The following is a 72,089-nucleotide window of genomic DNA, read 5'->3' as shown; positions in this document are numbered from 1 at the left end:
ACCGGCATGTTCAGTGACTTATGCACAGTCACCGGTATTTGGTTCACTGGCAGGTTATATTGTTCATCGACACAGAGGATGACTTGTTATCATCTGAAGATCACTTGGTTATGTTGAAGACATGGTTTGGACACTTAGTTTTGGTAATTTGGTTATTGGTCTAATCAAGTTTGCATATTTTCTATTACTGACAAATTGGTCTTGGTTATGGACCGGCAAGCGTTATCTATTCCAAATCAGCACGACACGTTATGGAGATGATTTATTGATTGGTTATTATTGTAAATGCATTAAGCTGACATGATGCATCACATATTGATTCATTTGTAATTGATTTAATTGTATTATTCTTAGTGAGCCGACCTACACATTTGGTCTTAGGTTTTGGTATATATGTAAGATCTCATTTGTGAGATTATGTAGAAGGTGTGGAAGAGGAATGTAATAAGGTATATGTGAATATAAGAAGAGCTATCACGCAGACATCATTAGAAGATTAAAGGAAGGTTATGAAGAAGACAATCAGAGCTTAATCGGTACTGAATCCAACATATGAAGATGCTATTTTGAGCAGTACATTATCATTGGATTTAACCATCTAATTGTAGTCAGTGTGACTCTCATTTTGTGATTGAGTAGTGAGCTCTAGGTAGTTGGCCTTTCTGCATGTGCAGACCCCATTTGTACACACATACTATCTGCAGTAGTATCATCTGATTGTGGGTGAGGTTCCCACTGTGGTTTTTCCCCTTATAGGGTTTCCACGTAAAAATATATGTGTTATGTGTTGTGGATGTTATTTGTCTTTCCGTTTCATGCATTAAAATTTACCGGTACTGTTATTAATTGTTAAACTGTCAACCGACATTATGTTTGGTTTACCGATATTATGCATCAAGTTTGATTAAGTTATATTTGGGTTGAAATTAATAGACAACTGATTCAACCCCCCCCCCCCCCCCCCCCCCGCCTCTCAGTTGCCTCAGTCCTAACAAACCAGATCCTCTAAGATTAATAATTGGTATCAGAGCATTGGTCCTCTGTGTGCAGAAAGCTTAACAACTTGAGGGAAAGATCATAAAGAAAGATGATGAAGAAGGAGGGTCCCAAGTTTACCAAGGACAACTATCGGATATGGAAAGATCGGATGAAGATATACAATAAAGGATTAGGTGCTTAGTATTAGAATCATGTGTTAACCAAGTATGTTGCTCCTACTACCAACCCCTTGACACCAGATGAGCTTAAAGAACAACAAGAAAACATTCAAGCCTTGGAAGAAATTGTAAGTACTTTATCTGATTCTGAGTATATAGATGTTCATAGATTAGAAACTGCATTTGAGGTATGGGAGAAATTAGAATTGATTTATGGAGGAGATGAACATGTTCAAAGAGAAAAAGAAGAAATTTTAAGAGGCAAATACGATGACATGAAAATGGCTGATGGTGAGAACATTGCACAATATGGTCAAAGGATTAAAGAAGTTGTAGGTGGCATTGAGAGTTTTGGAGGTAAGATTGATGATGATATTTTTGTTAGTAAAATGCTTAGAACTCTCCTACCACAATATGCTATTAGAGTTTCTGCAATTCAAGAACTGAGATCTAGCTCTAATGATAAAGTCACTGTTGATTCTCTTATTGGAAATTTGACTGCGTTTGAGTTAAACAACTTTGATAATAGTGTTTCAAAACCATCTGAATCTTCTTTTAAAGCTTCTATAACCGGTACATCTGTTAGGAAAGGAAAGGATATTTGTCATAATCATGACTGCAGGTCTAGTCATGGCAGTAGCAGAGGCGAGGATGACAATGAAGATCATCTGATGGAACTTGAGGCACTATTGGCTAAAATATTTCCTAGAGGCACCGATAAGTATAAAGGTAAATTACCCTTGAAGTGTTTTTCCTACAATAAGATTGGACACATTACTGCAAATTGTCCTAACGGTGATAGAAAAGAAAAGTTTAGGAAATTCAAAGGAAAAGGACATAAACATTACTATGTTGCATTTGATGAAGGAGTAACTGATGAAGAATCAGAAGATGATGACAATGAGGAGATAGTGTTTATTGTTGTGAAGGAAGATCCGACGGATGAAAATGCATTGGTGTCTCATATGGATAGCAATGATGAATGGATAATAGATAGTGGTTTCTCACACCACATGACCGATGATAGAAACAAGTTCTTATCCCTTGATAATTCGATGGCAGTGTGGTAAGATTTGGTAACAACACACCCTGCATAGTTAAAGGTAAAGGAACTATTTCATTAAATGGAAAAGGCAATGCAGATGATGTCTTTTGGGTTGATGGATTATAACATGACCTTTTGAGTGTTGGTCAATTAAATGATAAGGGGTGTCTTCTAGAATTTAAAAGTGGAGTGTGCAGGATTCTTGGAAGTAATGGAGAATTGATTGCTACTAGAAACAAACAAGAGGTAATCTATTTCATCTGAATACTAATGTGAATAGTTATTTGGTGGCAAAGATTGAAGATAGCTGGTTATGGCACAAGAGGTTTTGTCATGTTAATTTTGACAATTTGATAAAGGTTACTAAATCAAGTATTGTAAGAGGTTTGCCCCAGCTTGTTAATCCAGATAATGTGTTATGTAATGATTGTCAGATGGGTAAGATGACTTATGTATCTTTCAAGAGTAAGTATTTCTCTTCAGAAAATATTCTAAATTTGGTTCATTCTGATCTTTGTGGTCCTTTGAGGACTAAGAGCTATTTTGGTGATAGATATTTCATGATTTTCACTGATGATTTTTCCAAGATGATGTGGGTAAATTTTCTAAAAGAAAAGTCTGAGGCATTCAATAAATTCAAAGCATTCAAAGCTTTAGTTGAGAACGAAATTGGGAATAATTTGAAATGTTTGAGATCTGACTGGGGAGGAGAATTTTTTTTTGATGAGTTTGTGAAGTTTTGTGATGAACAGGGAATCAAGAGGCAGATGTCAGCTCTGAGAACTCCACAATAGAATGGGATAGCAAAGAGAGTGAATAGAACAATTGTTGAAGCTGCTAGAACCATATTGATTCAAGGTGAAGTACCGAAAATGTTTTGGAGAGAAGCATTTAGCACTGTTGTCTACACTTTGAACCAGGTACTTGTCAAGAGAGGTAACAACAAAACACCTTATGAATTATGGCATGGAAAGATTCCTAATGTAAGTTACTTTACAATTTTTGGGAGTAAATGTTTCATTAAACATGATGATTACATTGGAAAAATTGATGCAAAGTGCGATGAAGGTATTTTTATTGGTTACTCTACAAAGAGTAAGGCTTTCAAATGTTATAACAAGAGAACAAAAAGGATCATTGAGAGTGAAATTTTGAAGGTAGATGAAATCTCTGAGAAATCTGATAAGACCAACAGATTTGAACGTGAGAAAGATGAGGAAAAACTTGTGTTCATTGAACCAGAAGTACAAAAGAATGATGAGCAAGAAAATGCAGAAATAGGTGCTCAACCAGTAAATGAAGAGAGAGATGAAGAACATGAAGTAGAAGGCACATAACCGAAACTGGTAATACCAAGATATGTCAGAATAAATCATTCAGAAGAACAAATTATAGGAGATAAAAATGCTGGTGTACAAACAAGAAGGAAAATCGGAGAAAACTCTTGTCTGATTTCAACTATAGAGCCTAAAATAGTAACAAAGGCATTGAAGGATGATGATTGGATTAATGCAATGAATGAGGAATTGGATCAAATAGAGAAGAAAAAGACATGGACATTTGTTCTCGAACTGGAAGACAAGAATGTGATCGACACTAAATGGGTCTTTAGAAACAAATTGAATAAAGAAGGCAAGGTTGTGGGGAATAAAGCAAGGTTGGTATGCAAAGGCTATGCACAAGAAGAAGGAGAAGACTATGGAGAAACCTTTGCACCGGTGCTGAGATTGGAAGGAGTAAGAATGTTACTTGCTTATGCTACATTTAAAGGATTTAAGGTCTACCAGCTGGATGTTAAATCTACTTTTCTTAATGGCATCTTTGAGGAAGAAGTGTACATAGAACAATCAAATGGATTTGCTTTAACTGAAGATAAAAGATATGGTTTGCAAGTTACATAAGGCATTGTATGGATTGAAGCAGGCACCAAGGGCATGGTTTGAAAGATTGCATGCACACCTGATCAAGATAGGATTACAACGTACTAGTAAGGACATTAACATATATCTTAAGATTGATGGAGACAGAGTGTTGATAGATGAAGTATTTGTAGATGATATAATTTTTGGAGGTAATGATTATTTATGTATGGCATTTGTTGGGGAGATGAAGAAAGAATTTGAGATGTCTCTTATTGGTGAGATTAAGTTTTTCATTGGGTTGCAAGTCCAACAATTGGATGGTGGAATATTTATCTGTAAGAGTAAGTATGTAAAGGAAGTGTTGAAAACATTTGGCATGGAGGATTGTAAACCGGTTGGTACTCTGATGGTGATAGTTTGTAAACTATCTAAACAAGATGATTCACCCTCTATTGATGAAAAAGAATATAGGTCCATGATTGGTAAGTTGAATTATGTTGTTTACAGTCGGCCTGATATTGCACATGATGTTGGTTTGGTTGCTAGATTTCAGAAGGATCCCAAGGAGAATCACTTGATAGCAGTGAAAAGGATATTCCAAAACTTGAAAGGCACAATAGATTATGGTTTATGGTATCCTTATAAAAATGATTTTTTCTTTGGAAGTGTTTACTAATGCAAATTGGGCAGGCAATATTGATGATCGGAAAATTGCTACCGGTGGATCTTTTCTTCTTGAGGTAGATTGGTTTCTTGGACAAGTAAGAAGCAAACATGTGTATCACATTCAACAACAGAGGAAAAGTATGTTGCAGCATCAATGAATTGCACGCAGGCAATCCGGATGAGACATGTATTAGAAGGTTTTAAACTTGATATGTCTGAACCGGTAACTATTTATTGTGACAATACATGTGCTATTAATATTTCAAAAATCACATGTTACATGCAAGGACAAAGCACATAGAATTGAAATATCACTTTCTAAGGGAGAGAGTACAGGAAAAACAAGTCAGAATGGAGTATGTGACAAGCATTTAGAGCGGCTTGCAGACATTTTCACAAAACCATTGCCGAAGACTACCTTTGAGTACCTCAGAGGTAAATTAGGGGTCACACCCCTACATAAGAAGAACTAAGATGTAGGATATGCATCAATCCAGTGGGCTTACTAAATATTTTTCACTGAGGATTGATGAAATGGTGGCTACTCCGCAGGGGGAGCAACTTAGATGAGATTTGATGACCGACGATGCATATGCACCTTTGGCATTGTTGTCAAAGGGGGAGAAGAAATATATTAGCCTGAGGAGAAGATGTGTAATGGAAAGGGGGAGAAGAAATGAAGATTCAATTCCAGGTGAAGAAGAAAAGAGAAGAATCAACAGAAGAGTGAAGTACAACAGAGAAGTTTCAGAACTAAGCAACATGATTTTAGTTGAATATGTTAGATTTTATGTTGGTGTTGCCATCAATGCCAAAGGGGGATAATTTTGGCATGATTGACATAACTGATGCAGATGAAGAATGGTGACTGAACCGGTAAAGGATTGTTTGTGATGACATTGTGATGAAGAGATTGAGATTGCATGATCGGATGACTTTGATCAATTATTTGTGTTGTCATTTATGGCAACTGATGTTTACTGTGTTTTATTTTATCATCTAAGTATTTTTGGTCTACCGAAAATGCCTTATTGGTATTATAGATAGTGAACTGGGAATTAGGACCTTAACCGGTAAACGAGGAATGTTTTGATTTGATCTGGCAATTGGTGATGATTGAAGTGTTGCGGTTTGGAATGTGAGCTTGTATCATTGTAATATGTATCTGACCAGAACCGCATCATGTTTTGGTTATCAAAAATCATGTTTATGATTTTTGTTGTATTTTTTGCTAAGGTTTAGGAAGGGTTTAAGGACTGGTAAATAATTCTCTTAACCGGTAATGATTTTTGGTTTGGCGATGATCTACATCAAGGTCAAATGTTGGTGATTATGTGGTACAAACCACATGAAGTGTTTGAAAGATGTTTTAGCGCATTTGGAGAGCAAATTTCTTGATAATATGCAAAGTGCTTAGCGGAGTGTTCTAAGGGTTTGACTTTGTATCAGATCGAGATGCGATGATCATTCAACGGTTGTAATTGATTTGTAATTGATTGTAATGATCCATATAATGATATGTAATGAGTTGTAAAAGATTTGTGATGATCTATGTTGTAAGTCTTAGGGTTTTGTAACCGACTAAGTCAAAAAGGTTATTTATGTTAGTACAATTGATGTTTGTTGGGTCGGTGGTTTTGAGAAAAGTGTGAAGCTGAACTAGAGTATGAGATCCACTAGAGAGTAGAAGATTTGGAACTTAATTGGATCTGATCAAGAAAGAAGTTAAGTTTTGTACCCAAATCATTCACTGTTGTTCTCTAACAATTGCAATAGTCAAAATTCTTTAACCGGGTAGGTCCTAATAGGCCTTACATTGTAAATCCCTTAACCGAGTAACTCTATATCAGAGTGTTAAATCCTTTTGCGAGGTTGATCCTAACAGGTCAAAGCTCCTAATAGGGCTCATCATCTAAATCCCTTAACCGGGTGACTCCTAACAGGGTCTGCTCCTAACAGGGCATCATTGTAAGCTTCTAATCGGCCTAGGCTCCTAACAGGGTGCATTCCGAAAGAGTGCACAATTTTTGTGGGTACCAATTCCCGCCGTGGTTTTTCCCTATTTTTTGTTTCCATGTGAAAAACTTGGTTTTCATATGGTGAATACTTTTATGTGTTGTTATGTTTTACTTTTAATTTATGCATATTGATGAACACTTAATGAGTTGTTCTGATAAACCGGTTTACCAGTTGGTTATCAGTGATTACCGGCAATGGTAAATAGTTTATTATTGGTTTATGTTTGATTTGAAGAAGTTTTATAAGTTCAATTTTTGAGTTTGAAATTATTGTTAATATTTATTCACCCCCCCCCATCTCAGTATTAACTGGATCCTCTAAGATTAACACACTTTTCTTAGTACTATGACTGCGATAAGCTCTTTGCGGGACAATGACAACCATTATGTGACTGCTCTAAGTGCTCTATAGCCTACTAATACTTCTTGAGACATCTATGATCATGTGATGATTATTATACAGAGCTCATGGTTACTATGCATCTCATATAGGGCTATGAAGCCTTATTATTGTTGTTCTCTCTAATTTGATAAAGCCTAAGATATAGTAATTTTCTATGGAGTCCTTGTATTAGCTATGAAGATGTTTATTTTCTTTTCTTTTCACTATATCATCCATACCATTGTAATCTCATTGAGAAATTATATGTTTCTTATGATAGAGACTTTATCAATTTACTGTCCTAGGTGATATATAACTGATTGATTGGACTAACATGGTATGGGGTTTACACACTTACTTCTGTTAAAACACACACACACAAAAAAGATAGCATGCTAGGCTCAACCCTTATGGGAGCCTCATTTTTACTCCACATGTTGTAAATTAGATTTCAGTATAAAATAATCCGGCAATGAATATGATACCTGTACCTACACAATGAACAAACATGTTAGATAAAACAATGAAATTCAGATCTTGATGAATCTTGTTGATGGTTTTTCTGCTTTTTTGATGGATGCTCATTTGATATCTTTGTCTTTGAATGCTTAATGATTTACGAGAGTGAGATATGCATGTAATTATGTCGTATATGCAAAGATCAAGCATCCTAAGCTCTAACACAACATTTCTCATCTTCTATAGGTCTAAGGGCAGCAAGGCAACCTTTGGAACAAAGAAGTTGAAGATGAAGCTATGCAACTGTGGGGTTCATCATTACAAGGAAATGATTGATCCCTTTTCTTTCTTATGCTTTACATTCTTATATGCATCATTTTTCCTTTGTAATGCATTACACCAGTCATTTCCATAGTTTGTGTGGGACATTTTATCATTAATGAATAAAGAAAACAATTTTCTTTTAAAACATGCAATGTTGTGTGATTCACCTTTAATGTAAATACTTGCATTTATCTGTAATTCTTTTGGGAGAATTTTCTTCCTTTCGAGTAAAGAACACTTAACAAAAAATAATGTATACCTTTCACCTTAGTTGTAGACTCTATTCCAGCTCTACCTAATTGAGTTGTAAGCAAAATTAAGTAACATTGACCTTGTCCTCTGCTTTTCGCTCCTGCAAAGGTTGTATCTAATTATTTCTATCTACTTTGCCTAATTCTACAATTGCAGCACATGAACTTGTCGCTTGCACAAAGAAGAAGACAAATTGTGTTGGGGGTAGGGGTTTGCCTAGGTCAAACCTCGGTTTGGAATTAACCATTGAATTGAATTAAAATATTGAAGCAAAATGTTGAATGTTATACCTCATATATACTATATTTGATGGAGGTTGATGATGCAATGCTCTTCAAATGTGATCACAAGTGTTGATGCAATAACATGATATGAAATGACAAGACCACAAGGAAATCAAACATGAACACATGCTTGCATGAAGATTTTTATAATATTTTGGTCCATTATGTCTAGATGTTGAAGACTATGGTGGGATGAAATGTCACCTTGATGCTCAATAAATGTTTTATAATTTATTAATTATGGATGGATGGGATGGATGTGAAAATGAATTATAAGAATGCCCTCATATAGGGTTCTCAAGGTATTTTGAAAATTAGGTCAACCTCCAACAATCAAATTGATTCAGCATGATCAAGAATCAACTAGCAGGAAGCAGACACCGACATGTTCAAATTTAGGCCTAATTTTGGGGGACAAGGATTCCCCAAGCACCCTTGTCTAAGACAAGGGCATCCCAAATGCCCTTTTCCGCCCAAAACAAGGTGAACAGACCATGAATAGGGTGCACTTAGCTCGAGATAGGGGTTTATATCATCATGCAAATAGAGGATATTGATTTCAAGGTAAAAATTCTAGAAATATGCTTGGATGAGAGCTAAAATGGGACACACTAAGGAAGGGGCACAAAATGTGGTGTAAATAGTACAAGGTTATGATTTATGATGCTACAAATTACTATTTAGAATATTTAGGGACTAACACTATGGATAAGACATTGGATATGCAAGGATTTGTTGATGCAGATTGGGTAGGTGACTTAGATAGTCTAAGGTCCACTATTGGATTTTTTTTTACTTTGTTTGGAGGAACAAATAAATTGGATGAGTAAAAGGCAAGCTATAGTTGGTTTTTCTACCACCAAAGCAGAGTATATGGCTGCTACACATGTCTCTAAGGAGATAGATTGGTTACAAAGGTTGTGTACAGGCATTGGTTTTGATTGGAAGGTCATTTAAATTAATTGTGATATTTGGAGTGCAATTCATTTATCTAAGAATCCTACGTATCATGCACAGACTAATAATGTGAATGTTCAATACCATTTTGTTCATGAGTTGATTGCAAATAGACAAATTGAGTTGAATGAAACTCAAGAGAATGTTGCAGATGCACTTACTAAACATGTGAGCACATAAAAGGTTACCGGTGTAGAGATCCATGGACCTTGTTACTTGTAGTTGGTTGATTTATGATTATGTATTCCTATGAGTGCATTTGCAACGTATGATGTCAAATGAGAGAATGTTGGCTTTTAGGTGCCATAAACCTTGTAAATCCATGTAATTATTTATTCCTTATATTATTTGTAATTCACCTGTAAGGGATGAAGGGTTTCATCTATAGTGGTAATTAATATTTTACCGGTATAGTAAATAAGTTTTAGTGGACTCGACAATTATTTATTTACTAATAGGGAGTTATTGAGTTACTTTCACTATACATGCATCATGATAATGGTAAAATGTTAAAGTTGAACTTTGTAGGTGTTCACCTTGGGAGTTTGCTAATTTGGGATGTCATGGCATCTACCATAAGTTGTAAGAGTATCTGTGACAACTATGACACTTTTCATAAGATTCTATGACAAATATGACAACATATATGAAAAAATATTTGGTATGTTGGTCCCTAGTGTTGATTGTAACTAGGTAGAATGCGGATTCCAATTGCCTTAAGGCAACATTGGAATCCGCCAAGGGCTGGGCCCTTCTCCTCTCACACTCTACTCTTAGGGTTGGGCCCTTCTCATCCCACACGCCACTCTTAGGGCTGGGCCCTATACATCACACACTCCTTAACACCACGCTACTCCTCAATTTCATGCTACGTGCAAGTTAACATGCTTACATGAATAGGGCCGACCCTATCTAATAAAGGGTTTCGGTTAAAGTGATGCAAATAGATTAAAGGTTATTAATTCATCATAAGCCGACTTGATTAGGAGTGGTTGCTCTCCTATAAATAAGACATATACCTCTCACAATATAATCAATGCAATTTTCAAGTAAATGCGAAATATATCCTTCTTGGGTAGCGAACTCTTTTGCAAGCAGCAGATCACAACGAACTTCATTCACAGGCAATAGATTATCAGTTAGGTCACAACGAACTCCATGTATGTGCAGATCTAACTGGTGATCACATTGAACTCCATGTATTTGTAGATCTAATTAGTGATCATAGCAAACTCCATGTATGTGCAGATCTAATTGGCGAACACAACGAACTCCATATCTAATTGGTGATCACAAGTTATCATCAAAGACAGGGATCTCCATTGAAGGCTCAAGCAAAGGACTGTGAACTAGTTGAAAGGTGCATGCACAACAAGACAAGTTAGAAGGACTGTAAATCATGATCACTGTCAACAAACTAGCTATGTAGTCTTCTATATCATCTTCCTTGTGACTGCAACTTCTATACTCTAGTTAAGTGTGTAATTGTCAATTGAATCTAAAACCATAATCAGATCTGAGGATCTTTTCTGGCTGGGTTTTTCCTCCTAGGAGGTTTTCCGAGGGTAACTTTGTCTTGTCTCTTTTGCATTCATTTCTTACTATGCTTAAATTTGAAAACCAATAAATCTAATTAACCTAATTAGAAACAAATTCTGATTTTCTGAGTTTCATCTAATCTGAAAGTACTAAAATTAACATGGTATCAGAGCTATAGGCTAGATCAACTTTCAATTTTCAGAATTAGTACTCCTTTATTTCCAGATTGTTGTCTCATTCACAGGTCAGGTTAATGGGGCTGAAAGTTGAAGATAGGCTTGATGGAAATATCAGAGATAGGTTCGTACTAACCATTGATCAAATTTAATCATGTAATTTCAGTCTCTTTTCCTTTCCTTCTTTGGTGACATGTTTGTAAATATAAGGATCTCTCAATAAGACAACTTTGATAACAATGAAAACATTAAATGTTAAATGAATGAATCTTCTATTTTAGTCCTTGTTAAACAGAATATAATAAGAGGATGCTTGGTTAATTAAGATTGGTGTTAAGGGCTTATTATTTTTGGTTGCAACTTTATGTAGTGGTTAAGATCTGATTTAAATAAGAGTTGCAGATCTGATTGTGAAAGGGTGTGTCTCTTGCCAAAGAACATACATGATGAGGTGTGACCTCTCTCTCATATTGAGAGACATACAGGAAAGAAATCAAAGCATCCCGTGATATCACCTCAGATCGGATCGGATCATAACTATTTTTAAGTTACAGGTAGTAACATCTTTGTCCTAGGTGGTATGCATGGGGATGTGCTTAGTGCGTGCTTAATATATGATACCTAATAATGATCTTATGTAGAATTTAATAATAATATTAATATGGACTGCAGTATGTATGACAGTTATACTTAATTTCATATATATTCATAATACATGACAAGTTAGTATACTTATAGCCTAATACTTGTTCTACTGTCAGTATTTAAGAAAGTTGAGAATGGAGTTGTTTCCAAAGAGGGGGCAATCTAAATCTAATCAATAGGATGATTCCCAAGATAGGGTAAGGATTAGCGTCCCGTAAACTTTGAGGGTATGGTCCCAAGATTGGGTAAGAGCTTGGAACTGTAAACCTTGAGGGAGCCTATTGTATCTTGGTCTCTAAGCGCTTTGGTAACATATCCATCTCCTTCTTCCTTATAACTAAAGTAGTAACGTAGGTTGACACTTGCATTAAGAATTATGGATGATAAAATTAATTATCTAGTATGATACAATTAGTTCTCTAGTATGGTAAATGAACAATTTACTTATCAATAATTAATAAATTAATTGAAGTCATAATTATTTTGAAATAGATTAAATTATGGTTAAAACAAACCTAAACCTAGTAGGGGAAATTTTGTGTGCATGCCTGTCTATGACCTGATCAATTAAATATGGAAGTATGACCACATTAAATATCTAGTGCTTAATTGTTCCAATGAGTGAGATCAAAACAAAGAAGAAAAGTTGAACTTCATATATTTGTAAAGACATTGCGAACTTGAATATTTCCTCTCTGTTTTGAACTTCATTTAATTTGTGTGTGCCTTTATCTATGTGCGTAAGGGAAAATAAGCCAGTTACATAAGTATCGCTGCTAATTGAGTAAATGAAGTATTCATTAATGCCATAAATAAGTGAGTTAGGAATTTATTGTTCAATGCTTGTATTTGTTGTTGGATATCTAGAGGTTGATCTTAAATCCTTTATCAGAATTATTTTATTACATATTGTAGCTTACTAATTACTATTGATTCATGGAAGTATAGGCTCTCACTATCGTTGCTTGGTTAGTATCTTCATTGGTAAATATACTTCTTGTAAACATTCTATCAGTACTTCCTCACCTATGATCTGATTGAGTTTTTGACTATCAATTGAATGATTCTATAATAGTTACATAAAACTGACTTTCAGTTGAGTATTTACTATCATGAAGTGTGAAGTATGGTGATGTACAAGTTTTCAAGGTTATGTGTTACAGGCTGACTCTTTTAATTTGTGTCATATAAAGTATTGTCTCAGCATTCCATGGATCATTGGTTATATTGTTAAAAGATCGCATCTAACCTATCATGAATGTTGTGATCCTCACCCAAGGTCATTTTTATATAACCTCATATAGTAGGTGATGTATGTTGAGAAGCAAGGCCTTACTGACATAAAAAATCCATAAGCTTGGATTGATGTGACTTTAGAGGGAGCTTTGAAGTAAGGCATAAGGATCTTCTCACTTAGTTAGAAGAAGTTTGAGGATATGTCCTGATCATAATTGTACCATGGATCCAATTCATAAAAGGTGAAGTTGGCATTTCTCATCCTTGTTTATGAATAATTATGATCTATGATGCTTCGCTATCAGACTGATATTGAGGATTAAGAGGGAGCCCTATGACCTTCAATAAAACTCTTGGTATGAAAGAGTATTTGATAAGCCTAGGGTTTTTGTAAAGATTCTAACCTATTCCTTAAAGTATTTGAAATGTTAATTTTGATGATCAAACTCTGACATAAAGATAGTCTCATGATTTAATATAAGAAAGAATTAGCTCAGAATTGAGATAGAAGATCTAAACCTAAAATGCATTACTTCTAGGTTAGAAGTGTGGCAAGGATCTAATGAAATTATTCTAAGTCAAGCTTTCTATTGTTGTGTTAGAATTATGGATTATAAACTTATATGGAAACTAACTTGAAGAAGTTGAGTATGTCTGCAGCCAACTATGATCTTGCAGATTTATCTGAATAGAGGCAGGTTGATTGGCAAGTGCTTCAGCTAAGCATATTGTTGTAGGCAAGTATATTTTGATGTTTGCAAGACACAATTGATTATGGGCTAAAGCTTCTTAGGTTCGGATTGGTCAAGAAGTGTTATGGACAAGGAAAACACTTCAAGCATTCACCCACTGCGATCTCTTGGACCTGCAGGGACAGTCCTCAGTTGCATTAAGTATTACTGTAGCTAAATACATTGTTGCAAGTGTTGCATCAAGAGAAGTAGTGTGGTTTCTCAAAATTCTTGTTATGCTGTTTTGATTTATTATCATAATTATATAGTGATACCTGACAATTCAGTGTTTTATGGCAGGACAATCCTGTGTTGCAGATGTTCTCACCAAGTCTCTTAGAACTTGAGATAGACTTGGAGCTGTGGAGAACACCACCTTGGTTGAGAGGGAGTCTCAACCTCTATGATACATTGTGTTGTATCAACCACCCTCTGCGAGCAATGTAAGTTGGTATTGTAAACTTCTCAGGGAGAAGTTTAATTAGTAACCATCCTCTGCAGGTAATGTAAGATGGTATTGTAAATGTTAAACCATCCTCTGCGGGCAATGTAAGATGGTATTGTAATCTTCTCGGGGAGAAGTGTAATTGGTAACCATCCTTTGCGGGCAATGTAAGATGGTATTGTAATCTTCTCAAGGAGAAGTATAATTGTTAACCATCCTATGCGGGCAATGTAAGATGGTAGAAAATATCCTCTCCACCCTCTGTAGGCAATGTAAGGTGGATCGAGTCTATGCTTGTGTGCGAGCTGGAAGATTATGTTATGTAGTTCCATTCTATGCTTGTGTGCAAGATGGAAGACTAAAATATTTCGATTATGTTTATTCCATTCTTTGCTTGTGTGCAAGATGGAGGACTATGTTTTCATTCCATACTTATGGAGAGCAATGATTATGTATATCCACTCTATGCTTGGGTGCAAGATGGAAGATTATGATGTTACATTCTTCTTTGGGAGAAGACTGAGGTAAAGACAATGTATGATGGATATACGCGATTGATGGCATGGAAAGACTCCATGATGTGCATGAATAATTGTGTATGTATTCATGACTTGCAAGTGTGCATCCACTCTCCACAGGCAGTACAAGATGGATACTATGGGCTACTATTTGTGGCTACTTCTTGTGATCCTCTCTCAGGGATATTTGAAGTTGACAGCTAAGTTCAAATTACAATTTAAACATTGTATGTATTACTTAGGGCTGGGCCCTAATCTTGTAACCATGTTGTAAGATTATCTTTCTCCCTAGTTAAGAGGGAGTGTTGATTGTAACTAGGTAGAATGCGGATTCCAATTGCCTTAAGGCAACATTGGAATCCGCCAAGGGTTGGGCCCTTCTCCTCTCACACGCTACTCTTAGGGTTGGGCCCTTCTCATCCCACACGCCACTCTTAGGGTTGGGCCCTATACATCACGCACTCCTTAACACCACGCTACTCCTCAATTCCACGCTACGTGCATGATAACATGCTTACATGAATAGGGCCGACCCTATCTAATAAAGGGTTTTGGTTAAAGTGATGCAAATAAATTAAAGGTTATTAATTCATCATAAGTTGACTTGATTAGGAGTGGTTGCTCTCCTATAAATAAGACATATACCTCTCACAACATAATCAATGCAATTTTCAAGTAAATGCAAAATATATCCTTCTTGGGTAGTGAACTCCTTTGCAAGTAGCAGATCACAGTGAACTTCATTCATAGGCAGCAGATTATCAGTTAGGTCACAGCGAACTCCATGTATGTGCAGATCTAATTGGTGATCACAGCGAACTCCATGTATGTGCATATCTAATTGGTGATCACAACGAACTCCATGTATGTGCAGATCTAATTGGTGAACACAACGAACTCCATATCTAATTGGTGATCGCAAGTTATCATCAAAGACAGGGATCTCCATTGAAGGCTCAAGCAAAGGACTGTGAACTAGTTGAAAGGTGCATGCACAACAAGACAAGTTAGAAGGACTGTAAATCATGATCACTGTCAACAAACTAGCTGTGTAGTCTTCTATATCATCTTCCTTGTGAGTGCAACTTCTATACTCCAAATAAGTGTGTAATTGTCAATTGAATCTAAAACCATAATCAGATCTGAGGATCTTTTCTGGCTGGGTTTTTCCTCCTAGGAGGTTTTCCCAGGGTAACTTTGTCTTGTCTCTTTTGAATTCATTTCTTACTATGCTTAAATCTGAAAACCAATAAATCTAATTAACCTAGTTAGAAACAAATTCTGATTTTTGGAGTTTCATCTAATCTAAAAGTACTAAAATTAACACCTAGGTGCCCATGCAAGAAAGATGTCTTATGACAGTTGTAAGAGCATTTGTAAGAGGTCATTATGAGATGAAAAATGACGATTCAAAGGTGGGTGGTGTAGAGTTTTTAGTTTTGGATACCATTCTTTGTGGTTATATTGTTTTCCTATAAAACAAGAGGCTTGGAGTGAAATTTCGTCAAGTTTGTTCAAGTTTTGTTTTGTAGGGGTTATATCACTAGATTGAGAACTGAAGAGGAGTTTAGAGTGTTGGATTGTAATCATTTGTTGTTGTTAATATAGGACATTAGAAGCTTCTTGTATTGTTTTCTACCCCTTATTTTATAACACTCCAAAGAAATATGTTGATATAGAAGATACAAAAGGGGAAAAGAAGAGTGTTGATGAGGAAAGTGATAGTGAAGAGGCACCAAAGAAAGAGTCTCATGGTGAGAAGATACAAGAAAATGAACTTTAAAGGGAGGTATACAAAGAACATAAAGATGAAGAAGAGGAAGTGTAAGAAGATAAGTAGGACAATGTTGTTGAAGAACAAGATTCTTTCAGTGGTCCTAACAACTAAGGAACAACAAAACTTAATCAAGGCCATTAAGGAATGATAGAGGAAAGGATAGGAAAAGACTATAAAAGACCAACAAGTAGCTAGTTCTTCATGACAACAACCTTCCCCTCCTCTAAATGAGAAGACACAAGAAAAAGAATTTTCTAAGCAACAAGAGAAATAACCATACATTATAGACAAAGAGAAATTCATTGAACAACAAGATACATCAAAGAAAAAAAATCCTCCTCTTAACACTGACGCATGGCTACAATTGAACCTAGAGAAGACAATTTATTGTCAAGATTGTCAAACTATAGGACATAGTTGTGGAGGTGGAGAAACCGAGAGAAATAAAATGCTAGAACCTTGTATGCTGCTAGAACCAACAAATAGGGAGAGACGATAGCTCACATACCTACTCATATGGTAAAAAACAATGATAAAGAGATTTCAAAAACTAACTATCAGTTGACACAGATGAACCTAGTTAAGTAGACCAAAAGGGAGGAGATTTCTACCTTTGAAGTAGACATGGGGACTATAATTCAAGCATGTAGAAGGACCAATAGACTAAAGAGGAGTTCAAGGCCCAATTGGAGTAAATGAGGCAATTTATAAAGAGCTTGGTCACTCCCTTGGCATCCCAAGATGTTATCTTGGAGACACCTATACTGATAAAAAAGCGAAAAATCGACACATAAAGGACAAAGTATTAATAATAAACACTTGGGCTATAGAGCAACTCAATCAAGTGAGAAGCATTTTGATTGAGTATGAAATATATGAAGAGACTAATAAGATAGAAACAAGAATGTTAGTTTTGTCCAATCAATAGGAGAGGGATATATCCAAATATGACAAGCAAATCCAATCACTTGAGGAGATAGAGGAAATGTCCAAAAAGAATCAGAGGCAAATGAAATCCTTAGAAAGGAAGATTGTGGCTTCATAGAGAAAAGTAAAGAATTTATTTTCTTTAAAAATGATATTGTAGAGTGGTGAGAATAAGAAGGAAAATTTAGATATAGGGGATATAGCCATAGCTAAGTGGGATAAGAAGGTGAGAATAAGACTTAACCCAGAGAAGAATTTTGACTAGGAGATTTTATATGAGTGTATGGACTTGGTTATTGCCAAGGAACATGTCACCAAAGCAATAAATGATCTTAAAGAAGCACCTAACAATCTCAAAAGAGCAACCAGATTTGTGAAACTTAGAGTGGAATGGGTGGATGGACCTAATTAACAAGCCTTAAGCTATAGCTTAGTCAGCTACAAAGAATACAAGAAGAAGAAAAAGCAAAAATAATTTTGAATATTTGGATCAAGTATAAATTATTTGATTCTTTTTGAAATAATTTTTATTTTTTTAATTATTCCTTGGATGGGTGACATGCATAGAATTTGGCATTTTATTTTTATATCATGAGATAATCTAGTGACCCAGCCACACCTTACCTTGGTCTTACTTTTTTTACTAAGTTTTGGGGTATGAAGGGGGTGAGTTGAGGTGAAAATAACTTGAGGGACAAATGAGTAGTCTTAAACAACCTAGCCACTAGGTAAGCCCAACTAGAGAGAGTTGAACCTTGGACCTACATGGAAAGAACCTAAAGCCTTGCAATAACTTTACCAACTGTATCAACTATGGGTCGAAGCACTGCATAAAATTTGGCATTATTTGAGTTATCTTCAAATGAATTGGCATTCTTGGCATGAGTATTCTTCTTCAGCATGTGGGTTCCTTCTTCCATGCAGAAACAATACTTTATTTTCTCCAAATTGAAGTCTATTTTAGTCAATATGAGTTATTTTTCTTAGCACAAAGAAATTTCTAAACATGCAACATTTGAAGATCCTCTTTTTCAAGGCAAACACTAGTTTCTCCCAATTAGTGTGATGTTTCCTTGCATGAACTAAAGTCTCTTGGCACACATATTCTATTTTTAGAATTTTAATGCTTAAATGGGATGCAAAGGAGGACGTGGTAAGTCGCATGTTGACCATAACCCTCACTTAGCTATTTAAGGCATGATTTATTCTTTTTTGTTGGTGTGTTGGACTATAAATATAAATCTGAAACTAATTTCAAAGGTACGCAAGTTGAATTTTATCTTAAGGTCCTAGCGTAGTTTATTTTCCAAGCAATCTTACTACATTTCCTAATTAAACATAGATACTCTTGAAGTTGTAGACTCGATATCAATTAATTTATGTTGGCATCTATCACTTTGAAGATTAATGAAAGAACCAATTGCTAGTGCTTACAATTTGGAGGATAGGTTTGTTGAATGCATTAGTAATTTTTTCCCCTTCATTTGATTTTATTTTCTAAATACGCAAAAATCACGTGTTTTCATTTAGCTATATTTTTTAGATTTTAACCTATGTTTGTATATGGTGGTTGATTTTGATGAATATGCTTAAGATCTGAAAGTTTCCCCATAATTTTGCATTGTTATTATTTTGAATTGGATTTTGATTCAAGTTTAATTATTAATGGTTTAATTGATCTTTGGACTAAGTGAATTTTATTAGTAAAATTTGAATATTAATGGTTATTTCTTGCATCCTTCATCTATCTTTAAACTGTTTATTTAAAAATTGGTTAAAGTAGGAATAGATTTAAACACATTCCTAATTTGTAGATTGAAAAATTTGTAGGCTCCTTGAACAAACAAACCTCTTTGACCACTTAGCTATTTAGCACTGTCGTGACTAGACTCCCGAGACCTTGGGAAGTAATAGATTTGACAATTTGTTGCTTCTTTCAGGAGAGGTTAGGTAGAAACACTTAACCTTTATTACATTGTGTTATTTAGGCCATCAATAGGAACCCCTTGGTTATATAGGCCAAACTGAGACATGGGATTGGATAATATTATGGCATGCCTCTTAATATTATGACTTGAGACATATAGTGATAACAATCCTATGTGTACCCTAAGTAAACGTAAATTACAAATGTGAATAGATACTAGGTTATGTACTAGTTAGGTAAAACACCCATTTCACACCAACAAAAAACATAAAACTCAATGTGATATTAAAAATGGTGCACATTAAGAAACCCTAGAAGAGCAAAAAATCTCCCAAAATATATCATATTTTTTTTCTATTTTCTATTTTTAATATGATTTAAAGTCTACTTCTTCATACTAGTTTTTATCAAAATGTTTTGGTAAGTCATTGAGATATGATAGGGAAATGCACCAAGAATAATTATATTCTTCTACAACTCATATTTTGATTGTGGTCCTTAGTAACTCATGAAACTAGTGTTGTCTACAAATAATTTTTGAAGTTTCAAATTAAAAAAAATGGTGACAATGATAGTAACACATATTTGAAAATGTCAGCTCCATATGTTATTCAATAGAAACAATCACGAAAATGTTAGGAAGTGGACTATAGCTAGCATACCATTGTTACAAAAAAGATCAATATTAAAAACATCATAGTTGCCAAAGGACATTTTGTTTAATGGAAAAGTACATATTGTAGGCACCTAGATGATGTTGAGTTCAAATCTTCTACAATACAAAAAAAAAATATAAAAGTTAGTACCTATTGTGAGTCCCATCACCATTGCATACACATAAAATTTGATATAGAGAATATGAACTAGCAATTGCACCTTGGTGTGCAATGGGTACACCAAAGAGGTGTGGAAAGTTAATTAGGGGGAAAATGGTCTATTTTTTGTATGGAATTATGCAATACATGAAATCAATTGGTTGGTCAAATAGTAAATGTTGTTGTTTGTGCAACAAAGGTACCAATGCAGAAGTGTTTGTTTGAAACTTGAGTTGCGTTGTCATTGATTTCAAACTTGTTTAATTGTGTGGATGTTGTATATGGTTCAAAAATGAGCGTTCAGATGTTACTATGTTGTATGGTGGTAATATTGAGTAAGTATGAAGTGTTTCCATAAGGTTGCAACAATGGAAGTCATAATATGCAGGAAAGAGTATTTAATGTCTTTATATAAGAATTCCCTGCATTGCTTTGATTCTTGATGATGATGGCTTGCGGTTCTAGACATAATGTGTACATTCTATGGATGTTGAACTATCAAGTTTTTAGGTCTTCAGTTGCTTGGGTGATGAAGTTGGTTGTGGTGGTTTGTTGACACTGAGGTTGTCTATCGAGACTAGTCTAGAGAATGTTTTGCATTGCTCTGTTATGTTGGTTCAATGTCACGTCTTGGTGGACATGTTGATATGGTTCATGCAGTGTTCCAGTTTATATTTATAGTTTAAGTTTGATCGGCAAGTGAAGACATGTTGTTCTATGTTTGGCACTATCAGATATGTTGGTCTCTAGCTAACTTAGCTAATTTATACTATTTGGATCATGTTTTTTTGGTCCAGATATGCTTTGGAGGTTGAGTTAAAATGTCAATATGGATCTCATTGTGGCATGTGTAGATCCACATTGAGTTATTTGCATTGGGTGATGTTTTTGGGTCGATTGGTTAACGTGCTTCATTATTTTTCTACACATTACGTTTGATGTTGATTTTGAGGAAGTGCTAGTGTGTGTGGGTCATCAAAATCGACTAGGAAGATTTGATGTGATGTATTTGAATCCTCTTTATCTTCTAGAGTGGACTGCATTGTGTGTTTTTGGTTCGGGTGGACGACTTTATGTAATTCATGTATATTCAACTTGTGGTTGACCTAGATGAGGGTTTCAATGTATAAACTTGTATAAATGGAAGTGTGGATGTGTGTATTATGGAGTGGATTTTTGTGAATTGGATGTAAATGATATGCAAGTACAAGTGAAGAAGTGGAAGTGCAAGTTTTAGTTTGTGATGAGATTTGATTATCATATCTCCAGTATGACAGTGTCCCAAGACAACAAGTGATGTGTGATATGTTTTCCATGATATTCTTCGCTTGACATAGTGGTTCAAGGAGAGTTTCATGATCAAGAGATCAATTTATTATTTCCCTGTGCTTACAAGAAGGCAATGAGTCCTTTGGCAACTTGTGTAGCTTTTGTATCTTGCCCTGAGATTGTGCATATTAGTAATGCAAGTCCCTTGTACCCTGCCCTAAGGTTGTGCACCTTAGTCTTGCAAGCCCAATCAGGTGCAATGAGCTCCTTGGTCTTGAGCCTAAAAAATTGTAATCAATTATTCGTATTGTGAGTGTGATTCTCACTGTGGTTTTCTCTTCCTAGGTTTTCCACAAAAATGTGGTGTTCTTGTGCTTTATGGTTTCACATTTCATAATTCCAGAGATAAGTTAATTGTCATTTGAAGTTTGAAGGATTGTAACTAAGTGGTTTAAGGTTCAAATCTCTCTCAGTCCTATGGTGTGTTCAATAGTGTTAGCTTCAAATCAACTATGCATCCATTTACAAGGATCCAAATAGAGTAGGAGAGATTGAGTGAATAAGAGAGGTAGGTCTCTTGATTCTATATTTGAATAATAAGTAGTTCATTGTGTGGATAAATGCCTCATTAGAGAGATTTGGAGGACTCTGACAAAAAATGGGTAAGTTGTGGCTTATGAGCCCCAAAAAATAAGGACCATGGGAAAAATTATGTAACCATGATTTAGAGTTAGTCACCATCACATGCATGCTCTCAATTTATGGAATCATTTCCTTTTGGGAAAAATATTTTAATTAAAAATAGACTGTCATTGTTTGGTTTACATATTTAGCTAGGAAAAGTAAAAATTGATAAAAAAAGATAGCTAAGTTCAACAAAATTGGATTTATTTTGATATCAATGTTCTATTGAGATACAAAGGATGCATTTATTCTAGAAAATAAAAATTTAAGGCATAGAATTATATTTGAAGTGCACAAAATGACATATTCTTTTTTTTTTGATAGGTAATGGGCCGAATCCGATAAGGTATACATACCCTACCCCCTCGTGTGAGTTGAACTAGTGACCTCTCTTTCAAGAGCACAAGTTCTCCACCACTAGGCCAACTCAAGTTGTACACAAAATGACACATTCTACCCATCTAGGGGTGGCTAAAATGTTGCATAGTTTGAAATAACACTTTTTTGGCTTGAACTAAAGGCTATTGTGACTCAATTTGGGGTTCAATATTTGGAGTGCTAAAAGGTAAAAGTAAAATATGGGCAATATAGTGGTCTATTGTATCCACATGACATTCTATAACATAAATGGTTGGTGGTTAGCATGGATTTCAACTAAACTGTCATAAACACAATACTATTCTAGTAGTAGTAGACAAACTAACTAAAGTTGCCCATTTCATTGCTAGGAATGTTAATGAGGATGATATTATTGTAGCATTTAAATTTGTGAAAGAAGTGGTAAGGTTATGCAAGATTGTAGATGTGATTACCTATGATTGGGATAAATTATTTACATCATTATTCTGGACCATATTGATGCTCGCCTTTATAACCAAATTAAAATTTTAGTTGTGATTACAATCTAGATATCGATGTACAAACTAAAAGGTCAACTAGGTGTTTGAGGATATGTTATGAATATTTTGTTATAGATCAATTATCAAGGTGGAAAGATTATCTCCAGTTAGTTGAATTTGTTTAAAATTACTCATATCTAGATTTGAAGTTTTATACGACAAAAAATATAAAATAGCATTTGGCTAGAATAGTTTGTAAATTGTGCTTTAATTGGGCTTGAAGTACTTTAAGAATACCATGAAAAAATAGATAATAAGATATAAGGATGAAAGAGGCTTCAAACAGGCAAAAAAATCAGGAATTTTGATAAGATTGCCTTGGAGCCACTCATAGGAGAAAATTGAATGAGAAAAATGATTTCTATCATCTTCCACATTTAAGAATTAGTCTCAATCGTTGATCATCTAAAGTAGGTTGTCCATATCAAATAGATGTAAAAATATTTTAAAAAATAATAGTTAATTTTTTAAAATATATAATTAACTAGTTATATATTAAATTTATTATTATATATGTTATGTACAAAAATAAATTTATTTAAATCTATAGTTTTTTTCTTATATTAAAAATATAATTAACAATAATACTATATAAAAAAATTGGCCCATGAATGGGCTTAGTCGGGTGGATCCGATTCACAATAGTAGGCTAAAGGAAGAATGGTGTAAACCAGAAGAAGGATGGCTAAAAATAAATTGTGATGGAGCCTCTAAAGGCAATCTGAGGCCATCAGGGATTGGATTTGTTGCTCGGGATTGGCGGTGAGATATTCTAGCTCTTGGGGCTCAAAGAATTGAGAATGGAACTAATAACTCCGCGGAAGGAATGGCAACATTAATGACAATCCGCTTTGCTAAATCCTTGGGCTTATCTAAAGTTCATATCGAAGGTGACTCTTTGATAATCGTTAATGCTATTATTGTTGGTGAATGTCATGCATGACACTTGAGTAAGATAATCTTTGTAATTAGGGATGAGTTGGTAGATGTTCAATACTTCCGGGTTGGTCATGTTCGTAGGTCAGCAAATGGTGTGGCTGACACTCTGTCAAAATGGGTGGTTGGGTTTAATGAAATCGGTGAAACACATTTGGAAGATTTTTGTACCGTGTTTTTCTAGGATTTCTAAATTGGCACTTTCTCATTATGATGCATTTATGAAATGGTAGGGGATTGTGCTTGAGTGATGAGACAACACATGTGGGACGATCAATATATCGGCGACCGGTGGATATTGTGGCATTCATTTCCATTCCTTCTCTCAACAACAATTTGAGGTGGTTGGCGAGGATGGAGGCGAATTTCCCTCTTTATATTGACAAGTCGTAGGTTGCCTTTTTTGGCCTTGTCTTGTTGCTCAGAATGAAGCGTTTATTCAAGGTTAAGGATGATGAATTCATCCACATTATGGAGTTGCTATTTGGGGAGGTGTTTTTGGAGGCGAAACATAGGTTTCGTTCGAATATGGACATGGTGACTATGGTGGTGGCGTGGGGGCTAGAATTGGGTGACTCCACAGAGAATGTGGAATGGGTTGTGCGGACTATACTCGACGATGAGTGGTTGGTGGGTTTGAACTCGATTCTGGAATGGGCTATTCCATGAGTAGGATTTGATGTTAGTGAGTGTTTTGCAGACTAAAGGATGGTGGACCTCCATGAATTGGTCCCCTTCCTGCGGTGGCCAACCGGTTTCAATCGAGTTGAACGGAGGGCGGAGGCGGTGCTTGCGTGGGACTCTCTAAAGAACCTTCTGCGACAGAGGATGGTTGTGGGTGGTGGTGTATTGGTTCCGGTGGCAAATGCAAGTGGTAGGAAAGCAAATGGTGGTCGTGGTCGAGCTTGGCGTCGCGCAGGTGTGCATGAAGGCAGTAATTGGCCTTATTGTTCGGGTGGTGGTAGGATTTTGATCTTGCTTCGGCTCTCTGCAAACAAAAAATGAATAGTTTTTTCTTTTTTGGTATAAATTTTGTAAATTCGGCTTCAACAATGCTTATTCCCTTGTGAATAGGGAAAGTTTCTTTGTAAATGTGTACAAGTGTCACTGTGATTATGGGGTAGGGTCTATTTTTTAGGCTGGTGGTCTAGGGGTTTTTCAGTTTTTTGTGTGGAAATCTAAACACAGGGATGTATGGGCATTTCTCTGAATTTTGTTATAGTCGTAGACAGAGTGTAGCACTGTAATATGGTATTAGAAATGGGCATGATAGTCAAATCTTGGTTTTTTGCTTGATTATGGGAGAACGGTGGTCTTGATGGATATGGGGGGTTTAGTTTATATCTGGCATTCATGCTCTAGTTTTTTTCCTCACAGAGTTAGCGATGGGTGTAATGAAGCAATGTAATAATTTACTTTTATAAATAATTAATAAAATAGCATTTTATCAATAAATAAAAAAATACTATATAAAAAAATTAAGAAAATATAGTATAAAATAATAAATATAATTATAATTAAGGTGACCTATGTAGTATAATGGTTAAAACACTTGCCTGGTGGAAGGGCCACCAAGATTCATATCAAAAACTTGCTATCATTTATCTATATATATAATAGGTTAAATAATAATATTATTAAAATATTTTAGAATATATATATTAAAACTAATTACAAATATATCATATATATTTTGATTTAATAAATATTTAAACAAAAAATTATTAAATTTAAAACATATAATTTATTATTTATATTCATTATATATTAAATGTTATATTCATTATATATTAAATGTTATATTCATTATATATTAAATGTTATATTTATTATATATTATAATATAAATAATTATTAAATTTTTAAACTAAAATAAATTTATAATCCAGAATGGGCGATTGTGTTTTTATTTTTAAATCTTTTTTCTACGGAGACATTTATGTGTCCTTTCTGCATACGAAAAGTCAGGTTGACTTTTTGCACACGTCACTACCTTCGGTGTAAAAATTACGCTATTGAGAGTAGGTATATGTTAGAATAAAGTGTCATTTTTACCAACCTTTTTACTCTCATTACAAAAATTTCGCGAAAAAAAACAAACTTAATAATAAATTTCGTACAATTCTAATTTTAATTATACCAAAATACTTAAATATTATAATTTAAAAATGTCAAAAGAGAGTGTCCAAAACCAACCTTATTTATTAGTCCCTGCAGGGAACTAATGTTTTCATCTCCAACATTAGTATGCTTTGATAACTGTGCAAATTGAAAAATTTAATCTTATATCAAAGTTTCATTTTTATTCTTATTAAACTATTTTAAAAATTATTAATATTTTGATTTGTCATTGGCTGTTTCATTTTTTGCTGGGGTTTATTTTATTTATTTATTTTTAATATTTGCTATAAAACTATTGATCATGACATATAATGGGTATTGCCAAATTTATTATATGCACTCATTCTCCACGGAATTCATTAATTACTGAGGTACGAGTGCATTTATTTCACCTTCTCTTACTGCCTGTGAAGTCCACCGCCTCATCTGCAAGACCTTCTACACTGTTCCAGGAGCTTTGAAACAGATACAAAGCACCAAAAATATGTTCAGGTGAATTAAATGCCATAACATGTTGAAGCTTGCAGGTGGAATTTGGAGTGCCACAACATATCTCGTCTTGGAAACCTCCTAGTAGCTAATATTATTTTAAATTAAAGAAATTTTAAATTGGTTGAAGAAAAATTTAAAAATATTAAACATTTTAAATTTCTTTCCCTCTTAGTTTGATGCACGTCTGTCACAAAGTTAATTTCCTCATGTTCTATAAAAGTTTATTTTTAAATTTTTTATTATCTTGAAATCTTATATGAGATAATATATATGTAAATGTAATATTTACAAATTATTTTATTAAATTAATATTATTTTATATAAAAAAGAAATTAAAGAAAATTTAAGTTAGTTAAAGAAAATTTATGCAATACACTTTGGGTTTTTAATAATTATATAAGAAAATAATAATAATGTCATATTTATTTAAAAAATAATATCATAATGATAATATAATCAACAATATTAAAATAAATAAAAAATTATAAATCAATTTTTTTAATTTAATTTATAATATTATATTTAATAAATAAATATAAAAAATTGATTTTATTCTATTATTCAAGTTATAATCTAATTTAATTTTTTTTAATTTATTTGGTATGTTAGTAAATTTTATGTAGAATTTCATTGTCATATATAATCTTGATAAATTTATTACTAGATTTTGACTTATTATTTATCAAAAGTATACATTGTGTTTGTGTCTTGTTTAAACATCCAAAGGACTTCAATTATGTTTATTGTCTTGTTTAAATATTTTTAGTTTAATTTTAACTTAAATGATAGAATTATATTCTCCTACTCATATGGTCTTTTGATATTATCTTTACATGTTTAAAGAAATAAATTTGGTTTGTTGTTTGGGAGTCAAAATTATGCCATGATCTTACCGATCAAAAAAAAAATTATGCCATGATCTAGATAATAGTTTTAGTTTGCTTCTATCTCTTCCTCTTTATATACATTTGTGACCCAATGACAACTGAAACTGCATTGCTAGCATGTTTTTAGCTAAAGGCAGGGACTCATGCTGTCTCACAGCTCTTGTTATTATTATTATTAATTAATTACAAATATTATTTAATACCAACATAATCAAGTATTCATCATAATGTGTAAATAAACGTGGGAATATTTTGTTTTTGTCGTCCAAAACTTTAAGAAAATCAACTACCTAACTAGCGCATTAATTTGGAATTTTGTCTGTGTTTAATTTCAGAAGTGGTGTGGTCATCATTAATCGAATCTCAACCAGATTCCCTATAATCCATTTTTATTCTTTTATTCATTATTAAATTAAATTGTTTCTAATTTAATAATTTAGTACCAAGAGTATCAAAACATAATATTCTCTGCGGTGGGTGGCCGTCACATGTAAAGGAGGTAGGTAGTAACAATTATAGTTTAATGTTTTTTGTATTTTATTTTTCACAACAGAACTGACATTTACTGTCCCGCTATATTTGGCGGTGAGTTGTAGCAGGCTTACTATATACTTCAATGAAATCATTAACACAATGTCTACGCACATATTAAATTGTACCCGATAAGATAGTTATGTTGTATTTATTAATTAAATTGTATCTGATAAGACAGTTATGTATTCTGATTTTTAATTTAATAAATAAATTAAATTAAAATAAATTTTATATATTTGTAATATATAAAATTATATATTTTTAGATAGATATGTTTGTAAAATTTTAAATATATTTTTATACTTAAAATAATAAATAGTCAATCTACAAAGAGATTTCATAATGAATTGATTAGTCATCAGATTTTACAAGATCAAAACATTATTTAAAAATTATTTTATTTGCATTATTTTTTTTATTTTTTTAAAAGAATTATTTTAATATTTATTTAATGTGTATATGTACTTTTATTCATAAAGTTGTACTTTTGTACATTTCTTTGTATGTGTTTGTATAGTTCCTTCTTAGGCTTCTTCATTTTAGTTATATATTTTTGTACATGCACATTCAATCTATGCATATTCACATATTCATATGGTTTCTTTTATGTTTGTATTGTCTTACTTCTATCTTTATATTGACTTTTATTTGTATTGATTTATGCTTGTTTGAATTACTTTTTTCTTATTTATTTGAATATTCATTCTTATCTATAGGTGTATATTTCTATGTATAGGCTATAATTATTCTCAATATGGCTATAGAGCATGATCCATTTATAATTTTTATTGATGTATCTGTGTACATGTATATACTTCTATACACATATTTTAAGTTATGCATTATATTTATTTGCTTTCTCACTTATATCTCCTTTGACTTCTATATTTTGTTGCATATTTATTCCCATTCTTTTAATTTCATATTTATTAGCTTTTTTCTATATCATATTTCTATAATTTTTATAGTTTTTGCCTATTCATATCTACTTATACATTTTCTCGTTGATATATCTTATACCTATTTTCTACATCTGTTAAAATATCTACATATACTCATATACATATTGTTTGTTTGTTTGTGTGTGTGGATTTAGATCCAGATGCATAGGTATATGTCCACACACATTCTTTTTTTCTAATTCATACTTATACTTATTTTCTCTCACACACAAAATTCCTCTAATCTCTTATGGTTATATATTTGTTTATTCCTATTTGCATGTATTTACTTTTATAGGCATGTTCATTTAGCCACCACATATCATTATTATTTCTCCCTTATCCTTTGCATTATTTCATGACAAATATAATTTGATATTTTTTATTAGTTTCATTCTCTATATACACACACTTTTTTTCTATGTGTATATATAGACTCACACTTTAAAATTTGTTTATATATTCATATTTATCCATACAATATTTCTATATTGTTACTCATTCTTTTTGGCAAAATGTTGTCATGTGAGAAACTTTGTTTCTTTGAAATGTAGAGGAAAAAATTACAAAAAATGTCTCAACTATAGAAGAGAATGTTTTAATTGGAGTTGACATGAAGATACATTAGACCTTTCCTAAACTCCTCCAAATAATCCATCTATTGTTATGAAAGAAGATTTGGGATGTCTACCAAAAACTATATACTACAAGACATTTATGGATACGTGCATCACAACTACCTTGTTCATGATTTCCTTCTCTTAGCTAACAATAATATTATTTGACAATCATTCTCCATAATAGCATCCAATCCTTCCTAGAGTTCACATCTATTAGACATAAACATTCCATTCACCATCTCGGCTCCCTTTTTTAATAAAAGATCTTAATTCCGAGTGGATCCACTTCATTTTCATGCATTATTCCATCTATTATTTTTCATCAAATATTATCCATTAAATATTATTATTTATCCATCATTAATTCATTAATATTATTATATATCATCAATAATATCTATAATCATTTATCCATTATTAATATTATTATTATCTCATATTCCATATTCCATTTTCCATTTGTCATTTAATAATATTTATTCTATCATCTATCATCTATATATTTAATAATAATAATATTATCTATCCATTTTCACAAATATATGCATTTGAGCATTTACATTATTCATTTTTTCTTTCTCCTCTACCCATTTGCATCCACCTCACACATGTGGGATCAAATTCTCAAACCCTATTCTTTATCCCACATTTTCATCACAACCTGGATTCACCCGAAGAGTGCCTATAAAAACTCAGCCCCCTCTCTAATTTGAATCATCTAGCAATCTAGCATTTAGAGTTTACCTTTGCATTCTAGCATTTTATCTAACGCTTCACTTTTCTCTTGCATTTTTGCATTCATTTCAAACCTCCATTTCTTCATAACCTTTGTGCGTGCTTCCGAGACCAATACTGTCACAAACACAAATCTTGAAGAATAGGAGTGTAGTGGAGTTAAAAATCCATTTGCATTATTTAGCATTTAGCTTTGCATGTGTGTGTGTGTTTGGTAGGTACTGCATTCTTAATCCACATTACTTTGTATACATTGATGGATGCTTTCATATGAAGTGAAATTTTTTGCCTTATTGTTGGTCCCATAAAAAAATTACTTGGAGACTACCCTCTTTAAAGTTCCTTTGTCATCTCTCAAGGTGTGATCAATTTTGGAAGTTCTTGAGTTTCTTTGGGAAGCCCCATAAAATTGATCTTCAATCATCCACACAAGGGACCTAACCATTTCACCTTTTTTTGCTTCTACCTAGCATTTTATTGATTCAAAAGTGAGAGACCAAAGAACATTAATAAATGCTATGCCTTCCTCATTTATTCATCTTATTAGATGATTTACTATCAATTTTCATTCAGTCCTTGTGTTTATGATTTCATAGATTCCAACTTCTATCCTCTTTATCATCAAATTGTTGAAGAGCATTGAAGATTTGATAGTTGCATTCTTTCCAAATCTACCATATCATCATCAAGGGGCTACTAGTCGATATCCCAACCCAAATGGAACCATTATACAATCTTGGTCAACTTTGAATGTTCTATACATACATATACAAGTTTGCATGCACGTGTGTGTGTACACCTTTCTAGATGTTGTAATATTATTCATTATTTTATACTCATTCTTATATAGATTGCTTTTGCTCACCTTTTCTTGCTTATCTATACTTATTTACTTAGATGTATCTTATTTTACTCAAATATACTCATCTAAGTTTATGATCATATATGACTATTCTATATGCTTATGGAACTAGTTATGTATAAAAGTATATACAAATATGCATACATATCCATATTTATGCATCTATATATGTGCACACCTACATTTTACATCTTTATATATTTGCACACCTACATATTTACATTTACACTTTTTTTGTTCATTTGTGTATACATATATGAGCATGTTTGATATCATATGCTTATGCACACATCTATAATCTAATCTTTTAATTTGATTCTAAAATATTTTACTAGAATACATCTAATCTTATGCTTTCATATATTTACCTCATACACAATTATATAAACAATCAATTATATAGGCATAGGCTTGTATGAATATGCATTCCATCATGATAATATATTTATTTATAAAAAAATTCTTATATTTGTCCAAATAAATTTACATGTAATTAGATGTGTACCTCCTTCTCTCACATACTTTTGTATATTTTTTCAACATTTATTTGTATTTTTATATTTGTTTCCATACATTTATTTACATATATATTCTTTTTTTTGGAATGTTTCACTTCATTCTTTTATATAAACTCATTCTCATATATATATACATACACATATATAAATACTCATATTCATTCAAATGTTTCATTATTAAATATATTATTACTTTCTTTTATTCACACACCTTGGCTCCTCTTTCGTTGCTAGTCTGTTCATTGAAGGTCGAAGCTATTCTGGCTCCAAAAGCGACGTGTTAGTCAATCGCAACCATATATTGCAAAATCGATGGTGTAAAACGCGCGACTAACACGCGTGTTAGTCAATCCGTACTGCTGTTTTGAAGCCAGAATAGACTCGTCCTTCATTGAATGTGTTTGAAAATATACAATAAAAAATATACACAATTGAATCCAAAAACTATTTACTTTTTATTTCAAAACTACAAATACTTACTACAAGATGACAAACACCGAATTGGATCCTATGCCTTTTTTATACTTGAATATTCTATTCAATTTCGGCTAATTTTCCCTATTTATATTGTTCCAAACAATGTAACTCCATGGATCTTCACTAAAAGTGAGTTCTCCTCAGAATTCAGAACAATGGCTTCTTCTCTGATGATTTGCCAGGCTGCTACAGCAGCCGGCACTGCAAATGCTCGTTTACAGAATGCTGCTCCTGCAACTCAGTCACACGGTCACATGGCATTTAGATTTGACAAGCTCTCAGGGTTGAGCCTCAGGTCACATGGAAAGGTGGCCTTTGGCTCCAAGACGCGCCTGAGATTGGATTCATCAAGAAAAAGTGTTGTCAGGGCTGCAGCTGTGGAGACGTTGGACACTACTAGGACTGCTCTGGTCGAGAAATCTGTGAATACCATTCGATTTCTGGCCATTGATGCGGTCGAGAAGGCCAATTCCGGGCACCCTGGATTGCCCATGGGGTGTGCCCCCTTGGGTCATATTCTGTATGATGAGGTCATGAAGTATAATCCTAAGAATCCTTATTTTTTCAATAGGGATCGGTTTGTGCTGTCTGCTGGGCATGGGTGCATGTTGCAGTATGCTCTGTTGCATCTTGCTGGATTTGACAGTGTTAAGGTTGGTATTCGATTCGTTACTCCAAAGAAGTCTTTGAAAAGCTGAAATTTTATTTTATTCGGAAAAATGTAAATTTAAAAGTAAATATATTAGTTTGTTGTACATCGATCTGCATTTGTTGTAACTAGTCGGTTGGATGGGGATGTTTTCCTTAGGAGGCTGGACTAGGATAAATGAATTGATTGTTGGACTAGTGATGATCCTGTTTTATATGAGTCGGATTCTGTATATATTGAAGTGGGTTTGGTGTATTGTTCTGCGATCATGGCTTTTTCGCACGGGTTTTGCAATAGAGAGATTGGATTTGTCTAGTAGTGTCTTGTCTGGGAGACGGGAAGCGGATATTGGCCTAGGGAGAATTATGTTGGGGTATGGTTGTGTTTTTTGTTTATCGGATTTGGGATAGATTGGGTGGGTTTGGCCAGTTGGTGTGTACTTGTAGTTCATTTTATGGATTTGGTAATAGAAAGATTGGACTTGCCTTGACGGTGAATGATGTTTAATTTCAGAGGTGAGACTTGGGATAAGTGAAGTGGTTGATTACTACTGATGGTTTTTGAATGGAGTTTAGAGCTTGGTATGTGTGTTGTTCTCTTCAAATGTGATGTTGATGCATATAACCTCTGTTCCTGCAAGTTAAATACTCTGTTCTATCGAATAATGAATTAAAATAAAACAGCAAAAACACAGCATAGCAACACTCGTGTCATTTTCTGGTCTGTAGTCTATTAACTACGTTCAATATAGAAACAAACTAAACATATTTAAGTTTACAACAGAAAATACTCATTTTATTTTTGAGTTTGAATAGATAATAAAAATCTTCTCCAGTGGGTATCCAGTTCAGTCCCCGAACTTCCGCCTTCATTCCAGCAACGCACCCTACTTTTGAAGAAAACTGAAAATCTTAAAAAAGAAAAGACACTTAATCGATCACTACAAACAACCACCAATAGCAGCTACCACCAAAATTCCAAAAATATCTTAAGCATATGGGAAACTGATGGGTAGTGGGAGACATATTAAAGGGCATCATCCTTAAAAAATTCTGAACCTCCTGGTTCAGAAGAACCTGATCTGGTATACTTCATCTTGAATTTCACCGCTACTAGCTTAGGGGTGCTGATTTTCCAATACTTTTGTCTTGAAAGTATTTCCTTGGCATGATCCGAGCCATCATCCATTATTCCCATCCTTGCACTTCCAGTTCAGGAGGAGGGCCAGTGTTTGATTCCACTATCAGTTTGGGCTCTCAAAACCATGAGTAGTCACCAATGCAGAGCTGACAAAATAATCTCTGTCGCTACTACCAACAAATCCAAACTCCTTGCCTTGTACCAATCACTCTTTGTATCATTGCATTTAATGAGTTAGAGGTGTTGTCACCTCTAGCCAAACGCTTGATAACATTCTTAGAGAAGTTTCTATAATTTTGTTCATACTTGCACAACGCACAATTCCTCTCAATCCAGGGTGAACTACTCGTAGGATCTTCTAATGTTTCCGTTGAATGAAGATAGCTATCAGCTGAATCTTCATCATCTGTCTCCTCAGGTGCACCTTTGACCTTGTCACTCGAGTCTTTTTTGTAGCTCCACTTTTTTCTCATCAACAAATCATTTACCCATTTTTCTCCAAACATGCCTCCATCTCACTTATTGGCTCATCTAGAATTTCGTTTTTCTCTTTAGGCTCAAGTCTGGATTCTGTTACAAGAAATAAAGCTAATATTTCAAATGCCCCTTCCTCTTTCCATGATTTTAAGAGATGTCTCCTTCTCTCATGTTATTTCTCATAAGTATTCTCTCTACCATAGAAGCAAATATCATTCTTGGGAATTTCTTGACTTCCCAAAAGATAAAGATATTCTCAGTTTCTCAGGATAATATTTAGAAAATAACCCAGAAAATATTGGAAACCCAAAAAATGCAGTAAAAAGAAGAAGAAAGAAATAGCTTAGATTTTTTACATTTAAAGCCATCCTTATTGCAGAGAGAGAGAGAGTGAAACTAAATTAGTGTACACCCTGAATTTTAAAATACGGATTTTTCTCATTAATTTTGGGATTGCTGATTATAGACAATTGTAATATAAATCTCTTTGTCAATGTTTGTGTAGTAGTATCTATGTTCTGTAACAGAATCGGTTTGTTTGTATTGTAATGATCAATTGAATGCCCTTCCTCTTCCCAAGGCTACCTATATAATCTTCTAACTCAGCAATCCACAATTAAGGGAAGTTGTTTACTTTATTAAGGGTATCTAACTAAAATTGGCTTAACATCTCTCCATAATTTTTGGCAGTTAACTGTCCAGTTACTATCGCATTCACTAATGGGGACTGCAACTATGTCCAGTCAAAGGTAGTTAGTTCCACTATTGTTGCTATCTAACTGAAACTAACTGGCTATCTAGCTGAAACTTACCCCCCCCTTAAATGTGGGCAATAACCAAACACAACTTTCTTAATTAGTTGAGATAACTTAACATGCTAATTGAGATTTAACTGAACACAAAATTAACAATATTAATTGGGAATTAATTCACCTTATTCCAGCTGAAGACTGAAGATTTCAGTCCTAAATCTGACTTAATTGGGAACAGGATCTTTGTTTCCTAACTACTTGCTTGCAAAACTCCATTTAGTACTCAGACTAGAAATGGGACATTGCAAGTTCTCCCCTCTCGAGATTGCTTGTCCTCAAGAAAGACAAGGCTGGTTGATTGAGGATATCAGTCCACTCCAGTGCACAAATGAATTAGTTATATGCCCAATTTAAGAAGGTGACAATTAGGACTGTGTGGAGGTTGATATTGAACAAACTTCAAAGACAAGGATGGTTTTTGTTATCACAAAAGCTTGCACCCTTGCTAAGCTATCAACTCAGCAACCTTGTGAAACATGGAAATAACCCCGAAGTGTGGGACCTTGTGCATGGGGTTGAATCTCCGGAGAAGGCCGACTTCCTTCTTCAAATAGGTGCAGGTGTTGAACCAACTCAACACTTCAAAACTTACTCCTAAGCCTATCCTAACAACTTGCAGAGGTAAAGGGAAGAGAGAATTGCTTGAAATAAAAGGAGGTGATGCACCAAGAAGAGATTGTTTCTCTCCCTACCGAAATGGCACAAGGGACCAACAAAAAACCCAAGAGATGCACAACTTCAATTGCATAAGTGACCCAAACGCATGTATGGAGGTTAGAGTTTGCTAAGTGTCAAGAGGGGAGAAGGATTCCCACAAGTCACACTCAGAAAACAAGTTAACACAACATATATGGAGAGAAAAGCCACAAGACATACACCTATGATGAAGGTAAGAAAAGCATACACAACATACATAGGTTAGAAGGAGGCAAGAATGGTGATTTAAGTTAATCATAAGGCCAAAAGCCAATCTTACAGTTGCAGAAATGCAAAAATAACTACAAGTCTTCAAGAGAAGAGAAAGAGCATAGGAAAGCTCAAAGCAGCAGGGAGAGAACCCTTTACAATGAGGCTTAACAACCTTATATAGAGAAATGGGTTACAATGGTGATCATGACCCCTGCATGTCAGTTTGGAAGTGCAGGGAAGTGAATGCACTTGGCTTGTACATGCAAGCAACCTATCCATACCACCAAAAGGCAATCCTGAGAAGATGGATTGACTAACCTTCCAAAGTCAGACATGACATAAGTCACCAAGCATGGCCCTGTACCTCCCTTGATGGAAATCCTACCAAAAACACTTAATGCACTACTGTGGCTCCACAAAAGAAAGTGCATAAGTCACCAAAACTGTCGGAGCATTTAAAGCCTTGAGTGTCGATCACGCCATCCGGAAGTGTTGCTAGTCGGAAGGAAGCCTGGAGACTTCGGAAGCTCGGACTCTCGAAGTGAGGAAGACAGGGGAAGGAGCAAGGAACTTCGGAACTTCGGGGTTCTGGAGTTCTGGGATAGAGAGAGGATGAGAAGGAAAGGAACTTCGGAACCTCGGGGTTCCGGAGTTCCAGGGGAACTAGGGAGAGAAGGCAAAAGGGGTAGGAACTTCGGAACCTTGGGGTTTCGGAGTTCCGGGGAATTGCTCAAAGGAACTTCGGAATCTCGGGGTTCTGGAGGTCCGGGATAGGGAGGGAAAGGGTTTAAAGAGAGAAGGGGAACTTCAAAACCTCGAGGTTCCGGAGTCTCGGAGAAACTGGAGAGAAGCTAAGGGAAGGAAGGGAACTTCGGAACCTCGGGGTTCCGGAGAAGGAAAGAAAGCGGCTAAGGCAAAGAACTTCGGAACCTCGGGGTTCTGGAGAAGGAAAGAAAGCGGCTAAGGCAAAGAACTTCGGAACCTCGGGGTTCTAGGGAAGAAAAAAGGGGGCTTGGGAACTTCCGACAAGGAAACACTTCAAACCATGATTACTTTTCTCCTTGATTGACTGGGGCAGCACTGGTCCATGGAACATATCTCTGATCGGTTCTCACTGATGGACCAAGGGTGTCGTAAAATGACAACGTTTTCATGACAGGTATAGAAATGCACGTTGATGATGACATATTGAAGTCTATCGTTGTTTTTGAGTGTCCTCATGCTCTTTGGACTAAAATTTGGGAGATATATGGAAATCCTGATATTGAGTCATTCCCAGATGATCTTGTTTTAGATTGTCTTGTGTCTCTTCACTTTTCAGAAAGGATACCCTATGATTGTGATACTATTTGGGAGTTTGATTATTTGGGGTACTTCGAATCTTCAAAAGATGAGCACAAGGTTGCTTCAGAGGTTCCTGATCTTCAGAGATAGTTGATGTACCTTTGCATTCATTGATTCCTTTTGTAGAGTACTTGATTGAGACTTCCATCATTCCTATTCATCATAACCATCTTGTCTCTCAGATTTGTAGGACACATTTGAGGGGTTAACTCTCCTCCTTGATGACAACCATTGCATTCCTGTTGTCAAACCTAGGAGTTGCAAACTCCAAAATCACCTGCAAAAACAAAGATGCCTTCCACAAGAGAGTATGAAGATAATGAGCTTGCTTGAATATTGAGATGTGAGATATGGGATATGATCAAATGATGACCAATGGGGATATGTTACAAATGAATGACCTTGTTTATATAGATAAGATGTGATGTAGTATGGGAGGCTACCTTGATGCAAGTATTAAATGCCTAGGTAACTAAAAGAAAATGAAAGTCATAAAGATAAGATATGGATAAGATTTTATCTAGACAACTAAGACTTCTTAAAATAACTCCTAGGACTAAGTTAACATGTGAATGAGTCCCCACTTGTAATTTACTAGGTACGAAACATTATTCACTCTAAAAATAGTCACCCATCTCTTTGCATATTCCTTGCCATTGCTTGGCATTGTTCAATGCCCAAAGTAACCTTGTTGTAGTATTGTAATACTAAGTGCCTTAGAGGATTTATGTCCTCATGAGATGTTGATCTGAAGGAGCCTAAGGGTTTGGTCTCAAGCAAACTTCTTGTTGTATCAGCATCCAAGTTCTGAAATAGAATCAAGTTTGTTCATGTTGTAAATGATCTATTGAACACCTTTCTTCTTCTGAACATTACCTATATAATCCTCTCAAGTTTTACAATCCACAATTAATGGAAGTTAATGCCTCTACTGGGCATATTTAACTAAAATTGACTTAACATTCTCCATAATTTCTAGCTGTTAGCTGCCCAGATACTATCTCATCACTACTAGAGACTGCAACTACATCTAGTCAGTGGTAGTTAACTCCACTATTAGTTGTGTCTAATTGAAACTAACTCCCCCCCTAAATGTGTTCAGTTAACTGAACGCTTCTTCCTGAGTTAGTTGAGAATTGAGATAACTGATAATGCTAGCTAAGAAATTACTGGACACAAAAGTGGCAATGCTAACTGCAAACTAGTTGGGGCCTTATTCCAGTTGAAGACTGAAGATTCAGTCCTAAATCTGACTTAATTGCCAACACGACCTTTATTTCCTAACTACTTGCTATCGCAACTCCATTCAGCACTTAGATTACAAAAAAGGGACATTTCAAATAAAACACAACTAAGATATATATGACTTGTTAATCCTACCATTCTCTTTAGCTATCAATTCCAAGAGACTAATCTATACACAAAATGGTAACAGCAATTGACAACAATAGCCTCCCTAACCTCTTCAAATATCTCTTAAGTTTATAGCAGTGATAACAATGATGCTTGACATTTCAGGACAGCAATGTCTTATCATAACAATTTGTCATTATTAATCATTTTGATTAGCAATATTTCCTATAATGTTGACAGTAGTAGTAATAATGCTCATATTAATTGACCACAATACCAATAATGATGCTATTGAATACTATACTGCTAATCACAGTAATGACAAAAAGCTATTGAATACCATACTGCTAATCACAGCAATGACAAAAAGCTATTGATCCATGATCATAAGAGAATTACTAATCGTAGAAGAATAGTTATGTCAATAGACAACAATGATGACAACAATCTCAACTGATGCAACATTACTAACAACTGATATGAAACAGTGACATTTTCAAAACAATTAAATAAATAATACAACTATGTTTACAGTGAAGTAATGACAACAATATCAATTGACAAGTAGAAACTATAGCATGTCAACCATAGCGCTAACATCTCTGATGCAGTATCAATGACAAGTCAAAGGATAGCATAATCGTTTGGCAGTTTTGTTTAGAGATGACTATCTCACAAATCATAAATGATGACAATAGTGTTTGCTGTTAGAAAAGCAATAGTGATAATTGCTAATTATCGTGAAGACAACCATGCTCCCTATTCACAAGGCTTAAAATCTAATTATACCAAGTGTCTTGACTATTGTAGATAACTAAGTTCTTTCAAAATAATAATAGCAATAATTGTCACTGCCCCTTGGTAACAGATCTAATTGCTATTCAATATATCTAACGCCATGGGAAAACAACAATTATTGCTATCATTATTTCAAAATGAACGTGGCTATCTACAATTGTGAAGACACTTGATATAATCAACCTTTGAAATCTTTTTGATATAATCAACTTTTGAAATCTTGTCAACAAGGAACATGACTATCATGACTATCATTATTATGATTGGTAATTATCACTATTGTCTTTTATAACAGTGAACACTGTTGTCATCATCTATGATTCATGAGCTAGTTGTTACTAGACAAAATTGTCAAACGATTATGCTATCACTTGACGTGTCACTATTATTGCATCACAGATGTTAATGTTGTCATTGACTTGCTTCCATTTTTATTTATCATTTATCAATAGAAATTGTTGTTGTTACCATTTGTAAACATAGTTATATTGTTTGGGAATTTTTATTGTTACATATTAGTTGTTTGGACCAGTTGATATTGTTGTCATCATTATTGTCTTTTGACATAACTACCCTTATGTGATCAAACAAATCCTCATGTAATCATTGATCAGTAGCATGTTGTAAGTATTGTGATATATACATTTTTAATCAATATAGTGTTTAGTAACATCATTATTAGTACTATGATCAATTAATATGGACGTCAATACTGCAGTCAACATTATAGGAAATATTGTTGATCAAAAAGATTCATATGAAACATCATTAAGATAGGCAATCTCTGTCCTGAAATGATGCCTAGTATCATTGTTGCCATTGTCGTAAACTTGAGATATTTGAAAATGTTAGGGAGATTGTTGTTATCAACTGCAGTTACCATCTTGTGTATAGCTCAATGTGTCTTGGACTTGATAGTTGAGGAGAATGGTGGGGTTTAACAGGCCATATTTACCTTAGTTGTTTTATTGCTTTAAGGGTTCATAATCATTCTGGCATAGTTATTTATTAACATTGATAAAGAGATTTATATTACAATTATATGTAATCAGTGATCTTAAATTAATGAGATAAATACATTTTTCGAAATTGATGGTGCTGACTTTTGTTTACTTTCACTCTCTAAGTCTCTATGCAATTAGGATGTCTTAAATGTTAAAACATCAAATATTTCTCTTATTTTTAAAATTTACTGCATTTTTTGGATTCCCAATGTTTTCATGGTTTTTCTCCAATAATTTTCCAAGAAACTAAAAATATCTTTATCTTTTTGGATGTTGAAAAATTCCCATAAATGATATTTGCTTCTATGGCTGGAAGCACTTACATGTTTTAGCCATGTAGTGGATTTTTTTTTATATGGGCACTGTTAATATGAGTAAATTGATTCTAAAATAAGACTATGGCTGGTGTAATTAGATTAATTATGACTGTGTAAAGGTGGATTTAAATTTTGAACTAGATTAGGGAGCCAGGCCTTTTCTGTACTGTAGAGACCAACATATTGCAGCGTTGTTCTATGATGCTGTTGCTTCTAAACATACAATTTTACTTTTTTCTATATAAATGTGGTTATAGAGATCTAAAGGGATATGAAGAGTTTGATCTGATATTTGGGAACCGTACCTCATGTCTACTTTGGCCCAAAGAAGCCTGGTTTATCTCACTTCCTTGGTGATGTCAAGCTTAGTGTAGTCTCAGTTTGGATTTGTATGTATGTGTACTTTGTTACATATTCTTAAATGTCAAACTTGGGTTTTGTTAAACCTGTTTACTATTTGAACCTTTGTTTTTGGATTGTGATTTGGCAAGTTATTTCTAAATCATCGCCATCACTGGCAATTTGGGTTTAACACTGCAATGTATTTTAGTGGATATGTTGGTTTTTGTAATGTCCCTTTTTGGGATATTCCTGATTTTAGGCCTGCAATCAATGTTTGTCACAAAAAACAGATATTAGTTATCAACAAGAAATTATGAAATATATTAATTGTTGCTTTGAGTTTATATTCTGAATTTATTCTTCAATTGTTTTTTGAATTCTTTCAATTGCTTTGAGGATTGATTTGCCCTTTATAACCATTCATTGTTGAGAAAATCATCTATTTCCAAATTGAATGTTTTTCTTTCTCAATTGATGATTCATGGCTCTCCTCAAATGAAATGATCTCCCTTTTATATCTCATGTTTGAGGGAGTCACAACTCTTCATTTCATGCCTTTTGACCATTCATGACTTGAAATTTAATTATATTATTTTTTAATTTTTTATTTTAATTTATTATTTTCATTAGTAAATCCCATTTCAAAAGGGGACATTACAGTTCACCCTTCCCAAGATTGCTTGTCCTCAAGCAATCACAAATTAGAATACTTTTAGAATTTCTTCTTCACTTGACTAATCTTAAAATTGTGAAATCTGTGATGATGCATAAGTGTAGTTTGTGAGTGTGTTATGTCCATGTGTCCATTTTGTATAATCTGTTTAGATCGCGTTATTTCTTCATGGTTAAGACATTCTATGCAGAATATTGCAGACTATTGAAATTATGCTTAATTCGATCAGTGGAGAATATAGAGAATTGAATGGTTTGGTGTGCAATTGATCAGTATTGAAGATAATTTGCTTGCATTCCATGGAAGAACAGAATTTAAGCTAGTAGTGGTTGGAAAGCGAAAACAATGAACATGTCTTAGTTCATGCCATAGTAATAAAAGGATGGAGATAGCTGCAGGTTTGAAGGATCAATACCATGTCTTCAGTGTTATATTTGCAGCAGCATTTGTTTGTGGTTTGGCATATTCAAATATTATTATTTTGATTGAAGTTTTCATGTTTTAAGTTCTACCTAGCTGTAGGAACTAATTTTCTGAGTGCAAAACCTGTTTACCATGGTATAAAATTTAACAGGGTATTAGAATGTATAGTCTGAAAATTCCAGATTTTTGTATGGAGTGGGCCCCTACTTGTGAGGGGGAGCTATTGTGCTTATGTAATTGAAGTGATCCTCAGGCTGGCAAGATCAATGCTCTGATACCAATTGGATATTCCTGATTTTAGGCCTGTAAACAATATTTATCACTAAAAAGTAAAAACTGATATTTATTTAGCTGCTTTGGGTCAGAAAATCAATGAGCATAAATCCTCTATCTATTTTTTCAATACTCTTAAGGCTATTTAGAGAAGGGTTGCCAATATTTTGAGGTTTCAAATTGGCTCTCTTCCTTTGCTTTATTTGGGCATTCCTCTTTCTACTGGTCGACTGCCTAGACCTTATCGGTAGGATTTGTTGGATAAGTTGCGTCGGAAGGTTAATCACTAGATGTAGATGGCTGTCCATTGTTTCTAGGGTGATTCTTCTTCAATCCGTGATCCAAACTCTTCCTATCTACAGGTGTTTTGTCCAGACGGCCCCTATGTATTTTCTTAAGAAATTTGATGCTCTCTCACGCCAATTCCTTTGGAGTGGTAATTTACATACTTCTGAGTGGAGCTTAGTTAAGTGGGAGTCTATGTAAGCCAAAGGAGGAGGGGGGTCTTGGTCTTTGTTCTGCTATCTTGAATGGGCAAGTTCTTGTTTCAAAACTATATTGGCGTTGGTGTACCTGTTAGAATTAGGTTTGAGCTCGCATTCTCATGCATAAGTATTTAAAAGGTGTTAACTTTCTGGATTTTCCTCGTTATCGTTTGGACGGAAGGGGGTCTTTGATTTAGCACACTCTAAAAACTAGGGCTCATTTAATTAAGGGAGGTTCGTTTTGGATATGTAATAAGAGCTCTGAAGCTCTCTTTTGGAGGGATTCTTGGGATGGTAAATCCTCCTATCCTTTCTATGTATTTGCACCTTCAACCTCTCTGTGATAGTTTTACTGTAGCGGGTTGGGATAAGGTCGAGCACTATAAGACAGTTCGAGATTTAGGTCTGGCTGTTGGTTATCGATGGAAGGATTCCTCTAAATGGCTGCCAAGTGGATCAGAGGAGGCTCGAAAGGAGTTGGCTCATATTTTTGCTTCTCGCGATGCAACTCCCTGGAGGGGCAAGATGTTCTAGGGTGGGGTAGTGACTCAACTAGTAAGTACTCTATTGTTGTTGGGTACTTGGAGCTTGTTCAATAGATGTTTGGAGGAGTAGAAGTGCCTTGGTGGAAACACGTCTAGACTAAACTTTCTTGGTCTAAAAGTAACTTTTTCATGTGGCTGGTGGTTCAAAATCGATTTCTTACTTGGGATAATTTGTGCAAGTGTGGCTTTCAGGGTCCCTCTATGTGTGTCTTGTGCCGTAGGAGTGAGGAGTGTGTGTCTCACCTCCTTTCAATGCTCTTTCTTCGAGACAATTTGGCACTTTTGGTGGGGTATTTGGAATTGGGCCTGCTGGCATGTCTCCTCTTTGGCTGAATTTTGAGAGCGATGGGGTAAGCCCCCTGTTAAGATTTATTTTCTTCAGGTTGCTTGGGCTCTTGGTCCCACTTTCATCATTTGGCATATTTGGTTGGAAAGGAATCGTTGGATTTTCATGATGTTAGGATGGTTGTTCATCATTTGTGGGGGGGAATTTTTCATTCTCTTCGTGAAACTATCTTGGCAAAGTGTGATTTTGTTGGAAGTGTGGATCTTGGAGATGTTATTTTTAATTGGCTCAATTTTTCTTTTCCAATTCCAGGAGGCATTCCTTCTCCTGGAGGGAGGTGTGCTAGGCCGATCATGAGAAATAGATGTCGACATCCTTTGCGGAGGATAAATTGAGAGGGTCATTGGTCCCCTCCTTTCTGGTCATGTTGGAATTGGTGGAGTAGGTCATGATAGCTTTGGTGGTATTCAGTTTATAAGGGTCTTCATACCAATAATTTAATGGAGGCTCTTGCCATTTTGTATGGTGTGGAACATAGTTGTGCTCTTGGCTAGAGACGGATTATTTGTGAATTAGATTCTCAGGTGGCAGTGACTTTGTTGACTGAACAGCAGTTAGATGATGTTAGTTAGCACTTAGCTATGGTTATTAGACAGATTTTGTGGTTATGTGGTTCCTTGGAATCTGTTACTTTTGGTCACATCCCTAGGGAGTGGAATGGAGTTGCTGGCTAAATGGAGTTGGAATATTGTGGATAGGGAGCAACTGTCTTCGGATTTGTCTCAATTGTTGAATCATTTAGTGGACATCGACAGCGTTGTGTAATTCTTTTTCTTAGTTGGGCATGTGGCCCTTCTATCTTTGTATCTCTTTCTCTAATTGAATAAATTTTTTACCCCTCTTTTAGTTTAAAAACTGATATTAGTAATCTTAAGGAACAAGAAATTATGATAATACGCAAATCCATACATCAAAGCATCATAATATTTAGATCAATTAATCTTGCATCATTAAAATTTGGATAATAGCATATTTCAAATAGCAAATCACATCATGAATTTCTTGGAAATGCTTGCAAACCAGCAATTCCCTAGGCTGGCCGTCCTTCCAACTCCTGTTACAAGAGTATGGCAGGCTGGCCATCCATCCCACCTTTTGTCCAACTTGATAAGAGCATGAAAGCGGATTGTCCTTTCATCTCTCATGAACTCGGAAGGCTGGCTGTCCCTCCTATTTTTAAGACACTTCACAAATTCAAGACATGATTTCTCAAGGAATTTGCTAGATTATTTCTAATCAAATGCCTCTTGATGAATCAATAGATTTATTCTCAAATGGCTGCAATAACTTAATTTTTTAAATATATTACTTTCTGCTTTGACTTTGTATTCTGAATTTATTCTTCAATTGATTTCTGAATTCTTTCAATTGATTCGAGGATTGATTTGCCCTTTATACTCATTTCTTGAAGTAGTTACCACCCTTCACAAGAAATGAGTCAACCACCCTTCAATGTTTGAAAAAATAATTTATTTCCAAATTGATTGATGTTTTTCTTTCTCAATTGATGATTCATGGCTTTCCTCAAATGAAATGATCTCCCTTTTATATATCATGTTTGATGGAGTCACAACTCTTCATTTCATGCCTTTTGACTATTCATTAAATTTAATTAAATTTTAATTATATTATATTTAATTTTTTATATTTTTATTTATTATTAAAATTGTGAAATCTTTAATATTTGGATCATAGCATGTTCCTCATAGCAAATAAACATAATGGATTTCTTGGAAATGCTTGCAAACTAGCAATTCCCAAGGCTGGTCGTCCTTGACTTGTTGAGAGCATGGAAGGTTGGTCACCCTTCCATCCCTCAGTTTACCTTGGAGGTTGGCCGTTCTCCTTGATCAAGCCCAAGAGCATGGAAGGCTGGCCATCCTTCCTACCCTTTGTCCAACTTGATAAGAGCATGAAGGCGGGTCATCCTTTCATCTCTCATGAACTCAGAAGGTTGGCCGTCCTTCCATTGCAAGACACTTCCCAAATTCAATATGTGATTTCTCAAGGAATTTGCTAGACTATTTCTAATCAAATACCTCTTGATGAATCAATAGATTTATTCACAATTGGCTGCAATAACTTAATTTCTGAAATATATTTATTTCTGCTTTTATTTTATATTCTTCAATCGATTTCTGAATTCTTTCAATTGCTTCAAGCATTGATTCACCCTTTATACCCATTTCTTGAAGTAGTCACCACCCTTCACAAGAAATGAGTCACCATTCTTCATTGTTGAGAATAATCATTTATTTCCAAATTGATTGATGTTTTTCTTTCTCAATTGATGATTTGTGGCACTCCTCCTCAAATGAAATGATCTTCCTTCTATATCTCATGTTTGAGGGAGTCGCAACTCTTTATTTCATGTCTTTTGACCATTCATTAAACTTAATTAAATTTCAATTACATTATATTTTATTTTTTATTTTTTATATTTTAATTTATTATTAAACCCCATTTCAAAAAGGAAACTTTACAGTTTTCCCAGTAATGTTATTCTGCTTGAAAATTGCTACCGGGTTTGGGAAATTACTCTTAAAAAAATTTGGAAATTATGAATCTTTAAAAAGGTTCTGAAAAATCTGTTTCAGAATTTTATAAAATAGAACTTATAAAACAAAAAATTTCATAACAATTTATGAGCAAAATTCTCAAAATAATAAAATATATAGATATGCAGAAATGATGAAGAGTGTTAAATTTTAATGACATCAAAATATAGGGTAATTTCCATCCATTTAATAAATTCAGACCAAACCAAATTTAAAACAAACCCTGCTGGATTTGGTAACTATCTAGAAAATCCATTGGAACAATCCAAATCCATTACATTTGCCTCTACACCTTACGCTTGATTTTTGAGAAACAGTTTGACTTTTATAATTATTTATTGCTTTCGTTGGATAATTTACGGACATGAAGTGCATTTATGTATTGGGAATTGCAATATTCTAGTTATTGAAGGAAAGTGAGAAAAGTGGATTTGGCTTCTTTTTCAGCAAATTCTGAATTCATTTTTACTTTTTAATTTGATTTGTAAGATTCAAGAACTAGAATCAGTGAAATAACTATGGCTTGTCATTTGGTGGAGTTTGATGGCATATATGCTTGTTATTTTTAGGAAGAGGACTTGAAGAGCTTCCGTCAGTGGGGAAGCAAAACACCAGGACATCCTGAGAATTTTGAGACCCCTGGTGTGGAAGTGACAACTGGTAAACACATTTCCTTGTTATGCACATTTACTATTCCTTTTTTGACGCTTCGTTGAAGAGCAAAAGCGGATTTTGATGGCTTTTTAAATGTCTTCTATATAGGGCCACTTGGTCAAGGAATTTCCAATGCAGTTGGCTTAGCAGTTGCCGAAAAACATCTGGCTGCTAGATACAATAAGCCAGACAGTACAATAGTTGATCATTATACGTAAGATCTTATTTCCATTTCATGTTTTATAGGCTTTCATTTAAGTTAATTATTTCTTTTGAGCAATAACTTCAACAGCATTCAAAGTTATTAACGGGTGTTTTTTAATTTCCTAGATACTGTATTGTTGGTGATGGTTGCCAAATGGAAGGGATCTCCAATGAGGTCTGCTCGTTGGCTGGACACTGGGGGCTTGGCAAACTTATTGCTTTCTATGATGATAATCATATCTCCATAGATGGTGACACGGAGATTGCATTCACAGAAGATGTTATAACTCGTTTTGAAGGTCTGGGATGGCACACTATCTGGGTGAAGAATGGTAATACTGGTTATGATGAGATTCGTGCTGCTATTGAGGAGGCAAAGTCTGTCAAGGACAAACCCACTTTAATTAAGGTGTGGGTTTTGTATTCATCAGTGACACATGCATTTCTTTGATGTAATCTGTAATTATTATAGATCGGGAGCTTAATGTTCTGAGGAGGAAACAAGTTATGAATCTTTTGAGTAATGGACTGCCCTCTGCTCTTTTTCCAGGTCACTACTACTATTGGTTATGGATCACCGAATAAGGCAAACTCTTACAGTGTGCATGGAAGTGCTTTGGGCGCAAAGGAAGTTGAGGCAACCAGACAGAATTTGGCTTGGCCTTATGAGCCTTTCCATGTTCCTGAGGATGTTAAGAGGTATCATTCTTTTCAGTGTAGACAAATTTATTCTCCTTGAGATCTCATCCAATTATTGTAAGAACGTTCTGTTTTATGGAAACAGTCATTGGAGTCGGCAAATTGAGAAGGGCGCGGCTGTGGAAGCAGAGTGGACAACTAAGCTTGCAGATTACGAGAAGAAATACCCTGAGGAAGCTGCAGAGTTCAAGATGCTAATATCTGGTAAATTGCCTGAAGGGTGGGAGAAGGCACTGCCGGTAAGAGTTTGAGGATGTTTATATTTAGTAATCATAAATATTGTTATCAAATTGAGCTGCAATAGGCTATTTTGGTACAAAATGTTTCAATCAGGTTGCAAGTTGTGGTTTTGTCTCTTACAAAGAAGCTTCTGGCAATGTTTAAATCTTCGAGTTTTCATACATTTTCAGACATACACCCCAGAGAGCCCTGCCGATGCTACACGAAACTTGTCCCAGCAATGTTTGAATGCACTTGCAAGGGTTCTTCCAGGATTCCTAGGTGGAAGTGCAGACCTTGCATCATCTAACATGACTTTGCTAAAAATGTTCGGGAATTTCCAGAAGAATACCCCGGCAGAGCGTAACCTTCGTTTTGGTGTGCGTGAGCATGGCATGGGAGCAATATGCAATGGAATAGCCCTCCATGGAAGTGGCCTCATTCCTTACTGTGCTACCTTCTTTGTTTTCACGGACTACATGAGAGCTGCAATGAGACTTTCTGCACTGAGTGAAGCTGGGGTAATCTATGTAATGACCCATGATTCAATTGGTCTTGGAGAAGATGGGCCTACTCATCAACCGGTAGAACACTTGGCAAGCTTCAGAGCAATGCCCAACATTCTAATGCTCCGTCCAGCTGATGGAAAGGAGACTGCTGGAGCATACAAGATTGCTGTACTTAATAGGAAGAGGCCGTCAGTCCATGCTCTTTCACGTCAAAAGCTACCTCAGCTTCCTGGTACCTCGGTAGAGGGAGTTGCGAAGGGAGGCTATATCATCAGCGACAATTCATCTGATAATAAGCCTGATGTCATTCTTATTGGCACAGGTTCAGAGCTTGAGATTGCCGAGAAAGCTGGAATTGCTCTCCGCAATGAAGGAAAAGCTGTTAGAGTTGTGTCCTTTGTCTGCTGGGAATTTTTTGAGGAGCAAACTCCAGAGTACAAGGAAAGTGTGCTCCCAGCAGCTGTATCTGCCAGAGTCAGTGTGGAAGCTGGTTCAACCTTTGGGTGGGAAAGGTATGTAGGTTCCAAGGGAAAGGCTGTGGGAATCGATACTTTTGGTGCCAGTGCTCCAGCTGGAATTTTGTACAAGGAGTTTGGCCTCACCGTTGAGAATGTAGTTGCAACAGCTAAACAAGTCATGGCATAGTATGTGCCAAAGTTGAATCTGAGAGTAAACTTGTGCCATTGCTGGGTTTGGCATTCCTTTCCTTTTTGTTAGATTTTTCAGAGGTCATCAATGGAGTGATATCGTGCTTTCTAGCGACTGTGAATCATATTTATGTAATAAATAATTTTCTTTTGGATAAGTGGAGTATTCTGTATCGATCTGGTTTAATTACAAGATTCATAATTTCTGGCATTTCCTTAGGAGACACATATTTTGCACATCACATAAATTATTGATTAGCTTTTTACAGAATACTATTTAATTATATTGTGCATAACACCTAAATATTGTGAATATTTTTGTAAACAACTTATTAAATTGCTTTTTATTTTTCTGTTTTTCTGTTTATTTTTCATCAATTTTTTTTTCCATATCTTTCTAATTATTTTTAATTATTTTTCTCATCTCACTCTCTTTTTCTCCTCTCTTTATTAAGGCTGTCTCTGAATTCTAATTCTTCATATTTCTTGATAATTGAATGTAAAACATCAACGAAATAATATACGTAATTTAATCTAGAAACTTACATTCTTAATCAACTCATGGTTTTGATTAAAATAAGTAGGAAAACAAAGGTGCAAAACTTGCATTCTTAATCAACTAATGTTAAGATTAAATTGTTCTAATGGTTTCTTCTCCCTTTGTATATGTATGCATGCATGCTGAGAGTTTTTGCAACATAATCAGTACGTATGAACTTTTCTTTGGCTTAGTAAATGTATAGAACTTGGAAAGTATAACAAAGCACAACACATTGTACTAGTAGGCCCTCAATGGAGGTTTCCCTTCCTACTTCCCCTTGTGTTGGGTTGTTAGATGACAGCATTGCTTGGACTGTTGTTAGTTGAACGAGGAATGGGCTTCTTTCCAATTCTAAAACTCATTCCCAAGTTGTGAGTGTAAGTTTTTCCCCCTCTTGATGTGAGCTGTTCAAATTGTAAGTGGCATGTATGTTGTTAATGGTCTTTTATGGCCTTTTGTTCTTTAGGCCTTTGTTGTAAAGGGTCAGCACCATGGTATTGCTGCTTTTTATAATAAAACAACAAGGCATGACACATTAAAATATAAAATAATAACGACTGAATTATTTTCTAAAAGTAAATTTAATAAAAAAATATTTGCAACTCCTCTCTAGCCCATGAAATTTGATTTAACAAAAGAATGATTAGTTTCTTGTCTTTGTTAAAAATACTTGATGATTATTATACTAAGATTATAAATGAATCTAATTTACTACTGATTTGTTGGAGAATGAAAATTATCTTAATTAATTTTAATGTGTTAACCTTTGACAGATTACAATTTTTGAAACAAAATAAAACACTACAAGAAATAAAACTGATGAAAAATTAGTGTAATTTAAATATACATTTAACAAATGAATTTCAATCTCCACAACGATTGCTCCCGCTCGCTTTGATTCAAACGTTGCTCTGGCTATCGCTCGTTCAGATTCAAACGTTGCTCTCGCTTCACAAGCCCCATGGTGTGTAAAGTCTCTGGGCTTCGGCCTTCATTATCAGACCTTCATCGTTGGGTGAGTGATTCATGGAAGCCTTTTATTGCTCATAGTATTGAGTTTTTTCCCTGTGCTAAAGGTTTTTTCATCGCTTCCTTTGCTTCTTTGTATGATCGTGACTTGATTTTGTTGGAATCGAGGATCGTTGAGAGTGTTGGGGGGGGGGGGTGGGTTGTGAATCAGTGATCTACCGGTTAGCAAGTTTCCAGACTTAACTTTAAACCATCGAAAGCATACAATTGAAACTAAAATGCAGGAACATAAACCAATCAACCACAAAATCATAACATCAATTTTTTGCGCGGAAACCCAAATGGGAAAAACCACGGTGGGATTTGAACCCACAATATTATTCCACTATGGCCAATAGCAAAACAATATTACAGTATGGGGAATGCACAGGCATTCAGGCACACTGCCTAGAGCTCACTACTCAAATACAATAAGGGCTACAACCTCGGAAGGCTCACTGCCTTACTGATTAATTACAATGATGAATTACAGCAAAATGAACTCCAAAATAGCATCTACAATGCTTGGATAAGTTTCGGTTAAGTGCCAAATATATTGATTGGATCACCTCTGTTGTTCTGCTCTGTTATGCATTGTTCACTGTCTCAGTCAGCTACCAGATCAAGAATGTGCATGTGAAACTGCGCCAAAACGGATTCTCGATCACCACTTGCTCGCACGCAATCATATCATTCACCAAAAAGATCATCTACATTGGTCTTATATATCCGCAATCACAAAATAGATCATTTACCATGTTGGCCTGCTAGTGTAACATGTAGTCACATGCCGGCTTGACCGGATCACAAAAGATAAATGTGGATCACCAAAACAACAATAAAATGATGTCTTTATGTCGGCTCAAACAACCCATACATGATTCATAGCTCCGCAATCACCAAAAAGCTTCCAGACCAAAACTGCTATATTCATCCTGGAATACCAGTTAACACCTGCTTTTGGTTAAGAAGGATTATGGCTATCGGATTACCGGATTGAATCTCCATGAAGAGTTGCCATCAATGACAACCCTAAACCAATAATGAACCATCAGAAGTCATCGGATGAGTGTCAATTGCCAACAAATTTTGGGCAAGTTGTGGGCTTGGGGAGTTCATTCCCTCTTTGTTAAGCCTTGGACAACTTCTTTTAACCCTCTTACTGAACCACTTAATGCGCGTCCAGTTTGGGTTCGCCTTTCGAATCTCCCTCTTCATTTCTGGGAGCATTCTTGCTATGAGGCCATCGGTAACTCTATAAGTCGTTTCTTGAAGGTTGATGATGCCATGTCTTCCATGGGCCACTCCACATTTGCCCGCATCTTAATCGATATTAACATCTCTTCACCTCTCCCTAGGGATATGGTTCTTATGGTTGGGGATAAGCCTTGGACTCAATCGTTGGATTTTGAGGGCCTCTCTTTTTGCTGTCGGAAATGCTTCTCTACAAGCCATTTAGCTTTGGATTGCTCTCTTATGCATCATAAAGGTGTTGCCACTTGGTGGAAGGATGCTACAACTGATCACTTAACTGTCTATGCTTCTGATTTCTCTCAAGAGGATGAGACCTCCTCCCAAGATAAAGTTGTGCCTCTTACTGTTGTTGATGTTGTTGTCGATGTTGTTCTTGCCATCTCTGAGGATTTAATTCCTATTGTTCCTATTTTGCAGCTTCATTCTACTCCTATCGAGTTTGTTCCTAATGTTGTTCCTCTACAACAACCTGTTGTTGTTCTTCCTATGTAGCAGCCTGTTGTTGTTATGTAGCAACACTCTATTGGTGCCTCTAATTGTGTTTCGGCAGGATCCTCCCCGCTTGGTCTCTCTTTCGATGATCCTAGTGACAGTATTGCCTGGACTATGGTTTGTCGCAAGCGGAAAGGGAAGTCTTCTCCCCTCCCCCAAACCCCTCCTTGTCAAGGTTCGAGTGTATCTCCCCTTCCTTGAGTGGGGTTTTGGATTGTTATTGATTTGATAGGTTTTTCCTTTGGCCTGTTAGACCGTGTTTTGTTCGAAGTTTGGTCCCCTGTTTTGTTGTCTCTCTATAGCCTTCTGGTTGTTGTATTAAGGGTCAACACCCTTGTTCTTGCCGCTTTCTTAATAAAAAAATATGAATTATAGAATTGCTAATGTAATTTAGATTAAAAAAATTTGACAATAAAATCTAGGAGTCTCTTTGAGGATGACAAGAAGTCAAAAAATATGCTTGGTCTGCAAAAATAATGAAAATTATAAATACTAAGAAGATCATCGCTAATAAAGAAAATAAAAATGACAAAGATATACTTATCAAATGAAAACAATATAAATGACAAGGGAAGAAAATGGAAGTTATTAACAAACACTTATGTGATTTAATGTCTTCTTTTAGAGGAAAATTTGTAGCTATAAGAAACAAAGATAATATTTTGGGAGTTGTTTGGGAGCTTGCCTTCATGAAGGTGAAGCCCTTGTTTTGGTCTTTCAACCTCTATGGATTACCAATTTATTAAAAATGATAAATAAAATGTGTGTATTTTTATCAATTGATGCAACAAATGAGAACCTTTGTTCTCTCTCTTTTAGCAAAATCTCTTTAAAAAAAACTCAGATTAGTTCATGTGCATAAACATCATAACAAACCATGCTTCTAACAAAAATAAACAAACACATAAATATGTTACTTAAAAACAAAATTGTGAACAAAAATGGAATCCTCCCTAGAACCTCCCCCCACACAAAAAGCGAAAATCTCCTCAAAAAGGAGAAAACACACCAAAAATATAAACTATCTAAATGGACATTTGAACAACTAAAAATAAGAAAGAAATTAATGGATAGTGGGAATCCATCACTTATTCAACCATTACAACATCTTTTCTATTTTGGGAAGAATCAATGATTACATTATCTTCCCTTCCTTTTGAGAGCTTCTAAACCTCCTAGTTCAAAAGAATTGGACCATGTTGTCATCCATATGAAAGTGCAAACCTTTCAGTAGGCATGTCATCAAGGTTTTCTCTTGGGATTACTTGACACAATTTTGGGTCATTACGAAAATTTCCAACCCAAGAATGGTACTAATAGACCATTTCAAATGTTATAAGTTTTCCTAACCACCTCAAAGAATACTTAATAGGATTCTAAGGACAAAATGTTCTATTAGATGTGGATAGTAATTATGTTTATTATCTCTCATAAAAAGTGATAAAGCATTTATATTGTTAATCCTATGAGGATCCGCTTAATACAAAGAGGGGAGGGTGAATCAGTATTAATACCAATTTACAATATTAAGCCAAAATCAAACTTATATCAGATCTGAAATCATTTATCAAAATATCACAACTTCTTTTATCAGATCTAACAACCTCTTTACCAGATTTGCTAACACATTAATCAAATCATTTACCACATCTATCAATTCTTTCACCACTTAAGTAGTCATATAAATTTGATCATTTACCAACTCATTATCCTCATCTATCAGATCAAACAACCTTTGTTAAACCTTTGATAAAACATCATAACCGATGTACTCAGAAATAGTGCATGAAATGTAACATAAACAAGAACATCGCATGAAAAACATTCCACACATGAACGCCATAATTTTTTCACGTGGAAACCCAAATAGGGAAAAACCACGGTGGGAGTTCGCACCCACATATATTTGTACTCTTTTGATGTACGCCCTGTTAGGAGCTTACAATACGCCCAGTTAGGAGCAGACTTTGTTAGGATCAACCTCGTGAGAGGATTTACCACTCTTTTGAGAGCTGCCCTGTTAGGGGACTTAAATGTTTAAGGCATGTTAGGACCTACCCAGTTAAGGGATTTAACCTACTGCAACTGTTAGGGAACAACAGTGAAAAAGTGATATGTTACTTGCACTTCTCAGCTTGCTAGATCATATCCAGTTATGCTCAACACTCTGCAACTCTCAGGCAGATCTCATACTTCTCTTGGACGACTCAACACATTCTCTTAAGACCACCGACACAATAAACATCAATTGTGCCATCCTAAATAGCCATCTCAACTAGTCGGCCACTAAACCCTAATTACATCATGAAATTACAATAAAAATCATAAGAGACCATCTCAGATCAATATACGGATCATTACATCAAATTACAATGCAATATCAACCGTTGGTTGATCGAAACCCATCACGAAAATCTGATCTGTACCAAAGTCAAAACCTCAAAACACTCCACTAAGCATTTCGTTGTTTCCCAAGAAATTTTTCCTTAAATTGCGCCATACATATCACACAGGTTGTGTCGTGTTACCACCTTCATGTAGACTCGTCGTCAATCACTGCCATAACAAAAATCATTACCGGTTTGATGATTTCTTCACCAGTCCTTAAACCCTAGCAAAACTTCATCAAAAATTTGAAACAAGCCTTCTGGTAGTCTTCACAAGTTCTGGTTCTGGTCAAATACTCCTTTCCATGATACAAGTTCACATTCCAAACCGCAAAGCATCAATCATCGTTGATCGTCCAATTCAACCAAAACATCTTTGCTTTACCAATTAAAGTCCTAATTCACAGACTTCAATTGTTTGTCAGTAAACCCTGTCTTTCGATAAACCAAATCACTTAGATGACAAAACAAAACATCAGGAACATCAGCAATCATCATTTGACATCAGTTGCCATCAATGACAACATGAATAACTGATCAAGTCATCTAATCACAAAATCTCAATCTCTTCATCACAAATAGTCTTCTATCCTCTACCGGTGCAATCATGAGTATTTAACTGCATCATCTCATTCTACATTAGTTATGCCAAATGCCAACATATATCATCAAATGTCATCAATAGAGACTTGCAATAATTGGAGTCATTGAAGATATATCATTCCTTTCAGGTGCCATCTTATTCAAACTCTCCTAAACATTGCACAAGGGACAAGCAAGCTCTTAGTATAGCAAAAAGTAGAGGAAAAAAGAATGTCAAAACTAAAACCTTTTTTATAAAAATGAGATGATGATAAAAAAATAATTCAAATAACTCTAATAATCTTTAAAAAAATAAAAATTAACATGAGTATTAAGCATTATATATATATATATATATATATATATATATATATATATATATATATATATATAAGAGATGATGATAAAAAAATAATTCAAATAGCTTTAATAATCGTAAAAAAAAAAAAAGTAACATGAATATTAAACATTGAATTATTATTTTTTTATATTCACTATCGTGGAATCTGGAGGTGTCCTCATCGAAGCGAGACTAATCCCCCAGTCAACACACACAGAGTTAACACGGTCGGGGACTCGAACTCAAGACCATGGGGAGCATACCCACACCTTAAGTTGCGATCAACGATCGGGCGAGCTAGGGCCGAAGCCCCTTGAAATATTATATATATATATATATATAGATAGATAGATAGATAGATAGATAGAGAGAGAGAGAGAGAGAGAGAGAGAGAGAGAGAGAGAGAGAGAGAGAGAGAGAAGAGAGAGAGAGAGAGAGAGAGAGAGAGAGATGATGATAAAAAAATATCTTTAAAAAAATAAAAAGTAACATGAATATTAAGCATTGAATTATTATTTTTTTATATTCACTATCGTGGAATCTGGAGGTGTCCTCGCCGAAGCGAGACTAATCCCCCAGTCAACACACACAGAGTTAACACAGCCAGAGACTCGAACTCAAGACCATGGGGAGCATACCCATGCCTTAAGTTGTGATCCACGACCGGGCGAGCTAGGGCCGAAGCCCCTTGAAATATTATTTTATATATATATATATATATATATATATATATATATATATATATATATATATATATATATATATATATATATATATATATAACTCAAGACCATGGGGAGCATACCCATGCCTTAAGTTGCGATCCACGACCGGGCGAGCTAGGGCCGAAGCCCCTTGAAATATTATTTTATATATATATATATATATATATATATATATATATAGAGAGAGAGAGAGAGAGAGAGAGAGAGAGAGAGAGAGAGATTCTTATATAATATATGTCTTCAAACCTTCATGGGCTTAGAAAACCTTTTAACTTATTCAACCTACAATACTTTCTAAATAATCAAGCCTAGTTAAAAATAATCAAACCCTTAATATTATTGACTTAAAATAACCCTAAGACTATTACATTGTATGTTATATGTTCATGTATTCTTGAAGAAAGAAAAGTAAAGAAAAATGCAATAATTCACCTTTGTCATCTTAATGAATGTATATCTCTTATGAATAAAACCATCATGATAAACTAAGCTAGCATCTTTTCAAATAATGTGTTAGAAGAAACCAATAGCCAAGTAGTATTCTAGAGATACTCTAGCTTTAACAACTCTAAAAAATGACATTCCCAAGGGATTACAAACTAAATGTAGATTTCAATAAGGAGCGATGAAGACAAATTCTTATTCCACTAAATTACTGGATCACCATGTAAATTAGTAAACACGATACAATTGACAAGAAGACATATTACATGCTTTAAAAAATAATAAGATACATAAGTGTTGGCAGTAATTACTTAGGATATGATAAACCATTCATACAAAGCATGGTACTAATAGACCATGTGAAATGTTGGTTTATTTTCGTAACCACCTCAAAGAATAGTTAATAGAAAGTAACAAAGTGTTAAATTATCGCACATCATTAGTGGAGACCCTCACAATAGTTGTAATCATTGAAGACAAATAGTAGCCTTCGTTTCAAGTACCATTTTACTCAAACTCTTATAAACATTACACAAAAGGGCAAGCAAGCACTTTAGTATCCCACCACGTAGGTCCAAGGTTCGTCTCTCGTTAGCTAGGTTTACCAAGTGGGGGTTCTTTGAGCCTACTCAGTCGTCCAACAAGGTATTCTCACCTCATCTCACCCCCTCCATACCCCAAAACTTAGCAAAAAAAGTAAGACTAAGATAAGGTGTGATTGGGTCACTAAGTTGGGTTATCGAGTTATCTCATGATATCAAAAGAAAAAGTAGAGGAAAGAGGAATGTCAAAAATAAAGACACTTAAAAAAATGAGATGATAGTAAAAAAAAAAAAACAGTTTGTCTTCAAACCTTTATGAAATTTATAAATCTTTCTAACTTATTATACCTACAATACTTACACCATCATCATAAAAGTTGGTTATACTTCTTTATAAACAAATCCAATCCCTTCTAATTTTCATTATAGAGAAGATTCGTAAGAAAACATTTTGACAAATACTTAAAAATTTAACACCTTAATCCTTTTTTATTTGTAATGGCACGCAAAAATTAGAAAAACAAAAGAAAAAGAAAAATATCTCTATAACTACAAACAAGAACACAATAACATATGTAAAAGCATAAGAATGGTTGCCACTAAACTAAAATATATTCATAAATCTCAAGCCACCCTAATGTATATATAGAAAAAAGAGACTGGCCAGAAGAGAAGCAAATTCAGAGGACCTTTTGCTTAAAATACAAAAGATCAACCATAACTATGACACCATTAAAGATTCCCATCAGCCATATTTGAGAAAAACAATATACAGAAACAAAGCATGCTCATACATATAAAATTATTGAAACCCATTTCACAAGCTGTTTAAGCTGTTTATAAGGAACTATACAAAAAATAAAAGTAGATCCAAAAAATCACTGGATACAACTTCCACGTGATTCATGATTTGGAAGAGACAAGACATGGAAAAAACACAGACCCAATAATTCTATCTTATATATAAAAGCTTGACTTAAAACAGATAAGCTAATTTAGAAACCTCTCTAAAGTCCAATGAGACTAGCTAGGAAAGCACCAACTTTCCATAAATGAAGTTGGCTGACAACTGACACATTAGCTTCCTACACAACTATTAACATAATACAAAAAGCATATATGTTTGTTGATGGATTCTTGAAGTATTTTTTTATCCTTGATGTTGTTATATCTCTAGGCTTGTACACTTGGCTTATGTATGTGTGAATACAAGCTTTACTCTTTGTCCTCGTCTCTCCTTTGAGTTGATTTCTATCACTCATTTTAAATTAACTAGGTATTGTTCTTGTTTTTAGTTCTTTCATCGTATTAGATTTCGAATACAACAAGAAAAATTTTATATTACTTTTAGAATCAATCTTTCAATCAATTTTGTCATTGTCTATAGTGTTTCAAGTGTAGGAAGTTGAGTTGGTCATTTTTCCCAAAAGATGCACCTGTTTAGGAAATTGCTACCATTCCAATTAAGAATCTCACATGAGGCTATTAAACCATGTCACGAATCCCGAGGGGAGATGTTAGACACATTCCAACAATCTCCCCCCTCAATGTTACCCGAGGGAATTCGAACCTATGACCCCACTCTAATACCACTTGTAGGGGGTTAAGCTAGCCATATTTTTCCAAAAAAGCACCAATTTAGGAAATTGATACCGTTCTTGTTCAAGATCTCACAAGAGGTTGTTAAACCATCTCATGAATCTCGAAGCTACAAATTTTCCAACATCAAGAATACATCATAAGGAATTCTAAAGTTTAACAAATCATTTCATAGTTTTTTATTGTTGTTTCTCTTGCAAATGTGTATCAAGTAATCCCTCATCGGCATAAATCTTAAGGGGAAATGATTTGCCTACCTTTAGTTTCTTGCACACTCTACTTCTCTACTTTAAGGAGGTTATGATGGAAACTTACATAAAAAACATAACAACATCCCTAGGAGTTTCTCATTGCAATAGGGTGGGATTGGTTTGGTAAGATTAGCTATTTGAGCTATTTCTCTTTAATTGTCTTATGTTTAACCTCAAAGACTACCCCCTTTGACCTAGCAAAGCCAAAAGAAGAAGGGATTTCCCTCTCCTATGCATTGGCTCATTCATGCCACACTTTGATTATAAATCTAACCCATTCTTTTGTTGACACTTCCTTGGTTGTAGGTTTTCATGTTTGTTTTAGGATCTGTGGAGATACATGTTCAAGAGCCAACAAAATGCATTTGAAACAATAGGTGGGCAATGCCTATCAAAATATTTTTTACCAAGTGGACACCATTGAGAATGGGGGTATATGATTGTTTCTCCTATGGTGCTATAAGTCACACAAACCTTTTGTTAGAGTATTCGGGTATTTACTTGATTAATTAAACATTCTTTGTTTAATTATTTAAGTTCCCTTTATCTCTTTTACACTTAAGCTAACTTTAGGTGCATATAATTAATTATTTTAATTAATTATTATGTGCAAACCTAGTTTTTCCCTTTTAGGGTTTCTTGACCTATTAAAAGTTGAGTTCTTTCTTTTCATTGTAAGAATCACATTACATATTTTTGTGAATATTGAGCTCTCTCTTTTTGAGCATATTCTCTATGTTTTGTATGTTATTCAGATTTTGCTTCATTGCTTCTCCTTGTAACAGGTTATTCAGCTTGCAGAAGATCTTCAGGCTCCTGTGGTGTTGTATTTTCTCAACTCCTATATGGTATCAGAGCTTCGGATCTGCAGCTGCCTGTTCTTGTTTTGAGAATTTTTGCATTGGAAGCAGATTTGGGGTTTTAGAAATTTTTTATGTACCTAGGGTTTGACCTTTTTCTGAGCACTTTGGGTCTAAACGGACCTCACCATCGTGCTCAGAAGGCCCGAAAACCCCTATGGTCATATAAAATTTGACCTATTTTGGTTCCTGAGTCTCTGGGAGCAATTTTTTTCTCAGATCCAGGTCGTACAACCCTGGCACACAGATCGAGAAAAAAATTTGAAAAAAAATAAAAATTTGCCTTTTAACGGCATGCAGGCCGGAATCTTGCTTTGTTGTTAAAAAAAATATATATTTGAAAAAACACCAAAGCAAACTAGGTTTTTTTTTTTAAAATTTGAAAATTTTTTAGGGTGGGGTTCCCATGGTACGCAGGGTACCATGGGCCCCTGCCCCTGCCGCTGTCAGTATGGCCACGCATGTTGACCTGCAGGCTCGGGCCTCGTGCCTTTGTTTCTCCCGTCGGCTACAGATTCCGGCCCCCGTCGGTCGTTCCTTCCGGCTTCCCCGCCGGCCGCTGCAGGTCCTTGGCTTCCACTCCCGCCGGCCGCTCAACTCCCCGTCGGCCGCTGCTTGTTCCTCCGGCCGCCACTCCGCTCGCCGGCCACCGCACGCTGCTTGTTCCTCCGGCTGCCGCTCTGCTTGCCGGCCGCCGCAAGCAGCTCCTCTCCCCGGCCGTCCTCCGCCCTGGCCCCCACCGCTCTGCCCGGCCCGCCGCCATGCGGCCTCCTCCCTGGCCCCCGCCGCCGCTTCCAGCCACCCGCCGCTTTGGCTCCCCGGCCTTTTTTTTTCCGACTAGCCATCGCTCCGCCATCGGGCCACCGCCCAGCAACCGGATCTCCGCCTGACCGCCACCGGAGCTCCGCTCCCTGGCCACCGAACCACCAACAAGCAACCAGACCCCCTTTTTTGGCTTTTTCAGGGGGGGTTTGGTTTTTTGGCCCTACCTTGGGCATACGGAATCATTTTTTCGAGAACGAATAGGCGTCGGAAAGCTGGTTCCGAGGCCGACCTCATGGTGTTGGTAATTTTTTCCAATTTTGCTGTTTGACTGTGTTTTTTTACAGTCAAAGTGAGGTCTCTTTTTTGCACTCCAGGAGACGTAGAATAAGCATCCGACCTCCGTTTTTCGAAAACTTTATATTTTCGGAAAGTGTGTTATGTGTGCTTTCCAGAAATATGAGTTTTTTTGCCAAATTCTGCTCCATGCATATTTTATTCAGTTTTTTGTTTTTTAGCACTCTGGTGGATATCGTGGTTGTTTCAGGTCCTGGGATCTCTTTTCTGAGTAGGGTGTCTCTATTTTGATTCTCGTTTCTATTTCCAGTCTTCTTATCATTGTAGCTTGTAATTATGCAAACGCACTGAAATAAAGTGTCATCATGCATTGTTTACTTGGAATCTTGCATATCTTGTGTCTTGGTGTACATGCACTGTTGATCAAGTGCCATGAGGGGGTTGATGTTTCCCTTTGTTTGCCATCTTCCTTTGTCAAGTGAGTATTCCTTCCACGACATTCGCCTCATGATGATGTGTCTCAGCACCTTTGATGTTCTTGGTTCTTCGTCATGCAGTTGTTTTTGACTGTCCTTTTCTATGTTCCTGTCCCTCTCCCACTTCCGCATTATGGGGAGGTTTATCCTGTTGGTTCTAATGCTTCAGTGGTTTGATTGATTAGCTCTTCAGGCTTTGGTTTCTCATGCCATCTATAACTTCGATTTCAGTTGTTTTGCCTTGTTTGCCTCCTGATTTGAATAGTGTCATTTGAGGGCACTCATGCAAATTACAGTCTTCTCTACCTGGTCATGTTCTAGTTCAATGGATGTTCTTCAGTTCAACAGTTATTCTTCGACAGAGTTTGCAGGGTCTTCATGCTTCAGTGATATTTTTTCCATCTCTTTTTGGAGTAGAGTTTTGTTCCCACGTGGTTTTCTCTATTTCTCCAGTTCATAGAGATTTCATTGTATTTGGGTACCTGATCAGGCCTTGTTGCCGGGACCCATCTTTATTGCTTTCAGTAGCTGTTCTAGGTTTTAGCTTCTCCCTAAGTCTAGCTTAAGGGGGGGTGTTAAAGTACTCGAGTATTTACTTGATTAATTAAACATTCTTTGTTTAATTATTTAAGTTCCCTTTATCTCTTTTACACTTAAGCTAACTTTAGGTGCATATAATTATAATTAATTATTATGTGCAAACCTAGTTTTTCCCTTTTAGGGTTTCTTAACCTATTAAAGGTTGAGTTCTTTCTTTTCATTGTAAGAATCACATTACATATTTTTGTGAATATTGAGCTCTCTCTTTTTGAGCATATTCTCCGTGTTTTGTATGTTCTTCAGATTTTGCTTCATTGCTTCTCTTTGTAACTGGTTATTCGGCTTGCAAAAGATCTTCAGGCTCCTGTGGTGTTGTATTTTCTCAACTCCTATACCTTCTCTATGAACAACCGCCTTATAAAAAAGTCCACATTGAACTCACATCCAAGCTCCTCATTTTTTTTATTGAAAACTCATCAAGAGAAACATCATTCCAACATTTGATCTCCAATATGGTAACGATCTCCAGCCTCACTTGAATCTCAAATCACCTACTAAAGCTCTTGCAAAATTTAAAAACTCATCATGACATTATGATTTACATCTTCTCAATAATAACTTGTCCATCTCCAACCAACAAATCTATATCAATCTCAAAAGCTCTTAATAAAAGTGATTCAAAGTTTCTCATGGCACTATCGTAAACATGTACCTACTAAAATCTAGAGATAATTAATGCTCTTAAACAATCAAAGAGTTCAATTAGAAGACTAAACCCTCCCAAAAGCAACAATAAAACCACCATCTCCAAACCAAAAATACAATATCTACTTCACTCTCAAAAAAACTCCTAAAAAAAATTTAGACCTTCCCATGACATCATGAAATTAGAGCATCCCATGGGATCATGATATCTTTGATTGTGCACTCAAGAGCTTCTCATGGCCTCATGATCGCCCTCAATACTAAATATTATAAATATATGTCCATTATTTCATGCAATTTACAAGTATCTCCATATATAGGCACATCATAAAAATGCACAACTACTAAATAAAAATATTATATTATCATAGAAAGTATACAACACACATTTTCCAACATTATATATTTATCATTACTTAAAAGACTAAGCAAATCAAGTCCTAATGATTCAATCAGTTCTTATCTTGGGTCTATTTCATCACTACAAAAAGTAAGCTATAACTATAAAAGTAGCAAAAAATTGTGTGATCATTTAGAAAAGATTTATGAAGATAAAGCCCAAGAGAAGTGATCATATATTTTGTTTGAGTCGATTTAGAAAGTGGATGCAGCAGGTGATTATGAAATTCTGAATTTACATGTAGCGCATATCCTCAAATTTCCTCCAAGCACATTAAAGAATTTTGTCGGTTATTGAAAAAATAGATTTTCAATTTACATCCACACCTTTGCACCAGGAAGAAAATACAACCAACAACAAATCCTGGTCCTAATGGTGTCCAGATTCTAGAATCAGTTTTTGGGGTTCTACTCGAAAAACTTCTGTGGAAAGAAATGTCAACAACAATGTAACTATTCAAGACAGAAGGCACAACAATACAACTATTAAGGCAGCAGCAAGCATATACAATGGAGAAAAAGTTTGCAAAAGTTGAAAATACTCTAGGATTGAGATATACGGTGGCCCCAAAGACTGGCCTTGAAATTTCTCAGCACGTGGTAGAGAATAAACTTAGAAGTCTTTTACAGTTAACTCGTTGTCCTGCAATTTCTATATATTTAAAAAGACGTCATGTGAAAAATTAACTACATATTGCCCCACTGGCAACAAAATCTTTTAAAAAGGAGCTGGAAACTTCGAACCTTACCCCAGAAGCAGCTAAAATCTCTCCTAAAAAAGAAGATGATCCGAACATTTTGGTAAAGGACTGTATTGCCCATCACAAGTGCAAGAGATTCCTTGGCCAAAAGGAACCCCGTTATTGTTGCTAAGAATACACAACACTGGGGAAGCTCTGTTTTTCTCCAAACAGTAGAGGCTATAATATCCCCTCACAAGTTCCATAGTTCCTTGTCCCAAAGGAACGCACACCTAAAAGTGTTACAACAAAGAATAAACGAAGTTTGGTAAGCTTTGCCATTCTCTGTGTCACAACACCACCAGTATATGCACCAAGCATATACAAAAGTTGAAAGCTCTTCTTGTGAATTAAAATGGTTTCATGGGATTTGTCCGCTCTTCTATAGGATTTCGAAAGTCTACTTCTACAATTTAGAGAGCAACTGGATATGACTGCCACATGACAACAAAATATTTTCAAGAGATGCTGAGAGCTTTCAATTTTATTCCAGAGCACCAGCTAGAGATACTACTCCTAAACAGTAGCTGTTCCTAGCTTTTGTACAAGTTTCTTGACCAAAAGGAACCCATTCCAATTACCATTATCACAATACCAAGAAACTATAGAAGAAAATAGAAAATTTGCAAAGCTTTGATTTTCTCAAAGTCATAACACTACCAGTACATATTCAAAGCAACATATAAAAACTGTGAGAAGCCTCGCTCACTCAAACTCACCAGATTACCAATAACAGTACATATAAAGAAGAATATAAGAAGTTGGAGAGCTCTGTTTTTCAAGTCAGCAGACACTAAGAATGAAAAGCAAAAACATTTTTGTTCAGCAGTGCCATATAGCAATTATGTGGAATCGTCTTTAGTTTTCTCAGAAGGTTAAGGTATAAAGAATAAAGAATATGATGATTCAATAATTTCTATTACATCATTTTGAGAATACATTACTGTGTATATAGATTTAAGAATATAACTGAAATTTACAACTACCTATAACAAATAACTAATTACATAAATTAATGTTCATTATTCACTATCCTTCACTAGTTAATAAATGTGTGAGCCTAAACTTAACATAATTATTCCCCACAAGATAATATGAGATATTTTAACCTACATGACTGAGAGGAATCCGTGTCTGCTAGCGTTAACCACATACCAACACTTTAAAAAAACTTAATCCCTAGCACTATTTAGTTGTTCTGGAGTAGGGCACATTAAAATTTCTAAGTACTCCAGATTAAATTAGGAAGCCTTTTTACAGGTTAAAATTTCAGATAAAGCGTTCAAGAGTAAATTAGAAGCCTTTAGCAAGAAATGTTCGAAAATAAGGCGTCACAAAGTGGGCCAGCAGCTCAGTGATAAAACACCCCACAAACAAATGGAAGATCATAAATTCGAATTTTAACTGATCAATTTTTGTTTATCTAACGATACAGAAACCTAACAAGGGGTTTGCTCCACAAATGTCATTCAAAAGCCACAGATTTCAATTAGTAGTATGCCTAAAAGCAAATTATTATTATTTTTCTTTTCTCCATATACTGATTGTCCGAAAAGCGCACAGAACAAAAATCTTGAGAGACTCAAGATAGAAATGCTTGTGAAATAATATCAGAAGATTCATTGTACATTTGAAGATTTTTGAGGTAAGGGTGGTGACATTCAAGGATTAAGCAGCTGCGGTAGACAGATGGCAGTTGTTTGATTAAAGATCGGAGGAGATTAGGCCGTAGGATGCATTTTGAAGGTAATGGGACACATTAACAAACATTTTCTGTTCTTTTTTATCACAATGTGCATTTGAGGGCGAATGAAAGCATTAGAATAACAAACATTGTTAATTGATTGTTAGAAGTTGTCTTAGGACAGTTGACATTGTTAGCTAATTGTTAGACGTTGTTAATAGGAAATTAGTTGTGATCCATTTGTATAAGTTTGGAGTTCCTAAGGAGATTTGACGAGCTTTCCATAAAATTTGTTACATTGTCATTGTTATGTGATCTGCAGATCATCACGATAGTGTTTGGCCGTTTGTGAAGAACTTCAAGAAAAAGCACACCCAGAAATAAATCTTGAGCGACACAAGATAGAAAAGTTCGTGAAATAATATCAGAAGACTCATCGTACATTCGAAGACTTTTGAGAAAAAGATAGCGAAATTTAAGGGTTAAGTCACAGAGGAAGACAAGTGGTAGTTGTTTGATTAAAGATCAAAGGAGCTTTGGCCGGTGGACTCATTTTGAAGGTTATGGTCACTTTCTTTGTTTTTTGGTTCACAATAGAGAGAATGAAAACAATTAGAATAATGAACATCGTTAGGAGTTGTTAGAAGACAGCTGACATTGCTAGTTAATTGTTAGAAGCTATTCATAGGAAATTAGTTCGGTTCAGTTATGGTCCATTTGTATAAATCTCTGCATTTCCTTCCATAAATGAATACACAAAGATTTGGAGAGCCTTTAGTAAAATTTGTTGCACTGTAATTGTTGAATGATCTGCAGATCATCACTATGTCGTTTGGCTGTTAACTTTATATATACTTGCAAGAAAATGGTTAAATGGGGATATGTCAGCTCACTTATAGGTAATTAAACCTTCAAACCATTCAAGAAGCAGCTAAAAATCTCCACCCTCGACAGTAGCCAACTACAAGATTTTTGAAGTAAAGAACTATAATATAATAATCTTTCATTAATAGATATGTCAACTGAGTAATAGGGTAATCAAATCTCTGAGCTATGTCACAGTTGCTCAAATTTTTCTACCCCTTTAAGCAGCAGACCGCTCAACAGCATAGCCACTCCAAACTTCTTCTGAAGTGAAGAACTTAAGAGGCCTTTTGCAAGAAAAGTTTTAACGTACTATGTCAGCTCGGTGCATGTTCCAACCTAACAATTAAATATTTTTACAGTTGTTGCATTTTCTCAACCTGGTCAAGAAATAGCTGAAAATCTCCATCCTCGATCCACAAAAAAGACCTATAGACCTATCACGGCTATATATACAACTGGAAAATGAGAGACATTTTTAAGCTGCCTTGAACTTCTCAGTCACTTCTATCCTTCGCTGCAAATTTGGATACCAAACCCTATTTGTTTCAAGTTATCACCAAAAGAAATAAAGTTCGGAAGGCACAATAGGATTAGGAACAAAATGAAAACAATGGGATATGTGATCAAGCCAACTACATTTAAGAGTTAATGTGTAAAGAGCATGGTGATCCTTGACTCAGAAGTTCAAACACAATCCATCTCAAAGCACAACCGTGTTAAATAGTAGCTTATGCCAGAACAAATCTTTACATAAAAACCACCTAAATCCATAGTAAGCACCAGAAAGACACCATGCGGTCCCTGAAAAGAGGCTTCGACCTATCAAGGTGATATGACGTATTCTGTTTTCTGAAACTGCTGATAACGTATGCCCTTATCACTATACAAGTAGCACGGGGCTTGCTTGTCACCATTGTTCTGCGCTTGCATGACAGTATATTAGGTGTTTCCAGGAAATTTCGGTGGCAAGCTGTCTGTATTCTGTTTACTTATATTTGTCAGGGGTATAGTATGTAAACTATTATAGTTTTATGCTGAACAATACGGAGGTTCTTATATCATTCACTGGCATATATGACAGTGTAACTACGATGTTTCTAACGGTAGATGCAAGCTGTTTCTAGTGAATATGATAGCAAATAAACTGCTTATAATGAACGTAATAGTGGTCGAGCTGCTTCTAATAAGATGATACTTGAAAGTAACCCATTTCCTTTAATGCTCATACAAATGTTTAACCTTCTACTGAAACGAATTCCTTATAACAACTAAAAGATGTAGAATGAAATAAGTCAAGAATAAAAAATAGGCAACTCATTAAAATCATACTCATATGGAACTCTCAAATGGAAGCTGTTTACAGTGAATGTGAAAGCGTAAAGCTATTTCTAGTAAATATAAGAGAGCTGTTTTGAAGTTCTCTTCTGACCCGGAATTCCCCTGGGACAACAAACAAAAAATGCAGAATGAAATATATCCGTACAAAAATAGATACTGTGCACAGAAATGATTCTGGAAGAAACATAATTGGCAGCTACCTTCCTCCACTTCATTTCATCCTGAATTACAACATTGTTGGCTACATAAACATCTCAACGATTAAATACGGCAGCCTTTATTATAAAAGACACTGTCCTCAAAATTATGTACGTGAATGGAACCATCTTAATCTTTTATCTTTATCCTCATAAAATAATTGATTACCAACTTAACCTTTAATACACCAACTTTAAGACAATAAATGTGACAAATTCATTGCATATTAGAATATCCAAAGAAAGCTGCACATTCATTGAACATTAGAATATTGTAATTCATTTATTTAAGGAACAAGGGACATGTACAGAGGACGCATGGCTTCACCATCATGGAATAATATAACATTTATATTTGTTTTAAGAAACTGGACCTTTGCAGACCAACATTCCAAAAATATTACAAAGACATATCCCCAGTGCCACTGAAAGACCCAAACCAGCATGATATATTTTGATTTCCATATACCATATCATTGCGAAATAAATTGTTCTTGTGCATTGACAACAAATTGGAAGTTACAATCAAAGATAATCAGCTAATCAGCTGAGTCATTATAACCGAGAGAACAGTAATCACAACCAGAAGCAACTAATTATGCTGCTGAAGGAAGAGAAAGAATTCTAAAACAGTACAGTACTTTAAGTGGGAACTTAAACGCATAGACGCATTGAATACAATATTAGCAACTACAATAGCAAAATTATTAGCCGAAAGCTAGAATTACAATGCGACAAGAACAAATAGCACAAAATAGAAAACACTGCACTTATTGTCAATGGAGACCGCTTCAAGCTTCAGCCTTGTCTACCTTGAGGGGCTTAACAATTTCCCAAGTGAAGTCGGCGTCATCTCTTCCAAAGTGGCCATAGGCAGCAGTCTTCTGGAACCTGTGATTTCCACCCCTCTTCAAATCCAAGTTGATTGCAATCATGCCAGGTCTGAAATCAAAGGTCTCCTTGATGATGGTGAGGATTTCTTTGTCAGGGATACTCCCTGTTCCATAGGTGTCCACAAATACAGAGAGAGGCTCTGGCACCCCAATGGCATAAGAAACCTGCACGATGCATCGCCTTGCAAGCCCAGCTGCCACAACACTCTTGGCAGCTTGTCTGACTACATATGCTCCACTCCGATCCACCTTGGTTGGATCTTTGCCAGAGAATGCTCCTCCTCCATGAGCTCCCCACCCTCCATATGTGTCAATGATAATCTTCCTGCCAGTGAGGCCTGCATCTCCATGGGGTCCTCCTATCACAAACCTCCCTGATGGATTCAAGTGGAAGATGGTGTTCTCATCAAGGTACTTCTCTGGGATCACAGGCTTAATGACATGCTCCTTGAGATCTGCAGCAATCTGGTCGTTGGTGACGGTCTCGTCATGCTGAGTGGAGATAAGAACAGTGTGCACACGTTCAGGAATCCTGGCACCTCCTTCATTTCTGTACTCAATGGTGACCTGGGTCTTACCATCGGGCCTCAACCAAGGGCAAGTGCCATTCTTTCTGACCTCAGTAAGCTTAGCACCCAGCTTGGTAGCCAGGACATGAGTGAGAGGCATGAGCTCAGGGGTTTCGTCAGTAGCATAGCCAAACATGTGACCCTGATCCCCAGCTCCAATCTCCTCGGGCCTCTTGGTAAGATGTCCATGCACACCCTGGGCAATGTCAGGGCTCTGCTGTTCGATGTTCACCAGCACCTTGCAGTTGTCAGCATCCAAACCAACATCATCAGAGATAAAGCCGATTTCTCTACAGGTCTTGCGTACAATCTGTTCATAATCTACATCGGCCTTGGTAGTGATTTCACCGAACACCATAACCATGTTGGTCTTGGTGCAGGTCTCACATGCTACCTTACTTTCAGGATCCTGCTCCAGACATGCATCCAAGACTGCATCAGAAATTTGATCGCACAGCTTGTCTGGGTGTCCCTCGTTCACAGACTCGGATGTGAATAGAAAAGTATCCATCTACAACAATCAAGATCCAGAAGTCAGTCTCAAAATTCTTCCACTTCATGGCCCCAAATGCACAGATCTCTACACTAAATGTTACAATCAAGTTAACAGTCCCATATTGAAAAACAAGAACTCGATACATTGACAGATCTCCTGCCTCGGCACATAAACATTCACATAGAAATTACTGGGGACCTAGAAAAGAAAACATTAAACTCAAATTTCAAACTACAGAGTCATTTCCCACAACCAGCACAAATAACAAGCTGCTAATCCAACATAAACTACTAGTCCAACCATATTAACACACTACCTGATAAATCTTCCACCAGATTTCCCCAAATGTGAAACTTCTCACAAAACCTCAAACCCAAAAGATCAAACGAATTAGAAGCAAGAGCAGCCATGAACATACCTTGGGCAGATGCAGTACCTCAAAAAGAGCAGGGCAGCAGCTAGACACAGAAAAATGCAGAGTCCGGAAGAGATTTGAAGCTCAAGATTGCCCTCTTCTCTCCCAGAAAACTGCAAAGCACGACCTCTCTCTTCCCACTGATCCAATTTAAAGCGCAATACAAACAACAGATGTAGATCGAAAATCTGAAAATCTAACCCGTCCGTCGTCCCGACTGAAATCGGACGGCTCAGGATGATTGTCCACGTCAGCAGCGATAGTGCTTTTCTTCCGGGAAGGGTCCGCGGACAGCTCAGCCACGTAATTCCCACGCGGTATGAATTTACCGGCCAGTTTACCACCGCCGGCAAATAAATTATGAATGGCGGAGATCTTGTTTACAAATACATTTTTACCTTGGGCCGCAAGATCGGTCGGTGACATTTTTTTTATGATAATAAATTTTGATGGTTACTGTTCAAAATCACGACCAGATTCATTGTTTCTGATGTTTTACGTGATTTTGTATTTAGATATTTATGTCGCCGTGCATTCTGATATTGGTAAACGGAAACAAGGGCGACCTGGCTCTGGTTTCAAATAGAATTATTACCTTACGCGGAACTTGATACCCACCACACAGACATGGTTTTTTCAAGGCAATCATATTGAAAGACAGCTTTTACATAAAATTGTGAAAATGAATATCTAATACAAGATTGGTTACTTTTTAGATTGTGTGTAAGTTTTTGAAACTTGAAATATATTTGTAATTTATCATTGGTTAATTTGGGGCAATTTGGGGTGAAACTAATTGTAAGGAGTTGTAGATCTAGCCTACTCAGACTACCAATTAGGCAAACCTAGCTGGTGAGAGTTGAAAATTGGATTCATATAGGAAGAACTCTAAACCTTGACACAACCTTACCAATTCATTAGACTAGGAATTACTCACTATTGGAGATGTTGGGCATTAAAAATCTACACTTCGAAAAAAACATTAATTAGAGTGATGTAGAAATTTCATGATTCTAAGAATGTAATTATTAGATTTTATTGATTGATGTAAATGAATTAATGAAAGAACTAAAACAATTTGAAAATATTTTTTTTTAAATTATTTTATTAATGATATTAGTTTTCCACAATCCATAGATTTAGATTGTGTGACAACTTTTTGCATCAACATTAGTGTGATCCATCATCA

At 35.3% G+C, this 72,089-nt stretch overlaps 2 protein-coding genes across 2 annotated transcripts; one reads left to right on the top strand and one right to left on the bottom strand.

The window, feature by feature from the left end:
- The first annotated feature begins 32,202 nt into the window (after window positions 1-32,202).
- LOC131035779 (transketolase, chloroplastic) lies at window positions 32,203-49,655 on the top strand. Its single transcript, XM_057967517.2, has 7 exons — window positions 32,203-32,770; window positions 47,135-47,225; window positions 47,328-47,433; window positions 47,550-47,832; window positions 47,974-48,122; window positions 48,208-48,361; window positions 48,533-49,655. Exons 1-7 carry the CDS (start codon window positions 32,273-32,275, stop codon window positions 49,493-49,495), a joined length of 2,244 nt encoding a protein of 747 aa, XP_057823500.1. The 5' UTR covers window positions 32,203-32,272; the 3' UTR covers window positions 49,496-49,655.
- Window positions 49,656-69,003: 19,348 nt separating this feature from the next.
- On the bottom strand, window positions 69,004-71,222 carry LOC131035758 (S-adenosylmethionine synthase 2). Its single transcript, XM_057967502.1, has 2 exons — window positions 70,904-71,222; window positions 69,004-70,500 (listed from the first exon to the last, which is right to left on the bottom strand). The coding sequence occupies exon 2, from the start codon at window positions 70,498-70,500 to the stop codon at window positions 69,319-69,321; it is 1,182 nt and encodes a 393-aa protein (XP_057823485.1). The 5' UTR covers window positions 70,904-71,222; the 3' UTR covers window positions 69,004-69,318.
- Window positions 71,223-72,089: the final 867 nt, after the last annotated feature.

Source organism: Cryptomeria japonica, chromosome 5, assembly GCF_030272615.1.
Source record: "Cryptomeria japonica chromosome 5, Sugi_1.0, whole genome shotgun sequence".
Classification (NCBI taxonomy): Eukaryota; Viridiplantae; Streptophyta; class Pinopsida; order Cupressales; family Cupressaceae; genus Cryptomeria; species Cryptomeria japonica.
This window is presented reverse-complemented; position numbering and strand designations above follow the sequence as displayed.

Bases quoted from the DNA above. Each gene is read 5' to 3' on its own strand.
- LOC131035758 (XM_057967502.1), bottom strand. From the start codon at position 70,500: ATGGATACTTTTCTATTCACATCCGAGTCTGTGAACGAGGGACACCCA.
- LOC131035779 (XM_057967517.2), top strand. From the start codon at position 32,273: ATGGCTTCTTCTCTGATGATTTGCCAGGCTGCTACAGCAGCCGGCACT. The intron at 47,226-47,327 runs GTAAACACATTT...TCTTCTATATAG, and splicing joins TGGTGTGGAAGTGACAACTG to GGCCACTTGGTCAAGGAATT. The intron at 48,362-48,532 runs GTAAGAGTTTGA...ATACATTTTCAG, and splicing joins GGTGGGAGAAGGCACTGCCG to ACATACACCCCAGAGAGCCC.